The sequence below is a fragment of the Phocoena phocoena genome, chromosome 8 (genome assembly GCF_963924675.1).
Source record: "Phocoena phocoena chromosome 8, mPhoPho1.1, whole genome shotgun sequence".
Classification (NCBI taxonomy): Eukaryota; Metazoa; Chordata; class Mammalia; order Artiodactyla; family Phocoenidae; genus Phocoena; species Phocoena phocoena.
In genome coordinates, this window is record NC_089226.1 from 100,165,498 (window position 1) to 100,232,019 (window position 66,522).

The 66,522-nt window shown below is 45.6% G+C and overlaps 3 protein-coding genes across 4 annotated transcripts; 2 read left to right on the forward strand and 1 right to left on the reverse strand.

Annotated features, from left to right (window-relative positions):
• Window positions 1-2,423: 2,423 nt before the first annotated feature.
• Window positions 2,424-7,424, forward strand: TMEM216 (transmembrane protein 216). The gene is made up of 5 exons (XM_065882652.1): window positions 2,424-2,478; window positions 3,042-3,143; window positions 3,696-3,788; window positions 6,365-6,566; window positions 6,839-7,424. Exons 3-5 carry the CDS (start codon window positions 3,743-3,745, stop codon window positions 6,852-6,854), a joined length of 264 nt encoding a protein of 87 aa, XP_065738724.1. The 5' UTR covers window positions 2,424-2,478; window positions 3,042-3,143; window positions 3,696-3,742; the 3' UTR covers window positions 6,855-7,424.
• Window positions 7,425-10,651: 3,227 nt separating this feature from the next.
• On the reverse strand, window positions 10,652-37,291 carry CPSF7 (cleavage and polyadenylation specific factor 7). 2 transcript variants are annotated; one of them, XM_065881849.1, is made up of 10 exons: window positions 37,196-37,291; window positions 36,465-36,573; window positions 29,669-29,887; window positions 28,724-28,827; window positions 27,976-28,121; window positions 24,672-25,086; window positions 20,185-20,303; window positions 17,771-17,939; window positions 16,980-17,147; window positions 10,652-12,622 (listed from the first exon to the last, which is right to left on the reverse strand). In XM_065881849.1, the coding sequence occupies exons 2-9, from the start codon at window positions 36,516-36,518 to the stop codon at window positions 16,985-16,987; spliced, it is 1,389 nt and encodes a 462-aa protein (XP_065737921.1). In that variant the 5' UTR covers window positions 36,519-36,573; window positions 37,196-37,291; the 3' UTR covers window positions 10,652-12,622; window positions 16,980-16,984. The 2 variants fall into 2 exon arrangements, with proteins under 2 accessions (XP_065737921.1, XP_065737922.1); XM_065881850.1 differs by lacking the exons at window positions 10,652-12,622; window positions 37,196-37,291 and adding an exon at window positions 37,039-37,105 and having other exon boundaries at window positions 16,985-17,147; window positions 27,949-28,121.
• A 105-nt stretch (window positions 37,292-37,396) lies between these two features.
• On the forward strand, window positions 37,397-51,341 carry SDHAF2 (succinate dehydrogenase complex assembly factor 2). The gene is made up of 4 exons (XM_065882965.1): window positions 37,397-37,454; window positions 42,125-42,348; window positions 42,429-42,538; window positions 50,595-51,341. Exons 1-4 carry the CDS (start codon window positions 37,419-37,421, stop codon window positions 50,723-50,725), a joined length of 501 nt encoding a protein of 166 aa, XP_065739037.1. The 5' UTR covers window positions 37,397-37,418; the 3' UTR covers window positions 50,726-51,341.
• Window positions 51,342-66,522: the final 15,181 nt, after the last annotated feature.

Below are 66,522 nucleotides of genomic sequence, written 5' to 3' on the forward strand. Positions count from 1 at the left end.
TTATTTTCAGTCCCTTATAATTTCTTTGTATTCTTTTGCTCCGGGACATGTTTGTCCAGGTGCAAGCACTGCAGCAAAGGATCCCAGGTCCAAACCACAGTGAGATATCACTTCACACCTACTAGGATAGTGATAATAACAATTTTAAAAACTGAAAATAAAAGGTGTTGATGAGGACGCAGAGAAATTGGGACCCTTGTACAGTGCTGGTAGAATCTAAAATGGTTACAGACACCGTGGAAAATAGTTTGATGGTTCCTCAAAAAGTTAAACATACAATTACCAAAAAACTAATTCCACTCCTAGATATATATTCAAAGGAACTGAAAACAGAGGCTTCCACAGATACTTCTATAATGATGTTCACTGCAACATTTTTCTAGCCCAAAGACGGAAATCCGTGTCCACTCCTCAACAGATGGATAAACAAAATGTGATATACACACACACACACACACACACACACACACACACACACACACACACACACGAATATTATTCAGCCATAAAAAGGAATGAAGTTCTGATATACGCTACAACATGAATGAAACTTGAAAACACGCTAAATGGAATTACGCCAGACACAAAAGGACAAGTGTGATTCCACTTATTTAAAATATAAAGAATAGGCAAATTCATAGACATAAAAAGTAGATTAGGGCTTCCCTGGTGGCGCAGTGGTTGAGAGTCCGCCTGCCGATGCAGGGGACACGGGTTCGTGCCCCGGTCCGGGAGGATCCCACATGCCGTGGAGCGGCTGGGCCCGTCAACCATGGCCACTGAGCCTGCGCATCCGGAGCCTGTGCTCCGCAACGGGAGACGCCACAACAGTGAGAGGCCCGCGTACCGCAAAAAAAAAAAAAAAAAAAAAAAAAAGTAGATTAAATGTTAGCAGGGGCTGGGGGGAGTGGGTGCTTAACGGTTACAGAGTTTCTGTTTGGGATGATGAAAAGGCTTTGTCAATGATGGTGATGGTTACCCAACATTGTGAATGTAATTAATGCCACTGAATTGTACACTTCAAAAAAAATTAGTCGGGGTTGGGGGGGTGCGGGGGAATTAGTTGGGGCTTCCCTGGTGGTGCAGTGGTTAAGAATCTGCCTGCCAAAGCAAGGGACACGGATTCAAGCCCTGGCCCGGTAAGATCCCACATGCTGTGGAGCAACTAAGCCTGTGCACAACAACTACTGAGCCTGCGTTCTAGAGCCTGCAAGCCACAACTACTGAGCCCACGTGCCACGACTACTAAAGCCTGCGCGCCTAGAACCCATGCTCCACAAGAGAAGCCACGACAATGAGTAGTCTCTGCACGCCTGAGCACAGCAATGAAGACCCAACACAGCCAAAAATAAAAAAATAAATTTAGTTTTAAAAAAATTAGTCACTCTACTCAAATTACCTGGTTTGACTGTGCCATGTTTCCTGTCCTACCCTTACTGACAGTGACTAACAGTCAAGTTAACCTGAGTCCACTTCAAAACCCTTCTTTTGGGCTTCCCTGGTGGCGCAGTGGTTGAGAGTCCGCCTGCCGATGCAGAGTACACGGGTTCGTGCCCCGGTCCAGGAGGATCCCGCATGCCGCGGAGCGGCTGGGCCCGTGAGCCATGGCCACTGAGCCTGCGCGTCCGGAGCCTGTGCTCCGCAACGGGAGAGGCCACAACGGTGAGAGGCCCGCGTACCGCCAAAACAGAAACAAAAACAAACCTTCTTTCTACTCCTCTGAAAATGGTAACACACTTTTACTGCTCCACATCATAAGCAGGCTTCAAGGCCCAGTTTACAGACCATCTCTTGTAAACTTTTCTCAATTCCCACCGCGAGTACTTTGTCTTCTCAACTCCCATACACGTCTCGGGTCACCTGGTGATCATGTTTCATCTTCCTGTCTCACTTATGCTCCTTGAAAGGAGCCTCTAGTTCCGATTAATTCTGGTGTCTTCTAACTACCTGGTTCATAAATCGGAGGCACAAAACCCCCTACTACCCTTCCCCCCCAAAAAAAAGGCTGCTTGCTAGACAAAAGACCCCAAACCCCACCGTGTCGTGCACACCGTTTCTCATTTTCAGACCGTTGTTAGTAAAGAGAATCTTGGGGCCGGGGCCTATTTGCCAATCCTGCGGTCACATTACCACTACTGGCTACACCCAGACGACTCATTGTAAACCTGGGATGGGGAAGCCCAAGAGCCGCTCCCGCCTCCGGGGTCCTGAGGACAACTGCTCGGTGGGCGGCCACTGTTCTCTCTCAGGTCGGCAGCCGAAACCCCAGCGAAAGCAATTTGCTGGCACGCGCGGACTGCACCGAGACATCCCAGGCACCACGTAACCATAGAGTGAGTTAGGCGGGTAGAGAGGCCAGAATAGAGGGCCGCTCCGTCCCCAGCTTCCGGCAACGCCTCGCTGCTCCAGGAGTAGCTGTAGCCGCGTATGCAGTTTCCATGGGGACTGAAGATGGCGCCGCGAGGTGAGATTCAGGAGGTGTGTGAGTCGCTGGTCCCGCTCTCCTCAGTACCCAGCCACCCCCAACCTTCTCTCCCAGTGCTCGACCTAAACCCTTCCTTCTCGGGTGTTAGGGACATCACTCCTCACTTGTCCAAAGCAGGGTTTGGCGGACTCACCCACCCTGAGTGCCCGAAGGTCTCGAGGTGCGGGTCTCAGATACCCCCAAATCCTTGGCTGGGCCTCTTCTAGGCCAGCTCAGTTGCGAATTTGCAGCGTGACTTCAAACAGGCCAGTGCTGGTCTCTGAGCCCCAATTTCCCTTCCCAAATAGTGACGAGGTTAGATCTTAGGCTTTGACTTTCACCCCCAAAGCCGAAGGAGTCGAGTTTGACGGTATTCCGGAAAGAAGAGGATTGAAGGAAACCCCCCTCCACACCGTATATACACAGTACTCCTTATCAGCAATCAGAAGTGCCCCCAAGTGGCCCTTTCCACTAGCTGCGGCCTCGTGTTTCCTCCAAGTTAGACACAGAACCATTGAAATAACTGAGGCTGAGCTGCCCTCCAGCCCATCTCTTTTCTCTGTGCTCATATTTTCAGGTAAACGGTTGTCCTCCACCCCCTTGGAAATCCTGTTCTTTCTGAACGGGTGGTATTATGCTACCTGTTTCCTGCTGGAACTCTTCGTATTTCTGTATAAAGGTAAGGCCTGGGATTTGACTCCCCTTGCCCCAACATCCCTTCCCCACTTCAGCCCAGAGCCAGCTGCCACCAAAAGCCTTCTTGTTTTTCATTCTTTTCTGCCCCCTGGGGCTCCTCTTCGTTGCATGGTGGAAGTCTCTTCATCAGGTGACTTCCCTGAGAATGATTTAGTAAGAAGCCCCTCGGCAAGATTTTCTTGAGTTTGGGAAATGTGGACTTCTCCATTCTGACTCTCCCCCATCACCTCTTTGCTGAACTCCACTTTAAGCCCATTGGTGACCTTCATTTCAGCAGCCTATGTACCCATGTACGTCTGATTACTGTGGAGAGCAGAGTCCCCATAGACTCTCCAAGTTAGGAGTAAAACCCCGTAATAACGAGCCTGCCTCTAACAGACGTAGCCGCACCAGGAGTTAACAGATCCTGCCCACATCTCACTAAGTAGTTCATGGAACGCTGATAAGACTCGTGCTCTCTTTATTCCCAGGTGTGTGGGAGTTCTTGTGTGTACTGTTCTATGTTGTTTGCAAGCTCTGACTTTTGTATTGGCAGGTCTCCTGCTACCATATCCAACAGCCAATCTAGTACTGGATGTGGCGATGCTCTTCCTTTATCTTGGAATTGAAGTAATTCGACTGTTTTTTGGTGAGTGTTGTCCAGAGAATATTTCCGTTCCTTATGAGACGAGCTGGTATCTGTAACCTGATTAACAAGGAAAAGTTTCAATACATAACCTAGGCTCACCATAAGAGATTGGATCTGGTGGTATATCCTGTTACCCCCTCTCTGAAGTTTCAAGCTGCTTCATATTTTGGGTCAGGATTTATCTGTTGCTCTGCAGGGCCAGAAGTAGGTGGTGACATGAGATATTAGATAATTCCTTCCCAGTTGTCTAACTGCTACAAGAGTTCCTGGTTCCTCTCACTGGTTTGCTTGGGAGAATAGATTCAGTTGTAACTCCATGTCCAGGGCAGTAGACACCTATCCAGGGCAGTAGACGCCTGCACAGGTCAGCACTAAGATCCCCTCCACTTCTCTGAATAAGGATTTCTCTAGAACAAGTTTTATATCCCCAGAAATACAGAGCAAGCCCTTATTAATTAGAATATCTCATCCTTGAAAACAGTGTTAAAACACACACTGAGGGGAAAAAAATAGTTTCAACACATATAACGAAGGATGAAGAAGGCTCACATAAAGTGCTAAGAAAAAAACCTAGTTTTAAAAATTAGCAAGGGGATTGACATATATACACTATTGGTACTATGTATAAAATAGATAACTAATGAGAACCTACTGTATAGCACAGGGAACTCTACTCAATGCTCTGTGGTGACCTAAATGGGAAGAAGATCCAAAAAAGAGGCGATATATGTATACATATGGCTGGTTCACTTTGCTGTGCAGGAGAAACTAACACAACATTATAAAGTAACTACACTCCAATAAAAATTAAAAAAAAAATTATCCCTAGCAAAAAAAAGAAAAAATTAGCAAGGGACGCTAAAGGGCAATTCACATAAGAATAATTACAAGGACCAAAAATATGCAAGATAAAATGCCCAGACTCACTAACAAGAAGCAAGTTGAAAAGACAAGGTAACATTTTCACCCATCAGATTACAAAGGTTTCCAAATTCCCAGTATTCGAGTGGCTGTGAGGAACAGGTCCCTATGGTCTCACACTCTTGTGGGTATTTATATTCCCACACCCTCTGGGAATATAAATTAGTACAACCTTTTTGCTAATAGTTTTACCAGGTAAAATTCATATTCTTAGACCTAACAATTTCCCTTCCAAAACGGTTGAAAGAGACAGATACTTCTACAGATACGCTAAGATATCTGTATGAGAACGTTTATTGCCATGTATATTTTTTTTTATAAATTATTTTTTAAATTTTATTTATTTTTGGCTGTGTTGGGTCTTCGTTGCTGCGCGCGGGCCTTCTCCAGTTGTGGTGAGCGGGGGCTACTCTGCGTCGTGGTGCGTGGGCTTCTCATTGTGGTGGCTTCTCTTGTTGCGGAGCACAGGCTCTAGTTGCGCGGGCTTCAGTAGTTGTGGTTCACGGGCTCTAGAGCACAGGCTCAGTAGTTGTGGCGCACGGGGTTAGTTGCTCCACGGCATGTGGGATCTTCCCAGACCAGGGCTCAAACCCGTGTCCCCTGCATTGGCAGGCGGATTCTTAACCACTGCGCCACCAGGGAAGCCCCTGCCATGTATTTTTTAACATCAAAACATTAGAAACAACCTAAACATCTATCAGTACAGGATTAGTTAAATAAGTTATGGCATTGGTTCAGTGAAATTGTTCCTAGCCATTAAAAAAGAGTAAGGTAGTTTATGTGTGGAAAGATGTCTAACTATGTTAAGTGGTTAAATAAGTTGCAAAACAGTATGCAGGGGATGATTCTATTTTTAGAATAATAAATAGTAATATGTGACCATACACATAAAAGAGTCTGAAACAGTATACATCATTCTGTAATAATGGCTATCTCTAAGGGCTGAGTCATGTGGTCTTTTAGTTTCTATATTTTCTAAAATTATTTTTTATATATTTTTTTCTATTTTTTGGCTGCCCCGTACGGCATGTGGGATCTTAGTTCCCCAACCAGGGATCAAACCCATGCTCCCTGCAGTGGAAGCCTGGAGTCTTAACCACTGGACTGCCAGGGAACTCTGTATTTTCTATATTAACTGAAAAGTTTTCAATGATTATATATTATTTTTATGATTTACAAAATTTTTTCTCAAATAAAGAGCCCATTGTCCCTTGACTGGGAGCCAGAATGGAAGCAGGACCTTTCGGTGAATGACTGCAATCCTATAGCTGCTCCAAAGCCTCTACTTTTTGTTGTTGTTTGTTTGTTTGTTTTGCGGTACGCAGGCCTCTCACTGTTGTGGCCTCTCCCGTTGCGGAGCACAGGCTCAGCGGCCATGGCTCACGGGCCCAGCCGCTCCGTGGCACGTGGGATCCTCCCGGACCGGGGCACGAACCCGTGTGCCCTGCATCGGCAGGCAGACTCTCAACCACTGCGCCACCAGGGAAGCCCAAGCCTCTAGTTTTTAATACAGTGGGACCGCATTTATAAACCTGCACATCCCCATTCAGGAGCGTTTTCCTCTGCTTGCCAGTCCATCCCATCCTGCCCGCCTTTCCTCTGAGGCCAGGGAAGACAGGCCACTTGGAGGTGATTCCATGGGCTGTGTCTGACAGGTACAAAGGGAAACCTCTGCCAACGAAAGATGCCGCTTGGTATTAGCATGGCCTTGACCTTCCCATCTGCCATGATGGCCTCCTATTACCTGCTGCTGCAGACCTACGTGCTCCGCCTGGAAGCCATCATGAACGGCATCTTGCTCTTCTTCTGTGGCTCAGAGCTGCTGCTTGAGGTGCTCACCCTGGCTGCCTTCTCCAGGTACTGCTGCCGAGGGACCGTTTCCTACCACCTGAGGGTTGGATTCCCATCCCGGGGGTAGGGGGGGGATTCATTGTTTGTCTAAAGCCTGAGGGGTCTAGAAGATTTTTAAGGGCAAATAGGGTTGTCTGTGGGACTGCCTTTCCCACTTAGGGTAGACATTCTCCTTGCTCTTTGGGGCCGAGAGGCTTGGAATATAGGACAGTTCCAGCCAGCTGCTCTTATTCACTGGTCTTTTAACATTTTGTTTCTTTCTTTCTTTCTGCCATCAGTATGGACAGGATTTGAAGTACAAAAATTTCAGCCAGCAGCCCTCACAGGCTGAGACCACACATACCTCTGGTACTTTAGCCATACCAGTGAGAAATGGTGGGTCAAATTGTCCTGGGAAAGGTTGCAGCTTTTCCTCAGCACAGACACCTTGGGGAACAAACCAAGCATAAGCCCACCGGGCACCATCTTCTAAACCAGGATCATCAGTTCAAGAGACTCTTCTACACTCCAGTATAGGGAGGGGCAAGGCTGTCGCCATCCTGGCCCTTCTCAGAACCAATTAGTTCCCTTGTGACCTCAAGTTCTCCTCTTTGATCATCGTGGCCAAAGCATCTTGTGTGGCCGTGTGGGCTCCTCGGGCTTCCAGCAGGACCTGAGCTGTACACTTCCTGTGTGTGCTGTGCCCCACGTCCTGCAGGAGCACGGGGCACCTCAGGGTGTGCTCCCAGAGTGATGCAAAAGCCGCTCGTCCCATTTCTCAGAGACTGAGCTCCAGAACTTTCTCTGCAGCTCATAGTGTTATTTTTCTACTCTCATCATGAAACAGAACATTATTTTATAATAAAGATGTATTTTCTGTGGCGGAGGTTGTAGTAGCCTTTTCCTCACGGCACCCGTCCCTAGAATTTCTTCCACTTTAAGAGAAGGTAGAGACTATCCCAGCGGTTTGTTCTCGGCTGTGCTTGGTGGTTCAGTGTGGACACAGAGGCAGTGATGAAGGTGTCCCACTGAGTTTCTTCCCACAGCTCCAGCCTCAATTAATCCCTAAAGGCCCTGCCAGCTTCTGTGTCTTCTTCAGATCTGTCATCCTGCCTGCTCACATTCTTCACCTCTGCCCCACAGCCAGCATCTTGTCTCTCATTCCTCTTACAGATAATTGTCATCTTTCCAGGGTGAGGCATGAGTAATTGGAAGAAACATATTCTCAACTTACCAATATTTTTTGGTCATTTGTTTTAAAATTTCAAGTTAATATAAAAGGAACACATACTTTTATTCTTTTTTTTTTTTTTTTTTTTTTTTTTTGCAGTACGCGGGCCTCTCACTGTTGTGGCCTCTCCCGTTGCGGAGCACAGGCTCCGGACGCGCAGGCTCAGCGGCCATGGCTCACGGGCCCAGCCGCTCCGCGGCATGTGGGATCCTCCCGGACCGGGGCAGGAACCCGTGTCCCCTGCATCGGCAGGCGGACTCCCAACCACTGCGCCACCAGGGAAGTCCCTATTTTTATTCTTTAAGCTGGAGGCGTGTTGCCCTAAATGAGTGAATCATTCCCTTACTCCAAGAAACCGTCTTGAAAACTATTTCTCATCTTGCATGATAGCAGCCATTTCTTCAGCCCCAAGAAGCCATCAAAGAAGCCACTTTAGGAAACCCTGAGCCATATGGCCCATCTGCTATCAGGTGAACCCTAGAATATCTGCTCTTCCTCAGAGTAAAAAGTGATTGGCCTTTAAGAATGTCCTGCTGGTTGTTAACTGCTTATTTCCCGTGATCAGGCTCGTTCTCATCCTATGTAGGTCTCCACTTTCCAAAGCACTGATGCTTTTTCTTATTTCCTAACCCTCCGTGTCCTTGCCTGAGAGCTGCCTTTGGGGTCCATCCAAAGACTATTAATAGGTCTGATTAAGCATGAAACAGTAACAAAAAACCCAATAGGAACTTCCCTGACATTTCAATCACATATCCCACTAATACCTTAATTTTCTGCTGCTTCTCACACTGCTTGTCTAGCCCCGCTTTGAAGAAATCGCTGGCATCAAACTGGAGAACTCATTCTCCATGGCCTCTCTATTTCATTTAGAGTTTCACTGGTTAAGGTCCCCCTCCCAGCAACACAGAAAAATGAATGGGAGGCTCAGTTGAAAGTTTAGAGGTGGCTTATAATTCAAAGGGGCTTTAGAGATCAACTTAATCTCATCCCCAGCTTGGCAGGTTTAAAGATGAGGAAGTAACACAGCCAAGCATCATACAACTGGTTACTAATTTGTTAGAGACTTTGTCTTACGTGTCTCAATCTGGATCAAGTAAATTCCACTCCTGAACAGGTACCACGTGAGTATAAGAATGAATGAGTGAAAATGGAGCTTAGAACAGGAAGTCTTCACATGTTCTCATGGGTATCTGGAAGCTTAGCGTGTTGTGTTTCCCAGGCGTGGCTCCATAGATGCTCATTCTTCTTATTTTGATTATTTTTTTGGCCGCGCCATGCAGCTTGCAGGATCTTGGTTCCTGACCAGGGATTGAACCCGTGCCCCCTGCAGTGGAAGCGCAGAGTCTTAACCACTGGACCGCCAGGGAAGTCCCATAAATGCTCATTCTTCTTGATGCTTGTTGGGGCCAGCTGTGTGGATGCAGTCAGTCACACCAGAGTAGAACATCATACAACAGAAACTGAGGCAGTGGGGGATGGGAATCAGCACAGCTAGTCTTTCAGGGTTAACGTGTCAGAGGCTGTACTCACTGTAGTGTCAAGGGAAGCCACTATACCCCATACACACCTGAAGGACTAACATTCTGGGACAGTGAGAGGACTGGGCCAAGGAGCAGGCCCTGGTCACAAGAGCTGGCAGAGGCCTGCTAGGATATCCACACTCATGCCTAGAACTGACATGTCACACCTGACATGCCTAGTCAGGTGACCGCAGTGGTGGTCTCTAGGGGCTGAGGTCTGGCTCATTTCAGGAAGCACTCAGGAACACAGAGGTGACCCAAAGGTCATCCCCTTCCTATACTGCCATGGTAACCCCTAGGAGAAACTGAAGAACGCACTTGCTTCTCTAAACTAGCAGCCCTCATGCTTTAGTTTATGTAAGTCACCTGGAGCATAAAAAGTAGATTCTAGACTCCAGAGACTGACGCAGCCAGGAAGGCATTTTAGCAAGCACGGCGCGTAACTGAAATGCAGGCAACCGTGGAACTCAACTTGAGAACCCTGGTTTAAGTTCTGAGAGGCATTCCCACTATTTTTTTTCCTTCAAGTTTTATAACATCATAGACCCTCAAGGAATTTCCCTTCTACTAAGGGTTCCTTGCTTTTATACTGCTCTTGCCTTTACTGGTCTCAGCAACACATTATATGTCATCTGGTTGCTGGTTCATCTTTTACTATGCTAACTCTCCTCTTGTTCGCCCGACTTTTTAAAAAGCCTTTCAGGAATCCCAAGGATACCCCGCAGCACTTTGCCAAGCTTTCTAATCTGTACTCCCCTTATATTTAGATAGCACCGCAGTCTACGGAACACGTTCACATTTGTTATGATTCTTCAGACCTCCCAATGTGGAAGGCAGAACAGCTATCATTTTCATCTTACAAACGAAAGAGACTGAGGTTGTGCTGCTCGTCCGTGGTTAGACAGATTTAGATGTGAAGGAGGCACTAGCCAGCATATCTTCTAACGCCTAGCAGAGGACTCTTCCCTTTATGAACTTGATGACGTCGGAACTGAACTGTACAAGGTAGGACATTTATTCTGAGAATAAATCTTAGGAACCTTGAAGGATAAAAGATGACTTGGAATTAACTAGGCTGTTTAGATGGTTAAGGATAGAAGCTAAACCTCAAGGGGCACCTCCAAAGGTTCGCACGAGGTCTCCTAGGTGTACCACACGCACTACACACGCCCACCGTGCAATTCCAGCTGAGAACTCAGGGATTCACTCCCCTCCCAAAGCCTCTACATCAGCCCACACCCGTGTCCCAGACACCTCAACAAATCTATTCAATGCAGAATCCGTGAAACAGCTCACACCCCATTTATTATTTAAAAATATTTTGTTACAAAAGGAAAAAAAATACAATGCAGTATAAAAGATTGACAGTGTCATCAAGTTTATTACACAATTTTCAACCTATCAGAAAGACAAACAAATCACCAACAACAGGGGGACGGGGCCTTGGCCTTTTTGAGGGTTGGGTTTTTTTCCTTTTGCTATCAGGAAATAAAACTAAAAATTGTGTCACCAAGTAAAAACAAAACAAAAATGGGGAGAAAAAAATTCTCCGGGTAAACGGCTTTTCTGGTATTCTATATATTTTTTTCTCCTTAAACTGTCACCTTACTTGGTTTTCTCTACATTAAAAAGACACCCGGAGCTGCTCTTGAGGATAAGCACATCACTTAACGCTTGGCCGGCTGGGCAGGGTGCCATATTCTGAAGTGGAGGTGGGGATGGGGTTGGGGGACAGGGGGAAAAAAGCTACAAACCTGTAGCCTCTGTCCCAAGGGAATGTGCCTCTCCAACCCTGGGGGACTCCCTCAGTGACTGAGCGAGGGCTATGTCAGAAACGTGCAAGGAACAGAGGAAGGCTTCCGTCCAGCTCAGTCTCTCCCCTCTGAGCCAGAAGGGTCTCCAGCGACCCTACACCCCACGTGCCACGTTTCCTGTTCGATGTCGCGTGCCCCACAGACGCATGCGGAAGTAGCATCTGTCGCCCCGTGGGTACCGCAGGACCCTGTTGCTGCTGCTTCTTTCAGCAGCAGCCGCCTCACAATTTGGATGTTATGGGAAAAGCAATTCCATTTGCCTGTGTAGAATGTGGCCCCCAGAGTGGTGGTCCTTAGAATTCTGAGCTGAGCTCATTAAAGTCAGGCTCCACTTCTTCCTTGCTCCTTATCAGAGGCAGCAAGTACCTCCAGGCAGAGCGAGGGGAGCTATTAAGTCAAAATTCAAAAGGTGAAAAAATATCAAATTTGTGGCTTTACCTACTAGTGCCGGGTTATCCCACAGTAAGTGAAAGTATGTACCTGGAGGATGCAAGCCCATGCTCACATCAAACCTGAAAAAGGAAAAGCCTATGGAAGTAGGCCATATCCCGCCCAACTTGCCTCCTTCCCCACTCCTAGTATTTCACAAGGGTTCTTCACTGCTGAGGTCCGATGTCCCCGACTCCCAATGGCAGTACCTTCCTCTAAAACAAGGAAGCAGCCTTCTTGGGGGAAGGGCTCCACATGTGAAATGGAAAAGCCCCAGGGAAAGGGAACATCTAGTGGAGCTGGTTATTGCAAGAGGCAACCGAACCAAGCAAGAAGCAGTAGAGGGTGGTAACTGGCTCTGCCAGGCTCCCCAGCAGAAAGCAACCTCATGGGCCTTCTCTGCTTAGGAGGGGCAAGTCCACTGAGCAGGCTGGGCAGCAGGGAGTTAAAAGGGTTTTAGCCCCCCTGGGAGGTCAGGGAAACAAACCGTCAATGAGTAAGAGGGAAAAGCAAGAACAGGAGAAGCTTTCCATAAAGTAATTTCTGTTCTCATGGTCCCTCCTCAAAGGGCTGGGCAGGTAAAGGAGTTAAAAAAGTGGTATGTTAGCAAGGGGTTTGGACCCTCTTCGCCCCATCAAACCTAGTGCTGAGGGCAGGACCCTGGGCATATTTTGGCACACCCAGTCACTCTCCTAGATCCCACAGGGAGGATCCGTTTCCTTTGGGAAGGATGTCTTCCCATCAACCTCACCACTGAACTGCTCCTGGAGAATCAGAAACTCATACGTTTCCTTGGACAAAGCACCGTTCTCTGTGGAGACCAGGGACCTGGACATGGTTTCTTCCTGTCTGCCACCCTCCCAACCACATGAAATCTTTAGGTTCTTTACCCTGGCAAACAGGAGTGGGACTGGGAGGGCTGCCAGGCAATCTTCAATCTTGCAGGGCAGAGGGTATTCCCTGTGGGTGTCTGGAAGGGGTTAGGGGCTTGGAGAAAGGGGAAGGGGTGGAGCGGCCTCCGTCCTTTAGTCCTGATCAAGGTGAGGAGATGCAAGTCCATTAAAAAAACATTTGCTTCCAACCAGACTCCTGCAATGAGAACATCAGAAGAGAAGAAAGAAAATACAAGTTAGAGGTTACTTTCCGATTAACAGGGGCTTATATAAATTATACTGGCATTTTCAAAAGTTAAAACGTATGAAGTAGGGGATGCAGACAGAGAGAATGCAAGCCTGGGAAAGTAAAAGACAGCAGAACTGTCTGGGAGTGTTTGGCACTGTGAGTAGTGAGGGAATGGCTGGAGGAGAACAGAGGAAAGAGGAGTGACATTTTACTTTAAGGTTGGGGGAAAAACATAGACAATGAAATAAGGCATCAAAGCAGTTTGACTGAAAAGGAGACTTTGGCTGGAAACTACTACATTTCAAGAAAAGTTGCTCTAAGGGAGCATGGTGAGTTTAAATACTGTTTCAAAAAATCTATTCTGAGCAAGTCATAGCTTACCTTAAGGGGAAGGGGAAAAATCTGGAAATGGGAAGTACAATGGTAAGAAAACAAGTGTGTACATAACCAAATCCATTAACCCCCAAATACCCAAGAGGCCCTTGCAGGGAGCATGTACTTACACAAGAAAACTAAACTTTTTTCCTTCTTTTAAAGAAGCATACACATAGAGCCAGAGATGTTCCAAGTACCACCACTCAAGAGACTCTAAGTCCTCCCCAGATGACAGGAGTGGGTGAGGGGCCAAGAAGCATACTAACACCGAGCAGCAGTGACGTGGTCAGGCCAGAGCAGAAGCAGAGCACGGAGGTCAAGGAAGAGAATCAGCAGTCCCCATCCAAGACAACGGTTAAGAGCTTCTGCTGAGCAGTGAAGGACTGCTAAGCCACTTGTCACATCTCGACCTAACTTAAGGTCCCCAGTACACTCAGCCCTCTTTCCAATGTTGTAACATCCATCTGCAGGGGGTGGCCTGGTCAATCTTACCACACAAAATAGAACTGACAGCGAAAAGGAAAAGGGGGAATTAAATTCACGCTTAGGATTTCTACTAACACCCAAACGGGCCACATGGCCTATACATAAATGCTCACCTTGAATGTACGCACTTCTGTAACCGGGAGGAGCTCTGCAAGAAAAACTACATCCATAAGCTGCCTGATCCTTCTACACTCTGAAATGGCACCATTTCACCCTGGGGTCCTCAGAATCTGTCATGGCCTCTGGTTTCTCTAAACATCTATGCAGGCAGGTATCTTTCTCATTTTCTATAAGAGGAAACTAAAGCCCTCAGTGACTCCTCAATTTCATACAATTTGGGTTTCCGAATCTTTGCGTTAGATCAAAATTGAACAGAATGCTCAGTTTTCTCTGGACCAGGAGGATAGCAATGAGGTGAGAATTACTATGTTTCAAGCAGGATAATGTCCTAAAATAATGAGACAACAGCCAACAACTACAAAAACTTGAAGCCACAGACAACCTAAGAATATCCTCAAACTCCAAAGCGTACACACATATACCACAAAAGTGATGTGATTTGGGAACTGTTGCTACAAAACAAGACTCAGAGGATAACTAATTGCATCAGAAGTAAACTACAGTTGACCCTTGAAAAATACAGGTTTGAACTGCGCTGGTTCACTTATATGCGGATTTTTTTTTCAATAAATACGTACTACAGTACAACAGAATCTGAGGTTGGTTGAATCTGTGGATGGAGAACTGCAGAAATGGAGGGCTGACTATAAAGTTATACTCGAATTTTTGACTACGCAGAGGTCAGCTCCCCTAACCCCTACACTGCTCAAGGGTCAACTGAACAGCACCCAATTCTTAGAGGTTATGGCTCCATTTTGGTGGTAATGTTTGAATGCAGACAGAGGACAAAGTGGGTCAATCAGACTTCAGGTCCCAGAGGTCGTGCCCATCCTGAGGAAGGATGGACAAAAAAGCCTGCTGTTTTTTGCTGCCCCTAGATGGAACATACCCTTTGCTCTCAGGGAACAGCTCTCCATATAGTATAAATACTAGTATTTTCTAACTAAAAGGTATTGTACTCAGAGCTTGCAAAGTTATCAAGGTAAATGAGGCCCAGGCACCATCTCCTCAACATGACATCTCCTAAGTCACAACTTGGTACCTACAGATGAAGTTAAGAATCCCAGGATGAGAATGTGAGAAATGGACATTTTTGGGGGGTCAAATTCAGTTCTTTTGGACTAATTAACCAGAAGGAATAACCAACGTACCTAAAGGGGTGATTAGGAAAAGTGGGGAACTGGAAAACCTGCCTCAAGAGTTAATTTTCCTCATTTGTCATAGGCCTGCACCAGCCAAATGACTGTTTTCTGGGAACTACTAGGTTATAGGATTTTTCAGTTTTTCAAATTGAATCATCCTCATAATGGAAGAAAAGTCCCACTTTACAGGTGGAAAAAAATGAAGCAAGATGACAGCTGAAGTCTCAGGTTCAGGTGTTCAATCCCCAAAGTTCTAATGATCAGAGGATCTCACAATTTTTCTATCAAAAGGCTGTCAGGAGCAAAGCCGCCAAGAACAGTGACATGCAGTTACACGTTCCGACTACTAACCTATGTGGCCCCAGAGACTATAATTCATGCTTTGCACAGACCAAGTACTACCTCCTTTGTCACTCTTATCCTAGTCAGCTCCAAAGGACACACACGGTGGGCTGCAGGACTGGGGAGGGTGGTGACTGATACTGAATCTACAAGCAACACTAGCAACTGTGCTAGCTCAAACAAGGGAAATGCTGCTACTGCTACAGGAGGGATGAGATCGATCACAGACCCACTCTACCCACCCTCCCGCCCACTGCCTGAGACTCAATTAGGCCAAAGCTGTTTAAAACTCTGCTTAAGTTAATGGCAGAAACAACAAAGTAGAGGGCAGTAGCCAAACGTAACAAGACTCCTTTCTTATTTGTTCAGTAGGTTGTCACTAGGCAGCCGTTTACAGTCCAGCTACCGCTTGTGAACTACAGGCACTCACAAGAAGGGGGGAGGGTTTCTTTTCCTTTCTGCATCCAGTCATCCATCTATCCACCCCAAAGATACCAAGCAGAACTATTCCTACTCACCTTCCACAATTACCATTACTTCAGACCAACCGAATCAGCCAAACACCAAGGACATTAATCCTAATGTACTTGATGTGAAGCCGCAAAATTGAGAAGAGACCCCAAAGTCACCCGGGTCATGCAACAGCCTTCAGGAACCACAAACGTACCATCCCCGCCAGAGTCTCGACTACTTTTACAGATCTCCAAAGAAACAGAGTCAACAACTGCTCTTGCTTGCTTATATACTAGAAACAATCTTTGTTGGAAGCTTGTTTTCAGTTGGATTGCCAAGCTGGTGGGATGTAACCTGGAGCCTGAGAATGAAAATAACAGAGCTGAAGCCCCTGAACCAGCCAAGCCTAACTCAACTTTTCAGTTACTTGAGTTAATGTAGTTCCCCACCCCTAACTCTCCTGCCTTTGTTTTGCTTTATTTAAAAAAAAAAAAAATCACTGTAAGTTTTTCCAAAACAAATATATCCTGCCATTGAAATATCCTCCACAGTCTCTAAAGCTTTAACGATAATTTTTTTCAGATCAGCTTTCTCCTCTCTGACTAAAGTATCCTGATTTTCAAAATCTTTTTAATACATATTAATTCTTAAAAATCATTAATGTTGCACCTTGAAAACTTACAAGTAGGCAATGGTCTTACTTTTTTCTGTCTTGGTCAATTTTCCTGATTTTTTCATTTGAAAGTTTGGTGGGGTTAAAGTATAACAATGAGGGACTTCCCTGGCGGTCCAGTGGTTAAGACTCCGTGCTCCCAATGCACGGGGCACGGGTTCGATCCTTGGTCAGGGAACTAAGATCCCACAGGCCACACGGCGCAACCAAAAAGAAAGTAAATAAATAATAAACAAATAAAACATAACAATGATAATAACAATAGCTACCATTTATTGAGAATTTACTATGTGACAGGTACTGTGAGTGCTAAATGCTCTATATGGATTAGCTCACTGAACACTCAGCAATCCACCGAGACAGTTGCTTTTATTATCTCCACTTACAAATGAGGAAACTGAGGAACAGAAAGCAATATGGCTGGAGGAGCTGGAATTCATAACCTGGCATCTACCTGCAGACACTGTGTTCTTAGCCATTATGCCATGTCGTCTCAGATACCAGGTGAAAGCAGTCAAAAAACAAGCAAAAATAGCTTAATCTCAGGTCCATTTCAGGGTGCGACTCCTCACAAACAAGCAGAAAACCTGCCCTCCTGAATTTTTGGTTACCTAAATAGGAAGCCTTCCCATACCCTTTTCTTGTTTTAAAAGGAGAGAGAGAAATCTTTACTATCAATAATTTTTCTTTCATAAGAGATCATCAACCAGCCAGCAATGAGGCTTCATCCCACCTTTCTCAGTGGTGCCGGTCCCGTTCTCTATCCCGGTGTCTCTCGTGCTCTCGGTTCCTTTCTTGGAAATAATCATCATGCCGATCTTCATTATGAAGCAGGTCCCGGTGCCTCCTGCTGCTCTCCCGGGACCGGCTTGGTGACCTCTCTCGGGACCGATGTCTTTTCCTATTAGAAGGATACTTTTCAGCCTCACTCAGAGGGCTTACCCCATTCTTTCTAAGAGTATTGTGTTTTGGTGTCTTCTACTATTTGCCTAAACCACTCTTCTGTTACTCTATCATGGCCCCTAGTCTTTTTTGGAAAATTAATAACAAACTTGTTGAGATCTTACTAACGTATCAGGCACAGTGCTAAGAGCTTTACATGCATTATCTCACCTAATCTTTACAACAGGTCTGTAAGATAAGTACTACCATTGTCCCCTTTTTAAAAATAAGAAAAATGAGGCTTGGAAAGTTGAGTAACTTCCATATTCAAGGTCATGCAGGTAGTTAGGAGCAGGACTGAGATTCAAATTCAAGAATGTGTGGCTCCAAAGCCCATGTTCTGAACTACGTCAGTCTTTCCTCCTAAATAAGCCCACTGCCTCACCAAACACAGATTTCAGACATTACAACATTTATTAATGTAAACGTTTGATTAATTTTTTTCCCTTAAAGACATGAGGGCTAGGTCTGCTCTTTCAACTAGGTCCTTGCCAGATACCCTGGGCTCCTTTCCTCCCCCTGCCAGTCCCTGGAAGAGTGCTGCTCAGGGCTGGCAGGCTGCTGAAGCAATCATCAACTCACCTGGATGAGCTCCCGCTGGCACCCACACTGTAAGACTTGGCTTCAATGCCATGAAGACAGTCCTTAAGGGAGGAGATGAGGACACGGCAACGCTCATCATTGGCGACCCGGGACTGTTTGATAACAGCAATGGCTGTGAGCAGCGTCTCAATCGCGTCGCTGTAATCCCCTGACAGGGGATGGATGGGAAAGGCCAAGGATGAGCAGAGGCAGTAAACTAACTGATGAAAAGGAGAACTCAGGAGGACACAAACCAAGAGTAAAAAGCTGTCCCACAGAACCACAGTAAAATGGATGAGGCAGAAGTGGCAGGTATACAACTGTATGGCACCTATATTCTAGTGGTCTGGAATCAGACAGATGCTCTCAGACACTGCTAGTGGATGTATAATCCGGCCCGTCATTGTCTGCGGGTTATGAGACAGCATCCATTAAAATAAACAATGTGCATACTTTTTGACCCAGCACATCTAAAAATTTTTTACTTGTGTTCACAAGTATATAATTTAAACAATGTTTGTTTCAGCGTTGTTTGTTGTATTAAAGAATCAAAAACAACTTAAAGTTCCTTCAGTAGGGTCTGGCTATATAAATTATGGAACATTGGTTCTACAGAATACTACATAGTCGTTAAAAAGCATGAGGTAAATCTGTATGTAAACAAAGCAATCCATGTAAAGCACTTAGCACAGTGCCAGGCACACAGTAAGGGCTCAATAAACGTTAGGTATTAGTTGATGTAACAGATGTCCAGAATGTATTTTTAAAAAGCTGTGAAACAATATTCCATCAAAAAATTACATATATATTTTGCTACATGCACAGAAAAAAAATCTGAAGGATAGACACTAAATTGTACAAGGTGGTCTTATTGATCGTCCTCATACAGAAGCCTTTCATTTATTAACACTGCATATTTCTGTCTGAATTATTTTAAATCTATAACCAAATACATATATACATACAAGTAACATATCTAAGACATGTATGTTGTGCGCACACACACACACACACACACATATATATAATATGCACACACACATATTTTTAATTATGCTGCCATCAAGAACTAGCTCCTTCATTCCTCACATCTGAGCAATGCTTGGACACAAGCAGAGTGGTCAGGGTGGGTACTTGCACAATGCTTTTGCAAACTAAAGCTTTCTTAGCATTAAGGACAAGATAATACAAGGAAAGCATGAAACCAGGCAGGGGTGCAGTGACAGTGGACTAGCAGCTCCCCCTGTGCGAGGCAGTGAAGAACAGAACAGAGACTGTGAAGAACCTGCAATTCTGTGGAGATCTAAGAACACCAGGATTTTGGCTCTACCAGAGTAGGGAATTTTTGCCTATTTTGTAGGAATTCAATAAATATTTGTGGTTTGAATGACTGGAATGAGAACAAAACAAAGGGAGGAGACAGAGGTTCAGTTATTGATCATCTCAGTGTGAAGGAACTGGTGAAGAACAATGATTGTTTTTCTTTATACTCTGTATATCTGACTTGCTACAACGAGCATAGATTATTTTCTAATTTAAAGAGATTTAACTCAGATGTCATGAAGGTTTCTGGTGGAAAAAAAGAGAGAGAGAAAATATACATACTTTCTGTCTTTAGTCCACTCTGCATTCAAATTTTGTAGTCAAAGATGAGAAATTATGGAAAATGGACGATAATAGAGTTAACTTATTTCTTAGGAGATCTGACAGTCTATATTTACATTCATGTAGGAAACTCACAGGAAGAAAGTGAATATGATTAGTGCTATAATGCGAAACTTGGACCAGAACCCGGAAACTTCCTATATTCTCTTCTCTTAGGAACCAAAGGTTCTGTTCCCCTGGCTCTCAAAGGCATGGCTTCCGGTTCTGCCCACTTAATACAGCAAGGCAAAAATTAGTTGTAAGGGTATATTATGCCTTAAGATTGACACCCAACAGACTTGTCTCTTTCTAGGATAGGTTACATGGAGGCGACCAGCTCTGCCTCGATCCCCAAATGTAATCAGATTCCATATCCACCATCATCATCAGTTCTAAAAACCCAAGGTCTACACTTGGCATTGGACTCATTACATAGACACAAGATCCACTGATCAACCACTGAGATCAAGATCTCCGTGAGGCAGGAAGTTCATTCTATAACAAACACCACAGTCAGTATTAGTTATTTATATTCGAGGCACTAAGTTGGTTTTCATGGGGCAGGTCTAGACACAGGCTAAACAAACAGCACCAGTGGAGCTCCCCAAAAGCCAGGAAACCAGGTTACCATATTGCTTTTCAAAATGTGCCACTCTTGCGAATCTACTAGTGCTCCAACTTTATCTTGTTGAATTTCTTGCCAATGGAAATGACAAAACGATGGAAAAACTAAAGGTAAGGAGAAGGCAGCAACGGTAAGGATGAGTTACCTGCACTGGCTCCAGATACAGCTTTGGAAATGGCACTGCTGGAAATTGCTCTGTTCCGCTTCATGATCTCTTCAAATTCTGCTTCACTCACCGTAGAGGGCGGAGGGCCCGAATCTCGGCTGTACACAGAAATAATACCACTCCTGACTGCCCACACCCCTCGTTAACTTTACCGTACTCTAGAGTACTATGCTATTTAACTGTGCTCTCCTGTATAATGTCTTAAATGGTTCTCAGCCTGTTCACATGTTTTATATGTTCATGTTCTCTTCAAAGACAGGATTTATGTCATATACTTTTGTATACCACTCCTGACTGCCCACACCCCTCGTTAACTTTACCGTACTCTAGAGTACTATGCTATTTAACTGTGCTCTCCTGTATAATGTCTTAAATGGTTCTCAGCCTGTTCACATGTTTTATATGTTCATGTTCTCTTCAAAGACAGGATTTATGTCATATACTTTTGTATACCACTCCTGACTGCCCACACCCCTTGTTAACTTTACCGTACTCTAGAGTACTATGCTATTTAACTGTGCTCTCCCGTATAATGTCTTAAATGGTTCTCAGCCTGTTCACATGTTTTATATGTTCATGTTCTCTTCAAAGACAGGATTTATGTCATATACTTTTGTATACCACTCCTGACTGCCCACACCCCTCGTTAACTTTACCGTACTCTAGAGTACTATGCTATTTAACTGTGCTCTCCTGTATAATGTCTTAAATGGTTCTCAGCCTGTTCACATGTTTTATATGTTCATGTTCTCTTCAAAGACAGGATTTATGTCATATACTTTTGTATACCACTCCTGACTGCCCACACCCCTCGTTAACTTTACCGTACTCTAGAGTACTATGCTATTTAACTGTGCTCTCCTGTATAATGTCTTAAATGGTTCTCAGCCTGTTCACATGTTTTATATGTTCATGTTCTCTTCAAAGACAGGATTTATGTCATATACTTTTGTATACCACTCCTGACTGCCCACACCCCTTGTTAACTTTACCGTACTCTAGAGTACTATGCTATTTAACTGTGCTCTCCCGTATAATGTCTTAAATGGTTCTCAGCCTGTTCACATGTTTTATATGTTCATGTTCTCTTCAAAGACAGGATTTATGTCATATACTTTTGTATACCACTCCTGACTGCCCACACCCCTCGTTAACTTTACCGTACTCTAGAGTACTATGCTATTTAACTGTGCTCTCCCGTATAATGTCTTAAATGGTTCTCAGCCTGTTCACATGTTTTATATGTTCATGTTCTCTTCAAAGACAGGATTTATGTCATATACTTTTGTATACCACTCCTGACTGCCCACACCCCTCGTTAACTTTACCGTACTCTAGAGTACTATGCTATTTAACTGTGCTCTCCTGTATAATGTCTTAAATGGTTCTCAGCCTGTTCACATGTTTTATATGTTCATGTTCTCTTCAAAGACAGGATTTATGTCATATACTTTTGTATACCACTCCTGACTGCCCACACCCCTTGTTAACTTTACCGTACTCTAGAGTACTATGCTATTTAACTGTGCTCTCCCGTATAATGTCTTAAATGGTTCTCAGCCTGTTCACATGTTTTATATGTTCATGTTCTCTTCAAAGACAGGATTTATGTCATATACTTTTGTATACCACTCCTGACTGCCCACACCCCTTGTTAACTTTACCGTACTCTAGAGTACTATGCTATTTAACTGTGCTCTCCCGTATAATGTCTTAAATGGTTCTCAGCCTGTTCACATGTTTTATATGTTCATGTTCTCTTCAAAGACAGGATTTATGTCATATACTTTTGTATACCACTCCTGACTGCCCACACCCCTTGTTAACTTTACCGTACTCTAGAGTACTATGCTATTTAACTGTGCTCTCCTGTATAATGTCTTAAATGGTTCTCAGCCTGTTCACATGTTTTATATGTTCATGTTCTCTTCAAAGACAGGATTTATGTCATATACTTTTGTATACCACTCCTGACTGCCCACACCCCTTGTTAACTTTACCGTACTCTAGAGTACTATGCTATTTAACTGTGCTCTCCCGTATAATGTCTTAAATGGTTCTCAGCCTGTTCACATGTTTTATATGTTCATGTTCTCTTCAAAGACAGGATTTATGTCATATACTTTTGTATACCACTCCTGACTGCCCACACCCCTTGTTAACTTTACCGTACTCTAGAGTACTATGCTATTTAACTGTGCTCTCCCGTATAATGTCTTAAATGGTTCTCAGCCTGTTCACATGTTTTATATGTTCATGTTCTCTTCAAAGACAGGATTTATGTCATATACTTTTGTATACCACTCCTGACTGCCCACACCCCTCGTTAACTTTACCGTACTCTAGAGTACTATGCTATTTAACTGTGCTCTCCCGTATAATGTCTTAAATGGTTCTCAGCCTGTTCACATGTTTTATATGTTCATGTTCTCTTCAAAGACAGGATTTATGTCATATACTTTTGTATACCACTCCTGACTGCCCACACCCCTTGTTAACTTTACCGTACTCTAGAGTACTATGCTATTTAACTGTGCTCTCCTGTATAATGTCTTAAATGGTTCTCAGCCTGTTCACATGTTTTATATGTTCATGTTCTCTTCAAAGACAGGATTTATGTCATATACTTTTGTATACCACTCCTGACTGCCCACACCCCTTGTTAACTTTACCGTACTCTAGAGTACTATGCTATTTAACTGTGCTCTCCCGTATAATGTCTTAAATGGTTCTCAGCCTGTTCACATGTTTTATATGTTCATGTTCTCTTCAAAGACAGGATTTATGTCATATACTTTTGTATACCACTCCTGACTGCCCACACCCCTTGTTAACTTTACCGTACTCTAGAGTACTATGCTATTTAACTGTGCTCTCCCGTATAATGTCTTAAATGGTTCTCAGCCTGTTCACATGTTTTATATGTTCATGTTCTCTTCAAAGACAGGATTTATGTCATATACTTTTGTATACCACTCCTGACTGCCCACACCCCTTGTTAACTTTACCGTACTCTAGAGTACTATGCTATTTAACTGTGCTCTCCCGTATAATGTCTTAAATGGTTCTCAGCCTGTTCACATGTTTTATATGTTCATGTTCTCTTCAAAGACAGGATTTATGTCATATACTTTTGTATACCACTCCTGACTGCCCACACCCCTTGTTAACTTTACCGTACTCTAGAGTACTATGCTATTTAACTGTGCTCTCCTGTATAATGTCTTAAATGGTTCTCAGCCTGTTCACATGTTTTATATGTTCATGTTCTCTTCAAAGACAGGATTTATGTCATATACTTTTGTATACCACTCCTGACTGCCCACACCCCTTGTTAACTTTACCGTACTCTAGAGTACTATGCTATTTAACTGTGCTCTCCTGTATAATGTCTTAAATGGTTCTCAGCCTGTTCACATGTTTTATATGTTCATGTTCTCTTCAAAGACAGGATTTATGTCATATACTTTTGTATACCACTCCTGACTGCCCACACCCCTTGTTAACTTTACCGTACTCTAGAGTACTATGCTATTTAACTGTGCTCTCCTGTATAATGTCTTAAATGGTTCTCAGCCTGTTCACATGTTTTATATGTTCATGTTCTCTTCAAAGACAGGATTTATGTCATATACTTTTGTATACCACTCCTGACTGCCCACACCCCTTGTTAACTTTACCGTACTCTAGAGTACTATGCTATTTAACTGTGCTCTCCCGTATAATGTCTTAAATGGTTCTCAGCCTGTTCACATGTTTTATATGTTCATGTTCTCTTCAAAGACAGGATTTATGTCATATACTTTTGTATACCACTCCTGACTGCCCACACCCCTTGTTAACTTTACCGTACTCTAGAGTACTATGCTATTTAACTGTGCTCTCCTGTATAATGTCTTAAATGGTTCTCAGCCTGTTCACATGTTTTATATGTTCATGTTCTCTTCAAAGACAGGATTTATGTCATATACTTTTGTATACCACTCCTGACTGCCCACACCCCTTGTTAACTTTACCATACTCTAGAGTACTATGCTATTTAACTGTGCTCTCCTGTATAATGTCTTAAATGGTTCTCAGCCTGTTCACATGTTTTATATGTTCATGTTCTCTTCAAAGACAGGATTTATGTCATATACTTTTGTAATTCTGGCATGACCCAACAGTGCTCGACACTCATAGCATTCCTAACAGTGACTTATAGCACTCCATTTAATCAACTGTCTTAAAAAGGGATACGAAGGACATGGTTTGGGTTGAGAGTTAAGATGCAAACAAAATACCAAACAAAAACATTCTCTAACAGTTAACTATTTCCCAGGACTCAATACTATGACAACAGTTTCCACAAGGGAAAACACAAGAATTCAGTGCTCACTTACTTCCTCAGGGAGAACAAAATGCTTAAAACACTGTCTACCCCACTATGCCTGGCTCAGATCTGAAAGGAACAAGATGGTCCTTACCTGCCATGGTGGTTATAGGGTGCCGAGGCCTTCATGTAAGTATCTGGTGGAGGCCCCACTGTGGCATTTGGTGGGGGGAAGAAGGCTGGATTGAGGTGAAGGGCAGGTGGGATGGCCCCAGGGGGAGGTACAGTCAGATGAGGAGGTAATCGAGGAGGAGGGGGCATGAGATGCTGGTAGTGGATGCCAGGAGGAGGAGGAGGGACCCCAAAGCTTGAGGAGAGAGGTGGTGGGGGTGGAATTGGGGGTGGGGGCAGACCCATCAGGGGAAGGGCTGAAGGAGGGCGATTGAAATAGGGCAGCACACTGGGGGGCTTATCCACACGGGCAGATGAGGGTACAAGGTTCTCAGAGGGTGTGGCCCGTCCATCAGCAGAATCACTAGAATCTCGGGAGTGGGCCCGTGGAGGTATTCCTATGAAGCAAAACAGAATTACTGTTACTGTCCAACCTTTAAACATAACCACGGGACCAGGTCATCCTTCAGCAAGTCATCTGACACCATACTAAGGAAGGTGACAGGTAGCTGAGAAAGAAGGTAAAATCACCTACTGTTTTTCTTTGGCCTCAGAGAAAGCTCAGAGGCAACCTAGTTAAGACATAAACCCAGGAAGAAAACCACCCTAAATTCTGTATGTTAAAGAATGCTCTTTATCTAGAACTCTCAGTGCTTCACATTTAAGTTACCCTTAGATTTGCTTTCTATTTTTAAATGCAGAAGGATCCTAATAACCCATGAGAAAATGACAGTGCTGAAGTATGTTCATTACTGATCAGCTGGATTCAAGCTGTTTCGAAATCCCATTGTCTCTGGTAGTTGTTCAGGGACTCTTTCCTTAGACTAGTAATAGTTAACCTTCTTTATCCTGCTATATACTTGAAATTTTCTCTTTGCCATGGCTCTTTGGCCAGGGAATTTGGGGGAAGGGAGGGAAGGGCAGGGGATGGATAACACTTCCTCCATCCAAGTACCCAAACTGGTAACTGGGACGGGGAAGAGCCATAGAACAGAGAGTAGAAGACTGGAGGTTAAATGAGAAAACACGGGAGACAAGCCAAGGAAAGATCTGCCCACAGAATGAGCAGATGGCACACAGCTGACACCAGGGACTCCTAGCAAAAGCCTGGTACAAAATATGCCTGAAACCTGGGAAACTCCCCCTACATTCCAATGGCCCAAACCCTCTACCCCACAGGGCAGCCTACTAGGATCATCGTCGTGGAACGGTGGTATGGTGTACAAAACAGGGGCTCAAAACATGTTTGTATACAGCTGGAAACATGGCTCTGACACCGTCAAGTCATTTGGTTAAACTTGTTCCCTCTTTCCAATTTAATAGTCTACTCTAAGCCTGGTTAATGTGGAATCCAACAGAAGAATGTGATCACATGGTCTTGGGAGTCTTGGAGGTAGAAAGATGCCATTAGGAGACAAGTGTGGAGAGAAAGAAGAGTGCTCCTTAAACAAAAACTTGTTAGTAAACACTAACTCCTGATGAAAGCACAAGGTGGAATTAATCCCCTTGGCAACCACCTTGGATCCTCTAACATAGTTTATCACCAGTGCCTACCACAGCATTCTCTTGCTTTTCATGTCTCACACACATGGCAACGTGCTATTTCCCTGAGTTCTCTCAAGCTGAAGAAAGAAGAGGTATTAGCAAGTGTAATCCTCTGAAAGTTAGCTACCTTCCCAGCTACCGTTCCCACACTAGCAAGGGTTCTTTTTGTATCTAGGGCCACAAATCCCAAGAGTAGCAACCACTGTTAAGCAGACTAAGTCAACCAGCTATACTTAGTGCATTAACAGAGCCCACGTCCATCAACATGACAGCGCAGAAAAACACCACTCGGTCAGCACCACCACTTCAGCAAAGAAAGGTAACATCAAGGAGTAAACAGCCAGGTGGTGCCAGGACTGTTAGGTGCTCAATGCAGCTGTAAAATTATACATCTTAAGAAAGCTAGAAGAGGCGTGAATCATAGAAAGACTCTGAAACACAATGGACTTTGAACATTCAGGCTATCAAGGAAGAAAAGTATGTGCCTCTAACCCAGAGCAATAGCTCACACCACTTCCATCTAGGCTCTCCACATAGTTCTAAGAACATAGTTGCTCCTATCAAGAGCTGAGTGGCCATATTCCCACCTTCAGTCAACCTATCCAAGGTCCCAGTGGACTACCCAATCAATACAAGGCACTATTTTGAGAGCAGGACCTAAGCAGTGACAGAAAGTGGGTAACGAAAACTTTGCCATACCCCCACTGTAGTAAAAGGAAAGTAATGGCAGTTGACTGTTTCAGGCAGGGCCTTGCAGGTTGGCTGCACCTTCTGAAGTCAGGACAATCCAAGGTTGGTCCCCAGGTTTCGCAGGTTCAGAAACTTGATTTTAACAGTTCACCCAGGGATGACTGGACCCTAGGAGATTGATTCACACTATCCAAACTCACAAGAGACTGATTCATAAACCAGAATGACAATTTATTAATTTACAATGAGAAATATAACTGCCAAGCAGACTGGAATACTTGTGTCGGCTGGTCAGCGCATTCTCTTCCCAGTAGGAGAGCCTAGTTGGGAAACCAAATTAGTATCAGAAGGTGTCTTGGTGAGCACAGGGTCAGAATAAAGGGAATAAGGTGAGCTTAAGGCATACTATCATCAGGCTAAGGTAGCATGATGCAACTTTCTTTACTAATGGGAAACACTTGCCAAGCAAACTAAAATCGCAGATAACAGAAAGGGTACCCAACCCCCCTGGTCAATGCTGGAGAAACACTTAAATTCTTACTCTCCAGCACTCCTCTTGGTCGATTCCTTACAGAACACCCTTCCAGTGTATGTTTACGACAAGATTACAGCCATCTTTATGTATCATATTTATATTTTATGGTGGTTGCTTCTTAATAATTTATAGACACATGTCTTACAATTAAGGCCATTTGCTATACACTTGATTTTTTAGATAGAAACACATAATTTAGACTTGACAGGAACTTTATATGTCACGTGTCTATTTCAAATGGGGAAGTAGGCCCTAAGCAGTAAAGTGACCTGCCCAAGGTCACATAATGAGTTAGTGGCAAAACTGAGCCATAACCTGAACTTACCTGACTGCTAGCACATGAGCCTCATTTTTGGCTTACCTACTGCCATGCTGTCACCCATAATCACCACCACCCTCTCTCAAACTCTTTCACATCGTAGGCCAAGCCTACACCACAGAAAACAAACCCACAAACTTCCCCCCCTTCATACAGATGGTCTCCACGTACCCCCTCTTGGGACTCGGACGCACTCACGTTTCCGAGCCTGTGCCTCAAACTGTGACAGGTTCTGGCGGGTGGCCGGCCTCACATCCACTTTTTCTCCATTAAGAACTTTTCCTGGCAGAAGTTCCAACAACTTGTGGACAGAGTTTTCAGAGGCTACCACCACCTCAGCATACCTTGAGGAAGAAAAATTAAAAACGAGTGAAATCTACTAGACAACCAAGACAGGAACACAGAAATTCTCTTCCACTTTTAGTGAAAACTGCTAAAGCCAAGGATACCTTGCTAATATTTTTTTTTTTAAGATTTTTTTGATGTGGACCATTTTTAAAGTCTTTATTGAATTTTTACAATATTGCTTCTGTTTCATGTTTTAGTTTTTTGGCCCTGAGGCATGTGGGATCTTAGCTCCCAGACCAGGGATCGAACCCACACCGCCTGCATTGGAAGGTGAAGTCTCAACCACTGGACTGCCAAGGAAGTCCCTTTTTTTTTTTATCTTTCTAATATTAAAAACACAAAACTACTAAAAACAAACAGGTGTCATGCTAAAATTTTCCTATTTATTTCAAATTAGAAATCAGCTTTCTTTGCCTCTCAATGGATGGATGTTCTCCTACATTGCAGCTAGGTCCCCAATCTAAGGTGGTTTGTTAAAACCAAGGCAGTAAACTGGGCCAGGGGTGGGAGGGATTAAATTACAGGGCCAAAATAACAGTACAGATCTGTCATCCCAATGGTTACAAACTAAAAGGGGCTTCTCAAATCCAGACCTCACCCTTTGGACTGGCCATTTGCTCGATTCTCTGCAAATTTCAACTCCACCACATCATAGACTCCTACAGAGCGAATAACCTGGATCAGCTGCTGGTCTGTGGTCCACTGGGGCCGGCAAAATGGAAAAGGAAGAAATGTCAAGAGCTACACCCCCCTCCCCCAGAATGTCCCAAACCCTTCCCTCAAATCTAGGATTCTAGTCACAATCATGACCGCCCACAGGAAACCCAGAAGGTCATCAATATTTCAATTAGAGCACGTTTTTCCTATTGTCCTCACCCATGCAGAATTCCAAAACCACCCACCCCTGCCCCAATCCCCGTCTTTGAGACTAAGAAAATTAAAAGCTATTTTAACTTTGACTGCCACTTGGGCTGGCTCGTCATCAGCTCAAACGGTGATTACTAGCAGCTTTTAGTTATAGATCTGATAGGCTAGAGTTGATCACTGACAGCAACTTTCCCCTCAGTATACACATTTCTTAATTTGAAAACACCACCTCCCAGCACCAGCCCCCAAACATGTCACACAATAACTTTTGCAGAACAACAATCACCACCTACCCCGAGCGTACTACAGCTATCAAGGTCTTTGCTCCCTCTCACCCATCATTATCATAGGACCATCTAATGACCACCAAGAGTTCAAGGTGTTCACTCTGAAATCTCATCCCACAGATGACCCTGGTAGACATAAAAGCCCCAGGGTCAGGGGCGGTAACAAGATGGCAGAAAAAGCAACTACCCACTTAATCATTGCTTTCTTCGGCACCAGTACGTCCTCAGGATAGTTCCCTTTCAGAGATCAATCCAACCTGATCCCAGGAAAAAGAAATCCAACCCCATCAGAGCACAAAACAGTGCAACAGTGGTTTCTGAAAATGCCATCACCTCCCAGTGCTCTCCCTCCAGCCCACCCACAAGCCTTTTTGGTTACCCATGCTCACCCAGGAGAAACTGCCCACATAGACAGCAGCTCGCCTATTACGCAGGCCACTGTAGGTGTAGAGAATTGCAGGGGTCTTGTTATTGGGCTTGGGAGATGGCTCCTGGCGAACAGGAGGTGGCGGCTCAGTGCTGCTGCTTCTGTCATCTGAGGGCTGTGAGGTGGCTGTCAACACGTCATCGTACAGGTCAATCTGATCTGTATTGTTGAACTCTGGGTCCTAAGAGACGAGGGGTTGGCAAAGGTGGGTTTGAAAACCTTTCATTTTGTCCATTCTGTTTTACTCTAGTTTACTTACAATCCACGGTCAAATATTTTATAAAACATACAAAACTTCCTTGTCCTACTCTAGGAAACTAGGAAGAAAAACTTCCCCATGTAAAACAATTTTAACACTTAATTATACTTATGTATGTAGGTGTTTCTCCTAAGACCCTGTTAGCAGTCTATAGTGTTTCTAGCTTTAATCAACTGTGAGACTCAAAAGGTACATGATGATTAAACAAGCAAACTAAGAATGCACAGAGATGCATCTGCTACTGCTATCAATGTGGCCAGCTTCTCAAGACCAGATCTAAGATACACTAATGAAAATTTGTTTTCAACATCTTATGCTATTTCCAAAATCAAGAGTTACACAAAACTTACTCTTCTACTTAATAAGAAATAGAGTAGGGCTTCCCTGGTGGCAAGCCCGTGTGCCACAACTACTGAGCCTGTGCTCTAGAGCCTTTGAGCCACAACTACTGAAGCCTGCTCGCCTAGAGCCCGTGCTCCGCAACAAGAGAAACCGCCGCAATGAGAAGCCCGCGCACCGCAACGAAGAGTAGCCTCTGCTCCTGCAACAAGAGAAAGCCCATGCGCAGCAACAAAGACCCAATGCAGCCAAAAATGGAAGGAAGGGAGGGAGGGAGGGAGGGAGGGAGGGAGGGAGGGAGGGAGGGAGGAAGGGAGGAAGGAAGGAAGGAAGGAAGGAAGGAAGGAAGGAAGGAAGGAAGGAAGGAAGGAGGGAAAGAAAGGGAGTATATTTATTTAGAAATGTAAATCTGGGGAAAAGCATGTTAAAGTGGGAACCAAAACACAAAAAAGAATGGGAGTATTGGTTTAAACTCTTTGACTTACACAAATGATTTAGAGAAGCTCTAAAACTCATAGTACATAATCCCATCTTTCCATTATCAAAGAAATATAAAAAATAAAAGGGAAGTGAATAATGGGGGGATTTTCCATTATAAGTTCTATTTCTCAAATGACATGCAGATCCAATACATTACCATGACATTTATGAGACATCTTTGAGCAATACCAGAGATGTCCAATGATACACAAAAACAGTTAAGTTCTCTAAAATATAAAGGTCAGGGGCTTCCCTGGTGGCGCAGTGGTTGAGAGTCTGCCTGCCAATGCAGGGGACACGGGTTCGAGCCCTGGTCTGGGAAGATCCTACATGCCGCAGAGCGGCTGGGCCCATGAGCCATGGCCGCTGAGCCTGTGCGTCCGGAGCCTGTGCTCTGAAACAAGAGAGGCCGCGACAGTGAGAGGCCCGTGCACCGCGATGAAGAGTGGCCCCTGCTTGCCGCAACTAGAGAAAGCCCTCGCACAGAAACGAAGACCCAATACAGCCAAAAATAAATAAATAAAAATTAAAAAAAAATATATATATATAAAGGTCAGGAAACAAGACAAGCACCGATATCATAAGCTGTGTTATTGTAAGCTTTCAAATATGAACGTGAATTCTGCAAGATAGGCAAAATATACTTTTTGCCTATGTGATATATTACTGTTATGGACTGAATGATTTCCCCCTACATACACTGAAACCCTACTCCCCAATGTGATGGTATTAGGAGGTAGGGCCTTCAGGAGGTAATTAAGATGAGATGAGGTCTTGAGGGTAGAGCCCATGAAAGGGATTAGTGCCCTTATAAGAATCAAGAGAGCTTGCTTGCTCTGCTGTGCTCTGCATGATGTGAGGATACAAGTTGGCAGTCTGCAACTGAGAGAGGCTGATCACCAAAACATGAACCTGATCTCAGTTTTCCAGCCTCTAGAACTGTGAGAAATACATTTGTTTATAAGCCACCCAGTCTTTACTATTTTGTTACAGCAGCCCAAGCTAACACTTATATAAAAATTCCTAAAATCAAAAGAACTACTACTAAGAGACCTTAATGTTTCAGATTTTGCAATGTCATTATCTCAGAGAGGATCTTTTTATTTTAAGGATCAGACAAGTATATTTTCAGGTAACATTCTAAAACATCCAAACAGTGCTAAAGAGGATACTGCCAAAATGAGAGTACAGGGAGACGTTCAGAGTGTTTTAGGGAAACTATAACTCGGAGACGTTCGGAGTGTCTTAGGGAAACTATAGCTCATTCATGTCATTGCTGTCTTTTAAAAACAGGAATAAAGAAAGAACCTATACTAAGGGAATAAAAGAACCTGTATTAAGTAACTTGTTTAATTGCCTGAAGGAGAATCATTTCCCCTAATGCAACTCAGGACAGGAAGCTCCAGTAACTTTCTCCCTTCAATACCATCACAAGAACTGCTGATCCTGAACTTCGACTAGAGAAGAGACTAACTACAAAATGCATTCTTAGACCTACATACCATTAGCAACTTTTGGAAACAATCTTAGTTTCTCAGTTTATCTGAAGTACAAGGGAAGAACATATACACCATGATAATACTATTGGATTGTTCTGGTATTGAGGGGGCAAGGATTCTACTTCCTGAGGCATGTAAATAGCTTCAAGTATTACAAACACTCTTAACAAGCCCCACAGGAAAGGAGTTTGAAGCTTGTAAAAATCTTGCAAAGAGAATGGCAAAAGGGAGTAAACTTTTTAGGGGCAACTTAAAAGCAAGAAAAGGAATCAGTGAGGCAAATAAGCACAGGAAAACTATTTTAGGTAGTCAAACCTATAAATAAGGACCTTGCATAAAAAAGGATGCGTATGTGAAGAACGGGGAGAAGCTAACATTGGAGAGCACAGGGTGGATAATAAATTAAAAAGGTGAAGAAAGCTGCGGCTAATAACTCAACATTTTATGTGTAAAATATTTCACAGCCTTACATCTCAAACAATCCTAACTCTAGACAAACCACTTATTTTTGTTTGTTTGCTTTTTGCGGTACGCGGGCCTCTCACTGCTGTGGCCTCTCCCGTTGCGGAGCACAGGCTCCGGACGTGCAGGCTCAGCGGCCATGGCTCACGGGCCCAGCCGCTTCGCGGCATGTGGGATCTTCCCGGACCAGGGCACGAACCTGTGTCCCCTGCATCGGCAGGCGGACTCTCAACCACTGCGCCACCAGGGAAGCCCCAAACCACTTATTTATTTATTCATATACTAGGTATGATTTGCCCTTGTGGTTCAAGGTAGAGAAAGGACTTAGAAACCACTCAATCTTCTCCAATGCTCTAATCCTTAGACAACACTACTTCACACTTCAAACCAGGGTGCCTTTTTTAAATAAATCAGGGATTGTGAAATGGAACTTAAAGGGAATAAGGAAACACACCATCTTGGATGGTCAGTGGAACCAAACTGGAATTCCTTCCGTGAAGTATCTGTGATTCAGAGATGTGTGTCTAAAAGTTGTAATACAAAAATTATTGCTGATAATTGGGTAGAGAACATGCAGACTCGGGCAGCTCAGACATCAAACATATCACCAGGAAATCCCCCATACTGTAAGCCTCGGCAAACAATCTACTCTTTCAGGGTTCCTTAGAGAATATGACAGACTCAATCCTGGAAGACCCTGGTGGATGGATTACCTTACCACTTTAAGAAACACAAAAGGATTCAATGAACGCAAAATTGTCACAAGATTCAAATGGTCTCTCTGTGCCACAGAGCCTCAGTTCAAAGACGCTTGTGGGAACTATTCTGATGCACAGGCAGACCTGTTGAGGATTCTATTGAAGATTTTATTGAAGAAACAATGTATCAAGTTGTGTTTGGATTTAAATCTGCTAGCAACATCAGTTCGCTTTACTCTTCAGTTGCTAAGACAGAAAAACAGATAGGGCCTGAGGTCTTTCAGATTACCAAATGAGCTGGTGTTTTATGCAGTTAAAGAAAAATCTAATTCTACAAATTAAGTGAAAAATACAATGTTTTAAAGGCATTGATGTGGAGGGATTCACTTCAGGGAGGTTAAAAAAGAAGTATGTATTTAATACTGAATTAATACCAGGGACAATTTTGCATTTAACAGCATAGGAATAACTGTGGTTGTCTCATGAAGCCTCTTGGTTTACAAAAGAGAACTTGCATGATTATGAATTTAAATGAGAACTTCCCCACCTATCTGCTCAATGTTCCTACCTGCCAGCCCTTTTCCTGATATCTAAGGGGAATAATAAAGCTTAGGATTTATTTTTCTCAAAGCAACCCATTTGATATAATTTTCTTTTAACTATAACCAAAGCTCAGTTTTTGGCTTTATAATTACTATTTCCACAGTTCTCACCTCACACTCTCCTTCCATCACTGTCCACTGCTCTCAACTACCAGGAATAGAACCTCTTTTGAGTAAAAGAAATCCATTTTTTCCTTTTATCTCACTACTTCTAACACAGTGCCTAGCAAACAGAAGTAGCTCAATAAATACTTGTTGATAAAAATGAGGAAAACTAAGCATATTGTGCAAAGTGCCTGTCTTTGCATAAGGAACAGAACAGAGACAAAACACTCAGCAGGATGGCAGCTCTCAGTCTCTTTTCTAGTTGTTCTCCCCAGCATAAGAGAGCAGCTGTGAACCCTAAGATTCCAACTGCAAAAGGAGTGAAGGAGCTCTGCAAAAGAGGCTTTTGTAGCACATGTTTTAAGAGATCCAGGAGTCAGCACGATAGGGTTCCATCTAGGAACAGTGCTTATTTTCCCTGGGGAGCAAAGTACACGTGACAAGGTTCTTGTGCATGGGTAAGCTTGGGGTGAATCGATAACATTCTTATAACATTCTAAAACACAATGTGTACTCGCTGCCTTCAGTCTAAGCTTGCTTCTAACAATCCTAGCCAAACAGAGCTTTTACCACTTCTTTAGCGCCTCCAGAACATACTAAAACCAGCTTTGCTAAAAATTAACTTACTTGTGGGGAAAAAAGCACCCCTCCCCTGACCTTCCCCCAGACATAAGACATTCAAAATCTATACTTTTTTCAACTTACTAAGTATCAAATACTGTGCGTTTGATATAAATGTCTACTTGATTTCACACACCACCTTTGGCCTACCTTAGACCCATAAAAAAGTCCTGTTTAACTAAAGAGACCAGAGAACAAATTGTTGAGGCCAATGACTTCTACCTTGACAAAGCAGTGACCATTGGATGAGGCCTATGTCTTGTCTATGACCTACAAGCTGCATTGCTTAAGAAATTACGGAATCTCATTTCTCAGACCAAATGTCCCTGTGGTCAAGGACCCTGTTCTACCCATTTCCCAAAGTGAATCAGCAGCACTGTTACCAACCCACAGATAAGGAAATTAGGGGAAAAGAAGTTTTTAAAATGAATAATTGAAAACAACTAAGGGAGCCTTGTTTTCTTGCTATCTAGTACTAAAAAAAAAAGTAAAAAGTAGTTAAGTCTGATTCAAAGTAATATGAAAAACTCAGGAAAACAATGGTTTGTAACTAAATATTCTAAACCTTTCTTCTCATCCAGAAATAATTATGACTTGTTTGAAATTTAAAGAAAAATCTTCATGTATTTAAGTTAATCAACAGCCACACGTACATGACTTCAGTTTGCCTGAGAAGACATGGGAAAATGACTAACTTATGTCAAGTGAAAGAAATGGCATATATCAACCTCTTCTGTTGCTTCGTATCAAAGCCAGGGTCCAATCAGAGCCCTTTCCTTCCCTAGCCTGTTTTTTTTATCCTCTTTCCAGGTCCTTACATGTAGCCATTGAAAGATGCCAACAGGAAGAACCAGCTTACTGAAGTAAAACAGTGCTGAAAATAATCCAGGCAAGATATTAGTAAGTTTTAAATAGAGATTTTGGGACACTCTTGAGATTTGACCTCAAGAGCTCAGAACTGAACTGTATATGAAATCATTGTTTCAAAGGAGGTTACTGTTATCGTATTTCTTGACATATCATAGAGACCAGCAAATCCAACTGAGAGCATGTGGCTGGGTCTGTATCTGCTTCGTAACTGGTTTGTCCAACACCTTTCCCTCCCCCCACCAAACAAGTAGATCCGTCAATAAAATTTACTTCTCAAGCCTGGAGTCAAGCTACTCCTGAAAGGAAGGAAGACAGAAAACAACTGGAATGCAGCTGAAATTAAACGTTAAAGCTATCTTTTATACTGTGCCTCTCACTGCCCTATGGGGGAGGAGACTGCATTTCTCCAGGGGCAGTTTGAGAGAATCTCAAAGGAACAGGTATCAACATCATCCTCATGAGTACTATAGCAAACCTAATTCTGATTTTTAATTTTGGTTAGTCTTCGAAGAGACTGACATCCAACTTTGGCTTCCTGGGGGAGCAAGTTCCACAGGTTGATTCATCACTCTATTAAACCTAATTTTTATTTACTCTTAAATCAAAGCTTTTCAAATCAAGCCTGGAGGCTTAAGTTAACATAAAGCAGAACGGTCAGAAATCTTGGAAGTCTGTGCTAGAGGGAAAATTTTAGATCTGACAGAGGGGTGTTTAGGCCTATAAAATCTTCATGGACTGACACAGCCTGGAACCACTGCAAGTTTGGTGCGAGTGATTCCTCAGCTGGTACAGGAAAATACCAATGTTCCCGATGACCCCTCACCTGATTGAACTCCTCGTCAGCATATATATCAATCAAGTCCACTCCTTCTGACATGGCTCCGGAAGGAAGATCTCGAGCCCGGAAAATGGACAAGGTAAGAAAGATGCCACTGCAGTATCCAGAAAGAAACAGAGTTAGAGGCATAAGGGTCCCAGGGTGGGATGAGGGCATTGGTTGCCAACCTCCCGTCTCCAGAGACGCAGCATCCTGGCAGGCAGCCCGAGCTCTGCCCCACCCGCTCCGCCCCGCCCCCGGCCTCGCGCCGCCCCTCGCTCTCCCAGGCCACCGGGGCTCGCGGGGCTCGCTGCCCATCACCCTCGGGCCCGACTGGAGCTGCGCCGCAGCTGCCTGGGGCGCGACGAGGAAGTGCAGGCCTCTGCTCCTAGGGGCCCTCGGATGGCGCTGCGAAGAACGATCGCGGCGAAGCCCGCAGCTACAGCCCGCCGCACCTGCCGAGGCCCCAAGCGGCCCCGGCTAGAGTCCCTGCGGGTCTCGGATCTCCAACCACCTCCGCTCCCCACCCAGGCCTAGTCCTCGCCCCCAGCTAGGCCCGCCGCGCTCCCTCCCCACAGACCCGGCCCGACGCCCTCGGCCCCCTCCCTCAAAGGCCCGCGCCTCCCGCCGCCCGCCAACTCCGGGTACCCCAAACTCAACCGATCCCCTCCCCGCCTCAGCGCCGTCCCCGAGCCCTCTTCCGGCCCAGCCGGCCCCCGGCCGCGCGCCCCCGTTACCGGGAATATGGCGGCGGCGGCGGCGAGTCCGGACTAGGCCCGAAGCGCGCGAACCGCTCTCTGCCCCAGGTCCCCCGCCGCCGGCGTCACACGCACAGCCACTTCCGCCATACGCGAGGACGCATCTTCCGGCTCAGGTCCTCAGAGCCGCTGTCTGCGGGACTGGTGCCCGGAAGTTCCCGGAAGTGGCCGGGCCTCTGGCTTCTGATGCGGGTCGGGTAAAATGGTGGCGGCTGCTGTGTTCCCGGCCCTTCCGCGGGTGAGGAGAGTGGGGGTTATAGGGTCCTAGGCAGGCCGCAGTGAGAACTGTATCTCGTCTTCCTCTGAAGTGGAGGCCGAGAGAAGCGTCCAACTGCCTGATAGCCCAGGGCAAGGGCAGACCCAAGGAGAGGTCGATCTTGCAACGTAGGGAGATTCAGGTTACATCCACCCTTGCCTGAGCCCACTGTGTGTCTGTCTCGTAATATCGTTGAACCGTCAGTCTTCGTGGGAGACCCAATTCAGATTTCACCTATTTCCCAGGTGGAGCTGGCCCGACAGCCTCTGGGCGCCCCTTCTCTCTTTTTTTAAGTCTTTCGGTTCTTTTTAAGTCTTTAGTATCTGTCATGGTTTCACATAGTTTCATAAGATCGTTTTTCTTTTTGAATATAGACTGTTAACACTGTAAACTTCTCTCTTAGAACTGCTTTTGCTCAGTCTCATAGCTTTGTGATGTGTTTTTGTCTCCAGATATTTTCTAATTCCCTTTTGATTTCTCTTTTTACCCAGTGGTGGTTCAAGAGAGTGTGTTGTTTAATTTTCACTTATTTGTGAATTTTCCAGTTTTCCTTCTGCTGTTGGTTTCTAGTTTCATTCTGTTGTGGTCAGAAAAGATGCTTTGTATGATTTCAATCTTTTTTGTTAAGACTTGTTTCGAAACCTAACATGCTGTCTATCCTGGAGAATGTCCTCGGTGTGCTTGAGAAGAATGTGTATTCTGCTGCTGTTTAGTGGAATGTTCTGTATATGTATGTTTGGCTCTTTTGGCTTACAGCGTTGTTCATGTCCTCTACTTCCTTATTGATCTTCTGTCTGGATGTTCGATGTATTATTGAAAATGGCTTTTGAAATCTCCAAATATTATTGTGTTACTATTTCTCCCTTCAGTTCTGTCAATATTTGCTTCATATATTTGGATGCTCTGATATTGGTCGCATGTGTAATTGTTGTATCCTCGTCGTGAATTGACCCTTTTATCATTATATTACGTCCTTTTAAAATCTCTTTTGACAGTTTTGACTTAAAGTTTATTTTGTCTGATATAAGTAGGGCCATCTCTGCTCTATTTTGGTTACCTTTTGCATGAAATATATTTCAGACTTTCAGCCTACATGTTCCCTTACATCTAAAATGAGTTTTTGTAAGGCATATAGTTGGATCTTGTGGGTTTTTTAAAATCTATTCAGCCACTGTATGTGTTTTGATTGGTGAGTTTAATCCACTTACATTTAAAATAATTACTGATAGGGAAGGACTTACTATTGTCATTTTGTTCATTGTTTTCTCTCTGTCTTGTAGCTTTTGTGTCCCTTTTTACCCTTTTGCTGTCATCCCTTGTGTTTCATTGATTTTCTTCTATAGAGACATGCTTCAGTTCCTTTCTCATTTTCTATTCTGTATAGGTGTTTTCTTTGTGGTTATTGTGGGGCTTACATAAAACATTTTATCATCTATTTTAAAACTGATAATAATTTCAATCTCATACAAAAGCTGCTCTTTTACTCCTCCCACCTTATGTTATTGATGTCACACTACATATTTTTGTTGTGTATCCATTAGCGTATTTTATAGTTTTTTGTCTTTGTCTTTTAACTTCTAAGCTAGAATTAAACCTGATTTACCCACCATCATTACAGTGTTACAGTATCCTGTGTTTGTCCTATATATACATTTACCAGTGAGCTTTATGCTTTCAAATGCTTTTGTGTTACTGTCTAGTGTCCTTTGTCTCCTTTGGGTTTCTTCAATTTGGATGTCCATTTCTTTCCCCAAATTGGGGAAGTTTTTGACCATTATTCCTTCAAATAAGCTTTCTGCCCCTTTCTCTCTTTTTTCTCCTTCTGGGATTCCCATAATATTTATATTGGTCTGCTTGATGATGTCCTATAAGTCCCTTAAGCATACTTCACTGTTTTTCATTCTTTTTCTTCCTCTGATTGGGTAGTTTCAAATAAACTGTCTTTGAGTTCACTGATTCTTCTGCTTGATCAAGTATGCTGTTTAACCCCTGTAGTGAATTTTTCAATTTGGTCATTGTATTCTTCATTTCCAAAATTTTGTTTTTGTTTTAATATTTCTCTTCATTGATATTCTCATTTTGTTCTTGCATTGTTTTCCTCAGTTCATTGAATATCTTGATGTCATTTATTTTGAGTTATTTGTCAGGTAATTCGTATACCTCTGTTTCCAGGGTTGGTTTCTGGAAGTTTGTTTTATTTCTTTGATTAGGCCTTGTTTTGCCATTTCTTCATGCACCTTGCAACTTTGTGCTTAGATCCATGCATTTGAAAAAACAACCACCTCTCCTAGTCTTTTTGGACTGACTTTGTACAAGGAAAGACCTTTGCCAATCGGTCCAGCTAGAGAATCTGGGGGCCTATCAAACCTTTTGTGTAGAAATGTCTTCTTCTCTAGACTCGTGCACGTAGATTCCCAACTAGAGAGATTTGCTGGCTTCTTTTTTCACGAGCTCATAATCTCTTGCTCCCTCTGGTGTCTCTTTATGGTACTACAGGTTCTCTGGAGCTGCCGCAAGCCTCCCAGCTCTCCTCAGCAGTCCCCAGGCTTCAGAGTATCCCAGGTCCCATGAGCGCTGCAGGTTGGCCAAGACGGAAACCAGTCCCTTGTGCAGCTCCTTGAAAAGCAGGACTTTTGGATGCATGCTCCTCCTTTCTTTCCATTGGCCTCTGTCGGCTGTACCACAGGTCCTCAGAAGCAGCAGCAAGCCACCCAGCTCTCTTTGGTTTTCAGAGGCCCCCAAATATCTAGAGTATGCTGGGTCCTGTCAGTGCTCTGAGACAGGCAAGACAGAAGCCATTCTCTCAGGAAGCTCCCCGAAAAGCTGGAATGTAGGACACACATTCTACCTCTCCCTCCCCAGGTAGAAGTCAGGAATTGGGGGTTTTCTTCTGCTTGTTTTGTGCTAAGCCACAGGTAGGGACGATGGCGAGTGAGTGTATGCTAGTCCAAACCCTCACCTATTTCTCAGCAGCCCCCAACCTGGCATCTTTTCCGTCACACTTAGATTCAGACAAGACAGAAGCTAGTCAATCGGGCATCCCCCTGAAAGGCTGCATGTTGGGTGTATGTTTCAGTCTTTTCTTTCCCTCCCAGGGAGAAGCCAGGAGCTGAGAATTTTCTTCAGTTGCACTGGGCTAAGCCAGGGGGAGGGACTATGTTGAATGAGTACCATGAATTTTTCTTCCAGCTGTAGTGCAGCTGGTTTTGTGCTCACCTGAGGTTCAGGAGCCTCTTAGCTGGTTTCTGGATTTCTCATAAAGGGTTTTGTGCTCACCTGAGGTTCACCAGCCTCTTAGCTGGTTTCTGGATTTCTCATAAAGGGAATTGGTCGGTGTATTGTTGGGTAGTTTGTGTCTCCGTGGGAGAAGGAGAGTGTGGGACTTCCTGTTCCACCATCTTGCTGACGTCACCACCTTCTCATTGCATCTTTTTTTATACATTTTTGTTTTTATAAATTTATTATTTTATTTAATTTATTTATTTGGCTGTGTTGGGTTTTCGTTTCTGTGCGAGGGCTTTCTCTAGTTGTGGCAAGTGGGGGCCACTCTTCATCGCGGTGCGTGGGCCTCACTATCGCAGCCTCTCTTATTGCGGAGCACAAGCCCCAGACGTGCAGGCTCAGTACTTGTGGCTCACGGGCCCAGTTGCTCCGCGGCATGTGGGATCCTCCCAGACCAGTGCTCGAACCCGTGTCCCCTGCATTGGCAGGCAGATTCTCAACCACTGCGCCACCAGGGAAGCCCTCGTTGCATCTTGATAGTTTTTGCCCTTCTCTAGATTGGGAAACTTTGGGGAATTAGGGGCCATACCATCACCGTATGCTCAGATTTTAACACAGGCAGGTGATTAGAATGCAAACCATATTGTAAGAATTTTAAGGGAATGCAAAGGAAAGAGAAAATATTTCTGCTGGAGAGGTTCTGGAAAGACACTGGTTAAGAACATGTTTGCAGTCAGGGGTGGTTCCAGTCTTCACAGTAGTTACTGTTTGGGTGAACTTGGTAAGTCATTCAGCCTCTCCGAACCTCAGCTTCCTAAGCTGTAAAGTGGGGACAGTATCAGCATAACTTCTTTTTTTTTTTATTGAGGTATAGTTGATTTACAGTATTTTATAAGTTTCAGGGGTACAACGTAGTAGTTCACAATTTTTAAAGATTAAACTCCATTTATAGTTATTATAAAATCAGCATAACTTCTTAAGGACTGAAGGAGATCAAATGCATTTTGCACCTAGTAAGTGTTGAGTGAATGACAAGGATGGTCGTCCTTTTTTTTTTTTTTTTTGGCGGTACGCGGGCCTCTCACTGTTGTGGCCTCTCCCGTTGCAGAGCACAGGCTCCGGACGCGCAGGCTTAGCGGCCATGGCTCACAGGCCCAGCCGCTCCGCGGCATGTGGGATCTTCCCGGACCGGGCACGAACCCGCGTTCCCTGCATCGGCAGGCGGACTCTCAACCACTGCGCCACCAGGGAAGCCCCGGTCGTCCTTTTTAAACAGATGTTTGTAGGGACTTCCCCGGTGGTCCAGTGGTTAAGATTCCGCACTTCCACTGCAGGGGGCGCAGGTTCGATCCCTGGTCGGGGAACTAAGATCCCGCATGTCGAGGCCAAAAAAAAAAAAAACTGTGATATTTGTGGCTTATTTGTTTCAGGTGCTTGCTCTGTCAAGACGCCACCTAGTGTCTCCTTCACTCAGAGTGACATCATTCAGACGCTGCTACAGAGGTGACAGCCCGACAGATTCCCAGAAGGACATGATTGAAATCCCTTTGCCTCCATGGCAGGAGCGAACTGATGAATCCATAGAAACCAAAAGGGCCCGGCTGCTCTATGAGAGCAGGAAGAGGGGGATGCTGGAAAACTGTATCCTTCTTAGGTAAGGGGATAGGAGTCGGGATGGCACTTCTCTTTGACCAGAGACAGGCTTTTCAACTTCTTTTTCTTTCTTGTTTCTAGCCTCTTCGCTAAGGCATATCTGCACCACATGACAGAGAAACAACTGAACCTCTACGATCGCCTGATTAATGAACCCAGTAATGACTGGGATATTTACTACTGGGCTACAGGTATTAGGCATGATAAGCAACATAAGGTGAAAAATAGGATGACTTGGGCTGATTTGAGTCTGGAATGGTATCCTGGGCATTTTTTTTTTTTCTTTTATCATGTAGTAGACACTCAACCCAAACACTTCAGATTTTTCCGAAGCGTGCAAAATTTGTTTTATGAGGTAAGGTTCTTTGTTTGCAAGCAAAAGAAACCTATTCTATCTAAGTTAAGCAAAAAAGGGAATTTAGTGGAGTTGTATGGGAAGCTCCATACAACAATTATCAAAGGGAAGGTTGAAGAAAACCAGGCCCGGAATGGAGTGGAATGAGACAGCTCAGGCTGCACAGCACGAGGTCTCCAGGAGTCTCACTCTGGCACCACCTTTGTGAGGAATGAATTCTCATGTGTATAGTTAGGATTTGCTTTGGCTGTGAGTAAAAATACCCCAAACAATAATGGCTTAAAGAAGACAGAACTGTGTTTCTCTTTCTCATAACAGAAGTTCAGAGGTAGATCTCCAGAATGCACAGAGGGGTTTCAGAGTCACGAAGGCCAGATTCCTCTTGACTCACTTTTCCTTCACCCTCTGCCTGTGTAGGGCTACCTCATGACCCAACATGGCTGCTGAGGCTCTATCTGTCATGTCCATATTTCAGCCAGGAAAAAAGAGTAGGAGAGTGCACCCCATCTTTTATGGATCCTTCTCAAGAAATTATATACCATAATTCCACTTATTTTCCACCTGCCACACTTTAGTCATATGGCTACACCTCGCCATAAGGAAGAAATAATGTAGCCTATTCCATGTGCCCAGCTAAATTGGGGATCCTATTATCAAGGAAAAATGGGAGAATAGATATTAGGAGACATCTCATCCATTTCTGTCACTCTGCATCTCCTGTTTTTGTGTTTCCACTCACTATTTGTACCTTAAAATAGAAGCTATTCTATAGGTTCCAAGTGTGAAGTGTGACAATACAGGGTCTAGAGCCTTATATAACCATTAGAAAGCCCACAGAGTATAAAATATTTACTATCTGGCCCTTTATAGAAAATATTTGTCCCTGACTTAGCATAGTGCATTTGACATTCATCCATGTTGTTGTATCAGTAGTTCATTCTTTTTTTTTGGCTGCGTTGGGTCTTCATTGCTGCGCTCAGGGTTTCTCTAGTTGTGGCGAGCGGGGGCTACTCTTTGTTGCGGTGTATGGGCTTCTTACTGCAGTGGCTTCTTCTGTCGTGGAGCACGGGCTCCAGGCACGCGGGCTTTAGTAGTTGTGGCTCGCAGCCTCAGTAATTGTGGCATGTAGGCTCTGGAGCGCAGGCTCAGTAGTTGTGGCGCACAGGCTTAGTTGCTCTGCGGCATCTTCCCGGACCAGGGATCGAACTTGTGTTCCCTGCATTGGCAGGCGGATTCTTAACCACTGCACCACCAGGGAAGTCCCAATAGTTCATGCTTTTGTATTGAGTGGAATTGCAACGTGTGGATGTACCACAGTTTATCTGCTGACCAGTTGAAGGACATTAGGATATGTCCAGTTTTAGGCAACTATGAATAAAGCCTAAACTGTAAATCTTTGCATACAGGTTTTTGTGAATGTAGGTTTTAGTTTTTCTTGGGTAAATGCCCAGGAAAAGGGTTTCGGGGTCATATGGTAAATGTATGTTTAACATTATAGCAAACTTATTGATGGACATTAAAATTTGAATTTCAAAAAAAAAAAAAATTTGAATTTCGTATAATTTTCATGTGTCATGAAATATTCTTTTGAGTCTTTTCCCTCAACCAGTTAAAAATCATTCTTAGGACTTCCCTGGTGGCCCAGTGGTTAAGAGTCCGCCTGCCGATGTGGGGGACACGGGTTCGTGCCCCAGTCCAGGAAGATCCCACATGCCGCGGGGCAGCTGGGCCCGTGAGCCATGGCCCGTGAGCCGTGGCCGCTGAGCCTGCGCGTCCGGAGACTGTGCTCCGCAGCGGGAGAGACCACGACAGTGAGAGGCCCGCGTACCGCAAAAAAAAAAAAAAAAAAAAAATCATTCTTAGCTCACAGGCCATACAGAAATGGGCAGTATGCCATTGTTTGTCAACTCCTATGCCAAGTTAAAAGAGGCCAGACTCAAAGACTCTACACTGTATGATTTCCATTTATATCGTATTCTGGAGAAGGCAAAACTACATAGCAGAAAACAGACCAGTGATTGCCCAGGACGGAGAGGGGAGAAGGAGATGTTCCACATCTTTACCAACACTTGGTATTGTCAGGGTTTAATTTGTTTTTGTTTTTAGCCATTCTAAGAGGTGTGTAGTAATGTGTTGCTGTAGTTTTAGTTGGCACAACCCTAATGACTAAGGATATTGGGGGTCTTCTCTTTTCTTTTAATATTTATTTGTTTATTCGGCTGTACCAGGTCTTAGTTGCTGCATGCTGGATCTTCGATGCGGCACGCGGAATCTTTTAGTTGTGGCATGTGGGATCTAGTTCCCTGACCAGGGATCAAACCTGGGCCCCTTGCACTGGGAGCGTGGAGTCTTACCCACTGGACCAACAGGGAAGTCCCAAGGGTCTTTTCAAGTCATTTGCCATTCATACCTCTTTGGTGTTGTGTCCCTAAATCTTCCTCCTGCCTTTTTTTTTAATTGGGTTTTTTGTTTTCCGTTTCACTACCAGCATTTGATGCTATAAATTTCCAAGCACTGCTTTAGCCTTATGATACAAATTTGGGTGTGTTGTGTTTTCATTTTCATTCAATTCAAAATAGTTTCTAATTTCCCTTGTGACTTCCTCTTTGACCTGTGAGTTATTTAAAAGTATGTTTCATTTTCAAATATTTCCAGATTTTCCAGGTATTTTTCTGTTATTGATTCCGTTGTTGCCACAGAATGTATGCTATATAATTTCAGTTCTTTTAAATTCCTTGAAATTTGTTTTATGGCCTGAAATGTGTATATCTTTTTTTTTTTAATATATTTATTTATCTTTGGCTGTGTTGGGTCCTCGTTGCTACGCACAGGCTTTCTCTAGTTGTGGCGAGCGGGGGCTACTCTTCAATGCGGTGCGCAGGCTTCTCATGGCCGTGGCTTCTCTTGTTGCAGAGCACAGGGTCTAGGCGCGCGGGCTTCAGTAGTTGTGGCACGTGGGCTCCAGTAGTTGTGGCTCGCAGGCTCTAGAACGCAGGCTCAGTAGTTGTGACGCACGGGCTTAGTTGCTCCACAGCATGTGGGATCTTCCCGGACCAGGGCTCGAACCCGTGTCCCCTGCATTGGCAGGTGGATTCTTAGCCACTGTGCCACCTGGGAAGCCTGAAATGTGTATATCTTAATAAATGTTCCATGTGCATTTATTTGAACACAACATGTTGTTCTGCACTTGTTGATGAAGTTTTCTGTAAATGTCAACAAGGTCAAGTTGGCTGATCCCGTTCTTCATGTCTTGTATATTCTGGTTGATTTTGTCTGTACTCTCTATCAATTAATAAGGAGTGTTGAAATCCCCAACTATAATTGTGGATTTGTCTATTACTCCTTTCAGTTCTCACAGTTTTTGCTTCATATATTTTATAGCTCTGTGATTATGTGAAGACATATTTAGGATTGTTCGATTTTCTTGATGAATTGAGTCCTTTATCATTATATAATGTCTGTCTTTATTGCTGGTAGTTCCAAAGTGTCTGATAGTAGACACTCCATCTTTCTCTTGATTAGTGTTTGCATGGTATATATTTTTCCATTTATATTAGTTTTCTATTGTTACCACAAACTTTAGTGACTTTAAGCGACAACCATTTATTAGTGCACAGTCCTGTAGGTCAGAAGCTGTGCCGAGATCGCACAGCCTGAAATCAACGTCGTCTCTTCTACATTCCTGCCCGGGAGCTCATTCAGGTTTCAGGGAGCATTCATTCCCTGAGGCGTAGGACTGAGATCCTGCTTGTCTTGCTTGCTATTAATGTCTTTCAACTTCTAGAAGCTGCTCTCAGGTTCTTGCCACATGGCCCCTCTGTCTCAGCATTGGAGATCCTCCCTCACGTGGAATCCCTCTCATGTTTCAAATCTCTCTGACATCCCCTTCTGCCACCAGCTGGGGAAGATTCTGCTTTTAAAGAACTCATGTGATTAGGTCAGAACCACCTGGATAATTTTCCTGTCCTGACTGTGCCATATAACATAACCCAGTCATGGGTGTGAAGACCATCATATTCACAGCCCTGGGGATTATACAGGGCTTGTACACAGGGGAGTGGGAGATACTGAGGGCCAGCCTAGAAGGCTGCTTACCACACCATTCTCTTAGTTTATCTTTGTCTTTAAGTTGAGCTTCTTATAGATAGCATATATAATCATTCTTTTTTATCCAATCTTATAGTCTTTATCTTTTCATTGGTGTGTTTTGGCCATTTACACATAATTAATTACCAGTGTGGTTGAACTAAAATCTACCATCTTTTTTTTTTGTTTCCTATTTCTCCTGTCTGTTCTTTGTTCTCTTCCCCCTCTGTTACCATGGATTTTTTTTTTGGGGGGGTATTTAAAATTTCATTTTATCTCTGCTATTGTTTTTTTTTCTTCTCCTTTTTTTTTTTTTGGCCGCACTGTGTGGCTTGTGGGGGGATCAAACCCGTGCCCCCTGCATTGGGAGCGTGGAATCTTAACTACTGGACCACCAGGGAAGCCCCTCCGCTATTGGTTTATCATTTATATCTCTCTATAATTTTTTTTAGTGATTGCCCTAGGATTTACAGTATACATCTTTAATTAATCATAGTCTACCTTCAAGAATAGTATACTAAAAAAAAACAAAGAATAGTATACTGCCTCATGCATAATGTAAGAACTTTCAGTGGTACACTGCAATTTCTCTCTCCCATGTTTTGTGCTTTTGTTGTCACACTTTTTACTCTTACGTTGTACGTCTACACTACGTTTCTGTTGTTTTACTTTAGACAGTTATCTTTAGAGCAATTTAAAATAAGGGAGAAAATACATTGTATTTTATAAATATGTAAATTATAACACATTATATATAAATATGTATGTAACATATAACACATATTATGTATAAGGTACATTATATTTACCTTCATTTTAATCATCTCTGGAGATCTTCATTTCTTTATGTAGATCCATGTTTCTCTGGTATCATATTCCTTCTGCTTGAAGAACTTCATTTAATATTTCTTGTAGTGTAGGTTGGCTATTATGAATTCTCTCAGCTTTTGTTTGTCGTTTTCAAAAGGTATTTTCAGTGGATATAGAATTACGGGTTTGCAATTATTTCTTTTATTTAAAAAAATTATTTATCTTATTTACTTGGCTGTGCTGGGTCTCACTTGTGGCAGGTGGGCTCCTTAGTTGCGGCTCACCAGCTCCTTTGTTGCGGCATGTGAACTCTTAGTTGTGGCATGCATGTGGGATCTAGTTCCCTGACCAGGGATTGAACCCAAGCCCTCTGCATTGGGAGCTTGGAGTCTTAACCACTGTGCCACCAGGGAAGTCCCCACAATTATTTCTTTCAGCACTTTACATGGGCACTCTTCTTTTGTGAGGCTGTTAGTACGCAGGATCGAGTCAGTCTGGTTAGGAATTGAGCTGGCTTTGGATATGTGTTTCCTACCTTATGTTATTGTTGGAAATTTTTCATCCATTATCTCTTCATATGTTTCTTCTGCCTCATTTTCTTCCTCTTTTCCTTCTGGGATTCCAGTTACACTTGGTTTAGACTGATATTGTCCCACAGCTTTTGGATTCTGTATTTTGTGTCTTTTACTCTTATTTTTCTTTTCATGTGTTAGTTTGAGTAATTTGTACTGGATAATATTTATTGGCCTTTCTTCCACTTCACTAATTCTTTCCTTGACCATTAAATATTATGATGAGTCCATTCTGCTTATGGGCTACTATATTTCTATTTTTATTTTTAACATTTCCATTTGACTTTCACAGTTTCCACCTCTGCTGGAGCTCCTTATCAGTTCATGCATTTTCCCTACTTTTTCCACTAGCACCTTTAACATAATAGTCATAGTTGCTTTATTTAAATCCCCTGTCTAATAGTTCTAACATCCACGTCATCCCTGAGTCTGTTTCTGTTGATTGCTTTGTCCTTTCACAGTGTGTTGTTTTTCACTTTTCTTTTGTGTGTGTATTAGACACATTTGATTAAATGTTAGACATCATGAGTGAGACAGTAAAAACTGAGGGAAATGGTCTTTATGCTTAGAAATGGGCATGATCCTTCCGTGGGGCAGTCGGAATGGGAATCGAGTCAGTCTAGTTAGGAGTTAAGCTTACTTGGGATTTTGTGATTGCTTTGGTTCCCTTCAGTTCACCACCAGCCTCTATTGTTACCATGTGCATCCTCCTGTATTTCTGTGCTTCAAGGAAATCTCTCTCCATGCTGCTCTTGCCCTCTCCCAGCTGTAGATACCTATTAATTTCCACTTGGTGCTTGTTGCTTTGGGGAAGGGAGGGTATTCTCTATTATCCTGGTCCATTGGTCCCTGTGGCCATGGGTCTTGGGGGTGAGCTTTCTCAGTGATCCTGCTGGTCCCATCAGGGTAGAGGATTTTTTTTCTTTTACCCTTCCACCAGCCCAAATGTGTCCTCACATGTGCCCTGTAGGAGACAGGATTCGCTGATCCACTCCCAGCCCCTTGAGGCTTTTGTTCTTCGGAGAAGGAAGGGCCAGGCTGGGCATTATGCTTTTGTGGGTGGGCGGGCGGTATTGGCCGCTCCCCTCCTCCTGGCCTGTATCACTGAGGGAGGCTTTCTCCAGCTTCCTGCTCTGGACACAGTCTTTGTCATGCGCATACTTAGTGGGGATTGTTGAGAAGAACCTGCACATTGGGGCAAGTTCTCCTTGTGTCTGTGGCTCCCGGAGATTTTTGTGCCTCTCATGCCAGCCTACTTGGCTTTCAGCAGCTGATGAACAATTTTAGCTAAATCCTTCTTACCTGCTTGTATGTGCCCAGGGCCTTGTCGTCCTGCACCCTCTCTCAGGTGAGCACGTGTTCATATCCATCTTCTCCTTTGAGGGGTCTCTCTTCACTTAGATCTTACTCTCTTGGGCGCCCTGTGACCTCAGCTCTCTGATGACTTCAGGAAGCTGTGATGGTTCTACTTGATCTGACTTTCTCTTGTTGGGATGAGTATAATGTTCGTTCCAACTTTCAGCATCCTGGGGGGCGCCTAAACCTCCTTGATCTTATTCTGGTCGTCACACACAAAAAAACAGGTGCCAGGCTCTGTGCCAAGTGAGGGGAAATCAAGCTTTGGGGGAATTCCCTCTCCTGGCATTGTACTTAGTCTTGCTAGGAGGGTAATTCCAAAGCATATTACGTAAGGTTTCCCAGTGGGAGGCTTTGCTTGTAATTTGAACCTTAAGTGAGCATCTCACCGTTGGAAAGAAAGATCCAGAGGTGAGCAGCATCCTGCCAGACTCTCTCCCGCTGGCCTGAGGCTGGCATTCTCATCTCGCCGCTCTCGGTGCCTTTGTTGCCTCTCCGTGCAAATCTGGTTCTCCAGGTTCATGTTAATTTGGGGAGCCTCTATTAGCTTTCCAGTAAATTCTTTCATACTTAAGTTTACTAGAGTTATCAGTCGTTGTCACTTACATCCAGTGATTTTTGCCTCAGGAAATATATAGGCTAGAAGGGAAAACACAGTACTCAGAAAACAACTGAAGTACCAAATGCAGAGCAAAACAGTACGGCCAAGATTGGACAGGCCAGGGGTCAGCAGACTTGCTCATGGAAGCCCAGGTAGTAAACGTCATCGTCTTGCAGTCTTATGGTCTCTGTGGCAACTACTCAGCTCTGCCATCGTAGCACAGAAGCAGCCACGGACAGTATGTAAACAAGTGAGAGCAGCTGTCCCAGTAAAGCTCTTTACAAATACTGGCTGCTAGAAGTTGCCAACCCGCGGTACAGGCTGCCGTGTACATTCAGAGGAAGAATGGAGCTGCTCTGTGTATCCACTGTGGGTTTTGGCCAAGGCCAGAGTTTCAAGTTTCAAGATCCTTATACCTGGCAACGGACTGACCAACGTAATTCTTTTTGCCCATCCTTCTCTTGCAGAGGCAAAGCCAGCCCCAGAAATATTTGAAAATGAAGTCATGGCCCTGCTGAGAGACTTTGCTAAGAACAAAAACAGAGAGCAGCGACTGCGGGCCCCAGATCTCGAATACCTCTTTGAACAGCCACATTGAGCTGAGCGCCACTGCCTGCCCGGCCTCGGTCTGCGGACGCTCACTGCTTATGATGGGTATTGGCCTCGATGTCCTGCTTCTCCTTAGACGCTCAGCCCACCCAGACCATTGGTCCTGCCTCCAGTGATGGACCCGCCTCTCTCCTGAGGGCATGTAAATGTTCAGTGTATCTCATTCTAAGACCTTGTGTTTCCGTTCCAAGCCTCAAAGCGGTTTGTCTAAGTTACCGGTGTTCGGGCCCGACTTTTCTCTGGCTCCACAGGAGGGCACTGTAGGGGAAGCGATTGTGCCAGCTCGTTGCTTCAGCCAGAAGTGAGCTCAGTGCAGAGGGGCAGCCAGCTCTTCGTGCTGTGTGGAAAGCTCCCCGGGTGACCCAGGGCTTTGTTCCAGTGAAATTCCCCCTTCCAACCTGGGATGGTTCTTTCTGCCAAGGGAAGCTGATCCAAGCCCCCTGAGCAGAATCCTTCAGAGGCCCAGCAGGCAGAATGAGGGCAGTGGGCAGGAATGGTGTGGGCACGCTCCTTAAGAGGCAGCGTCCTCATCAAATCTTCTCTAAAATGCTCACTTTGTAAATTGAACGATAATTGAATATTAAAGGGTATTTTAAAAAGGAAAATCACAACTCCCCAGCCCTCACACAATTATTTTAATTTTGTCTCTTCTCATGTAATCCCCAGGCATACGTTTATAGAGCTTTACAAGGTCACAGTCGTGGGTTTTAGCTTCGTGCAGTGCTATAGCAAACATTTTCTGTATTTCTACAGTCTCCACGATCGTTTTAGTTGACAAACAATGCATAAGAAATAATATGTTAGGATGAATTATCTGAAAGCGTTTAGCTCTAGGACTAGAAGATTTCGACATTGCCAGGAGGGTAGTCTCACTGGAGGAATTTTCCCCTAGGAGCTGTAATCCAATCAGAACGGCCATCACCCAGACTGGGCCAGGACCATCAAAGGTGCGATCGGAGGAAGGCAGGCCTGAATCGCTAGGCAGGCGGTTGGTGAGCACAAGAGCTGTGCGCAGGCAGGAAGCGCATGTTTCCAGCATCATTGAGCTTCGGGGTCCCCACGGAGCGTCCTCATGGTCCTGCCTGCCCCTCAGTGTCCCTGGCTGAGGAGAGAAGAGGAGAGAACCAGCCTTTATTTACTTACACAATCTCAGTAGAGCTTCACAGCTCTCCTGCAGACAAGTGGTGTCACACCTATTTTGTAGATGAGAAAGTGGGCTCAGGGAGAGTGATTTGTCCAAGATGAAGTCACTACTCAGTCAGAAAGCCGGAATCTTGCTTAGTTCAGTCTGTCTCCGAAGCTCATGAACTTTCTGCCAGAACGTGCTACCTTACTGGTGGAAACTGTGTAGAAATCTATGCTTTGAGAAGTTATAGCAAAGAAACTTGACGGTTCTGAGCCATGACTTGTGTGTCACATAGGGCAGGGGTCCCCAACCCCTGGGCCATGGACTGGTACTGGTCCACGGCCTGTTAGGGACTGGACCGCACAGCAGCAGGTGAGCGGCAGGCGAGTGAGCAAAGCTTCACCTGCCGCTGCCCATCGCTCGCACTACCGCCTGAACCATGCCCCCCACCACCACCATCTGTGGAAAAATTGTCTTCCATGAAACTGGTCCCTGGTGCCATAAAGGTTGGGGACCACTGACATAGGGAACAGGAAGCTGCCGTGCCTCCCAAAGTAAGCACTTGGTCACCCACGGTAGCTCTCGTAAAGTGAGGGTGGGAACTGGTTACAAGTCAGATCCTGACTCTGCTGCTTTCTGTCTGGATAAATGAATTGGCTTGAGCCTCGATTTCCTCATTATAAAATGGGGATGATCATGCTCCCTGTCTAACTATTTGTGAAGATCAGACGTGAAGAGATAAAGCACACGGAGCTCTTCCGTGGTCCCCAGCACGCAGTAAGCGCTCGGTAGATATTAGGTGTCAGCGTTAGGTCATGGCCTCAGCCTGAGATTTAGGAGCTGTCTCCTAACACAAATGGCCTGCCATGTCAGCGAGGTCACCAGAGCTTCATGCAAGGCAGAGTCCTGCAGGTAGAAAAGCCAGACCTGTTAAGGAACCATGGGATGTCTTACCAGCCAGTAAAGACTGGAGAGAAAACAGAGCCTGGTGTCAAGGACTTCGATGGAAAAATCTGTAGCACTGTCACCTAAGCAAGGAATGGGAGTGAGAAATGGCGGGCAGAAGCAGACATCGATCGCCCTGGGAGCTCAGCACAGGCTCTGGCCAATCTCTCGGGCCTCACTTGATGTACTGTGTGGAGAATGTTAAACAGAGTTTATGTAGAGAGATGTCTGGACTGTCAGAAGTGCACATGTGTTGGGCAGTGACTTACGCATCTATCCTGGACTCTTGTGCAACAAATCCCAGCAGCCAAGTATGCGGCCTGGGCTTTATCCCCTGGGGTTTGATCTCTCCTAACCCTGATTTTGTCTTTTTTAACACAACGTTCAGCTGCTGCCACTTTGACCTGGGAATGGCATGCTTCTAAAGGAGATGTTTTCTTCCCAGGCCGCTGTCTTGTGTCATCTCTGAAAGTGAAGGCTCTTGCTTAACTTCAGCTGCTCAGTGTCAGACCAGGGGTGCTATGTAAACAGTTTTTCCCTTTATTAGGCATTAAGTAAAACTAGGCCAGCCACAGGACATTTTAAAAAAATTAATAAACATATTGCAAGGGCCAGCAGCCCCTCAAGATCTGTGATGAACAAAGCTGGACTTATTCCTCTCCCTGTGACACATCACTGCTCACTGACCTCATTCAGAGCCTCTGTGGGGCACCCAGGCGTCTGGCCCTGCCCTGTCCCATCTGAAGTGGTCTCACGAGACCTGTCGCACAAGCTCCCACATCAGACGTCAAACTGGGGCAGTAAAGGCTGTCCTCTCCCCATCATTTCCTCTCTTAATCATTTTAAGTCTTCAGAATCCATAAGCCAAATCCCTTTTGCCCGACCCTGAGCCTTAGATGGGGCATATCTGTCGGGGTCATCGCAGAGGCACCTCTGGCTGGTGTTGGCCGTCGTCTGGAGGTCATCTGCTCTGTCTCTTCAGCTCAGTGAGGGTGGCACTGACCCAAACCTTGTTCATATTTTTAAACATCCCCAGGGAAAGATTCCACTGGGGGAGTAGAGAGTCTTACTTTTATCTTTCCATCCATCTGCTATCGTGGCTAGACAGGAAGTTTCCATGATGGGGAAGTTCACGCAGCCTTAAATGGCAAGCAGGGCTGGGAGACCTGCGCTGACAGCGTCTTATTGGTACAGCCCGTCGTATCTGAGGATGGAGGACTTGCCATCCTGCAGCTGACAAGCTGAGGGTGCTGATCAGCTCCCAGTTAAGCCACCTTGTTCGGTTTCCCAGTGAACCCTCTGGCATTGAGGACCAGCGTTAGGCTCTTCCCTAGTCAGGTGACCTGAGGCAAGTGCCTTTTAGAAACAAATGTCTGTCAGCAGTCGGACATTTCAGGGCAGATGGTGGAAAAGTTGAAGCCATCCAAGATACCATCAGGCGTCCAAGGAGAAGACGTGCAGAGGAGAAATCTACCTCCTCGTAACCTGAGGTAGTCTTTTGCTAGGTCCCAGGTCTCGCCTGAATCCAGATATTCCCGCCAAGGAGGAGAACGTTCTCTTTAAAAGGACAATGTGAACGCATTTTACGTAACTACACATCACATGTAGAGTTAAAAAAGCAAATTATGATGTTAAGATGTACATTGTGTTTCGCAGTGGATTTCAGTATGTGGTGAAATGTTCACATTTGGCGATGCCCTGGGACACGTGTTGGAGAACTAGAGCAGAGCAGTTCAGGGCAGCTGCTTGGGGGTCAGGCCTAAGGTAGAGCCCTGGCTCTCCCATTGGTCAGTTGGGTTGGTCACGTTGCTTAGCCCCTCCACGCTTCTGTGTCCTTCATCTGTAGAAAGGAAAGTCAAAGAGCCACCTCACGTGTGGGCGTAAGGACTAAACAAGTCACCTGTGTGCAGTGCTCAGCACAACGTCTGGCACCTGAACGACACTCGTAATCACGGCTAGTGGCGGTGGTGGCCGAAGGCACGCCCAGCGCCGCTAAGAGCGTTCCTCGGATGACGTCACTCAGGCCTCACAACAGGGATATGAGACAGGCACAGCTATCATTCCCTCGGCCAGGTGAGGAGAGTGAGGCCCGGTGAGATGAAGCTGCTTGCCAGAAGCCGCAGGCGGGAAGCGTGGGAGCTGGAACTGGAAGCCAGGCAGTGGGCCTCCAGGGCCTGTGCACCGAGGCCCCGTCTGCTACCTCGAAACACGGAACTGTCGTCGTTACTCTTCTGCTCCTGACTCCTCACCTGCATCTTGCCTTGGTCCATGGAGGACTGCTGTGCAGAGTCCTTCGCGGAGACCCCCTCTCGGTTCCCTATAGGCTCCCCCCTCCCCCTCGGGCCCTGACTCTTGTAGAGATGATATCACAGCCTCAGCAGTTCCAGCCTCAACACCTGAGCCCTCCAAGCAGGACAGGTGCAACCTAGCTCTCCAAGTGACGGTCTGGAGTTCAGAGAGACTGCCTTTGGATTTTCGGGGGGCCAGGGGCAGGGCTCGATCTCTGCCCTGCTTCAAGGCTTTCATCCTTACCTTGAGCAGCAGAGATGAGGATGGAAGCTTTCTGGGTCTTGCTGTCACTATCCGTCTTTTCCTTCCAAGCCACAGGCTGTCTCAGACCTGGATGTGGCTGGTCGGAAAGACTATGTGGACCCCATTCCAGGGCCCCCAGCTGAGCTGTCCAACCTCTATTGCGCCCACTGGCTCCAGCACTTTTGCTGACAAGCCACTGCTGGTTGCCCCTAAGAGCACAGGCTCTCCCCTGCTCCCCGTCTCTCTTTGCTCCCACCCCTAAGCAGAGTCATGCAGAGTGAGAAGGTTTTAGTAGATGTTATACTAGATGCTGTGTTTCCTGCGCAAATAGAAACAGCAGTGGGCTTGGTCCAAACAGGAAGAGTGATGCTCAGAAATCTAGTTAGAAAGTTACGCTATAATGGTCTTCACTAGATGCTGGGGATCAGAGAAGGTTTTTTTTTTTTTTTGGCCACGCTATAAAGCGTGCGGGATCTTAGTTCCCTGACCAGGGATCGAACCCATGTGCCCTGCAGTGGAAGCACGGACTTTTAACCACCGGACTGCCAGGGAAGTCCCTATAATTTCACTGATTCACAAGCAGAGGTTGTCAGCCCTAGCACCATGTGCTAGGCCTAGTGCCAGGCCCAGGAGACGGAGGTGAATGAGATACAGCCCGTGCTCTGGAGGACCTTTGAAGGAGGGGTAAGCGAACAGAAGAGAAGTGAGGATTGGTCCGTGTGTCTCAGGCACTACTCAACTAGGCACAGGCCGTGGGACATCCAGCCTTATGTGACAGGCGCACCTCCACACCAGGCCGTGGAGCTCTGAGACACCTACTTTTAATATCCTAGAAATAGCTTCCCTTGTTCTGAATTCACCCTCACCGATCAATTTTATGAGGGTCTGGCAGACTCTTAGCCCTTGTAGCAACTCCCTTTGCTGTGATTTTGCAGGGCCCTCCCCTCTGACCCTGGGTTCAGCCAGGGCCTTGCTTGACCAACAGGATGTAGGTTATCATGAAGTAAGCAGGGCCTTGAAAAGCACTGGCACAACTGGGCTTGCTGGAGCTCTTGTACCTCTTCTGCCACCACCTGAAAGCCTGCCCAGCTTAGCTTTCCGGAGGATGAGAGTCATGTGTCCAAGTCATCCCTTTCCCCTTAGCCAAAGTCAGCTGGTAGGTAAGTGAGACTAGTCAAGACCAGAAGAATTACCCAGCCAAGCCCAGTGCAAATTGCAAACGCAAAGACCCTTAAGCTAAATAAATTCTTATTTTAAACCACCAAGTTTGGGGGTGATTTGTTATGCAGCATTATAGCTGTATACAGTCACCAACAGTATTATAGCTGTTGGTAACTGGTAACAGATGGTAATTGGTCTTCCAGTGTAGATTTGCTTATAGAGAAAAAACAAAAATCACCGACTGACCAGCATGAGTGAGTATCCTGTCCCCTGGGCAGGTGAACTTTTCACTATAATACTTTTTTTTTTTTTTTCGGTACGCGGGCCTCTCACTGTTGTGGCCTCTCCCGTTGCGGAGCACAGGCTCCGGACGCGCAGGCTCAGCGGCCGTGGCTCACGGGCCCAGCCGCCCCACGGCATGTGGGATCCTCCCTGACTGGGGCACAAACCCGCGTCCCCTGCATCCGCAGGCGGACCCTCAACCACTGCGCCACCAGGGAAGCCCAAGGGATGCCCACATCTTAAACGTCATCTTGGTCCCACTCTCAGTTTCTGTGCTCCAGCTCCTCCTAGGCTCCTTCAGCCTCTCATCCTCTCCACGACCTCTCCCACCACAGGGCCTTTGCACGGTTCCCTCTGCCCAGAGAGCTCTTTCCTCCCTTTCCTTCTTCACTCCTATCCTCTTTCAGATCTCTGCTCAGGTGCCACTTCCTCAGAGAAGACCTCCCTAACATCTCAATTTTAAATCCATCACTCTCTGATCAATGCCTGTCTCCCCATCGGACTTCAAGTTCCATGAGGACAGGACTAGATCTATTTTTGTTCACCTGAGATCCGTAGTACCTGGCACATCACTTGGCATGTAGAAGGCATTCCCAATTATTTAAGAAATGAGTAAAAAAAAAAAAAAATTGATGTGTCAATCTGATTGCAGAGCTCAAAGCAAACCTTCCCAACAGCAACAACTGTGGGTCTGCAGGGGTCAGAGGCCTCTTGGGTCTCCTGCTGTCCTGAGATTTTTTCCCCCCTTCCCTAGTTCCAGTGGTTCGGTGTGCTTGAAGGATTGGTCCCCTTCTTTCCAGGTGGCTGGATGCCCTCGGACTGGGGAGAAGGGTTTTAAAGAATAAGATCTGTCTTTCTCACTGTGGAAAGTGGAGAGAGTTCTTGGTTCTCTGCCCAGGCGTCTGGAGGACCTGAGATGCTAAAAGAAGCGAACTCTCAAAGCCAAGCATGCTTCAGGAAATAGATGCACCAGAGGGCCCTGGAGCCAGGGCTGCTGGGGTCCATCCTCTACTGTGGCCTCCCAAGCCACGCTTTCCCTGGGTCGTCTCACAACAAGCCTCTTTTCAGAGGAGATCACATTATCCCATTTCTACATGAGGAAACTGAAACTCAGAGAGGCTTGCCGTCGGCCACACGGCTGGCAAGCAGCAAAACAGGGTGTAAATCAAGGTTGCCCCAGAACTTGTGTACTTCCCGGCACCCCACTTGTCCCAGACTTACCCTGTTCACTCATTGCCATCGTGAGCTCTGCCGTATCCATGCACCATCTATACTAATATTCACTTGCTATCTTTCTTAAGTTGAGCCCCTTTTTATTTAAACAAATTAATTTTATTTCATCTTTCTTAACCCTTTTTTTTTTTTTCTTTTGGTCACGCCACACAGCTTGTGAGATCTTAGTTCCCCGACTAGCGATTGAACCTGGGCCCTGGCTGTGAAATCGCTAAGTCCTAACCACTGGACCACCAGGGAATTCCCTAGACAAATTAATTTTAAAAGGAAACTTTACATCATTACTGTAAATGGAAAAAGTCATATCAGTAGTGTCACTTGCCAAAATTAAAAAGGTAACTATAAAAATAAGTACGTAAAATGTTATTGAATTTTTCTAAATTATAAAATATTTCAAACATACAGCAATGTTGAACGAGTTTTACGGTAAGCACCCATATATCCAGCACTTAGAAAACCATTCACTTTTCACTCTACTTGATTCGCTGCATATCTGTCCATCTTTCCACCCATTCATCCATCTACTTTTGGATGCATTTCAAAGAAAATTACAGACATCAGAACACTTCCCCTAAATACTTCAGAATGCGTATCATTAACTCGACTTTGATATTTTGTATTTAAAGTTTTTTTCTCTTTTGCTGTAAAATGTACATACAGTGAAATGCACAAATCTTAACTCTACATTTGCTGAGTTTTGACAAATGCTTGCATCAACCTCCTGTCAAGATACAGAAATTCCCATCACCCCAGAAACTTCCCTCGTGCTCCATCCCAGTCAGTCCTCACAGCACGCCTCCCCACAGGCCAAGCAACCGTATCTCTGATTTTTTCTCTGCCATAGATTAGTTCTGTCTGTTGTAGAATTTCATATAGATGGAATCATACAGTGTGGACTCTTGCATGTGCCTGCTTTCATTCAGCTCAGTGTTTCTGAGGTTCATCCATGTCATTGCACACATCAGTATTTGTCTGTGTTTAATACTGAGCAGGCGTATTCCGTTGTCTGACTCAGCCTATGGATGGACACCTGAGCTGTCTCCAGTATTGGGCTATTATGAATGAAGACACTGCAAACAAGTCCTGTGAACACATGTTCTTATTTCTCTTGGTGGACATCTAGAAATAGAATCGCCGGGTCATAGGAAGGTATATGACTGGCTTAAAAGTGACTGTCAGGGGCTTCCCTGGTGGCGCAGTGGTTGAGAGTCCACCTGCCAATGCAGGGGACACAGGTTTGTGCCCCGGTCCGGGAAGATCCCACGTGCCGCGGAGCAGCTGGGCCTGTGAGCCATGGCCGCTGAGCCTGCACGTCCGGAGCCTGTGCTCCGCAACGGGAGAGGCCACAACAGTGAGAGGCCCGCGTAATGCAAAAAAAAAAAAAAAAAAAGAAAAGAAATGAGGCTTGGAAGGGAGGATGGCAGATTTTCTATGCCATGCTAAAACCTTTGGGCTTCTTTCTGAAATAATATAATACAATAATGTTTTAAAATTATAATGCTTGGGAATTCCCTGGCGGTCCAGTAGCTAGGACTCAGTGCTTTCACTGCTGTGGCCCAGGTTCAGTTCCTGGTTGGGGAGCTAAGATCCCACAAGCCATGTGGCATGGCCAAAAGAAAAAAAATTATACGTTAGGGTGGGTTAGTTTGCAGGCTTTGGAGTCAGCCAGGCCTGGGGCAAGTGCATGAGTGTGTGTGCGAGCACGCACGCGCATGTGTGTGTGTGTGTGTGTGTGTGTGTGTGTGTGTGTCTGTAGCATTTGCCACCCGCCAGGCAGGCAGTGTTCTAAGCAAGCACGTTACATGGAATTACATGGAATCAACTGGGATGAGAACCCAGCCAGGTCAACCTCCAATACCCGTGCTCACACTGCTACCCTCCACGGCCTCTGGAGGGCATGGAGAGATTTCTTATTGTTTATGTGAACCCTCGCCTGCTACAAATTCCCTGGAGGAAGGGACCATATATTACACTCTATTCTATCTCCTTTTTTAGCACAATGCCTGGCACATCATTGGTGCTCATTAAATGCTCACCGAGTGACTAATTGATCGGATAAATGAAGGTGGAGGCTCTTTGTGGAGCTGTCTCTACTGGATGCCAGACTATTCAAGTGTGTGGCCAATGGAGCTTGTTCAGGAGACCCAGCAAGTTAATGGAGAATGTTTGAGTATTTTATGAGGTTCCCTTAATGTCCTAAACTTACCACACTCTCCAGGCATTTCCTCTCCCTCCTATGCATGCTCTAGCATCTTTCTAATAGAAAGGTGTACTGGTCAGGTTAGGCTAGACTATGATAGGAAATAAACCCCTCAAATCTCACTGGCTTAAGAAAGCAAGGTTTACTCCTCACTTGTGCCAAGTCCAATGTGAACTGGGCATCTCTTCAGCACAGCTCCTTCACGTGGTGACCCAGCCATCCAGGCTCTGCCATCTCAGAGTGTGGTCTCCACAGCTGCCACCGAAGAGGTCGAGAGAGTGGCGAGGACTCCCATCCTCTCAATCCGGAAGTGACACATGTCACTTCTCACAGCCCGTGGGCCGGAGCTCGTCACGTGGCCCTGCTGTCTGCAAGGAGCCTGGAAAGGGTCGTTCTCCCAGGGATCTGGGAAGAGAAGAGAATCAGACCTGGCTGAGCCCTAGAAGTCTCTATCCCGGTGTGCCCTTCTGATCTCCAAATACTGCATTTGATTCACTCTTTTTCCTACACACAACACACAGGAATACCCCCTTTCCAAGAAGAAAAACCCAGCCCCTGCCTCCAGCCCAGGGTCCCTTGGATGCCCTGAGGTCTCTTTATGGGTCTAGATGTGGCCCCTCTTGATCCAGAGACGTATGAATTTATTTATTTTTTTTTTGCGGTACGCGGGCCTCTCACTGTCGTGGCCTCTCCCCGTTGCGGAGCACAGGCTCCGGACGCGCAGGCTCAGCGGCCATGGCTCACGGGCCCAGCCACTCCGCGGCATGTGGGATCTTCCCAGACCGGGGCACAAACCCGCATCCCCTGCATCGGCAGGCGGACTCTCAACCACTGCGCTACCAGGGAAGCCCCTGAGACGTATGAATTTAAGAGACAAGTTATCTCCTCTCCTCACATGCTCAGTATACAAACACAGAGCAGGGGCAGGATAAGCACAGTAAAGATGCCGTTGGTGAGGGGAGAATGGGAGGCACCAGTAGCCATGGTCTGGAAGCCTGCTGGGCAGACACCGTGCAAGTCCCTCCTCCAGGGCAGGGGAGACCCCGTGGCTGCTCTCCTACAAGGAACTCCCTTCACCGGCTTTCTGGGGCGCTTGGCTTACAATCGTTGGAGACTCTTCCTTTCCCATTATCCTCCCTTATTGCCTCTGATGCAGGGGTTGTGGGCTCTGCCCTCTTTGAGGGTTGTACAGATTTCTCAGCCCGCTTCCTGCCCATAGAAGTGTCAAGTCTTAAATAGTCGCTGGCTTTTTTTTGTTAGATTTTAATTTTTTAATTTTATTGTTTTTCTTTTTCTAGCCTTACTGAGATATAATTGACATAGAACATGTGTAAGTTTAAAGTGTACAACATCACGGGGCTTCCCTGGTGGCGCAGTGGTTAAGAATCCGCCTGCCAGTACAGGGGACATGGGTTCGAGCCCTGGCCCAGGAAGATCCCACATGCCGCGAAGCAACTAAGCCCATGCACCACAACTACTGAGCCTGCGCTCTAGAGCCCGCGAGCCACAACTACTGAGCCCGTGTGCCACAGCTACTGAAGCTTGCGCGCCTAAAGCGCATGCTCCGCAACAAGAAAAGCCCACTGGAATGAGAAGCCTGCGCACCACAACAAAGAGTAGCCCCCGCTCGCTGCAACCAGAGAAAGCCCGTGCATAGCAACAAAGACCCAACGCCGCCAAAAAGAAAAAAAAATTTTTTAATAAATTCTAAAAATAAATAAAAATAAAGTGTACAAAATCATGATTTGATATATGCATATATTGTAAAATGAGTACCACGATAAGGTTAATTAATACATCCATCATCTTACAGTTACCTTTTGTGTGTACATGGCAAGAACTTTTAAGATCTACTTTCTTAGCCACTTTCAAGTGCACAAGAGAGTACTGTTAACTGTAGTCATCATGCTGTACATTAGATCCCCAGAAGCTATTCATCTTTTTTTAAATTTTTTTTATTTTTTAAATTTTATTTATTTTTTGGCTGCATTGGGTCTTCGCTGATGTGCGTGGGCTTCCTCTAGTTGCAGCAAGCAGAGGCTACTCTTCGTTGCGTTGCCCAGGCTTCTCATTGCGGTGGCTTCTCTTTTTGCAGAGCACGGGCTCTAGGCACACGGGCTTCAGTAGTTGTGGCACTCGGGCTCAGTAGCTGTGGCTCACGGGCTCTAGAGCGCAGGCTCGGTAGTTGTGGCACACGGGCTTAGTTGCTCCGCAGCATGTGGGATCTTCCCAGACCAGGGCTCGAACCTGTGTCCCCTGCATTGGCAGGCGGATTCTCAACCACTGCGCCACCAGGGAAGCCCTGTTACTCATCTTATAACTGGAAGTTTGTGCCCTTGGACCATCTTCACTCACTTCCTCCCCACCCCCAGCCCCCACGCCCTGCCTCTGGCAACCACCAATTTACACTCTCTTTCTATGAGTTTTTCTTTTCTTTTCTTTCTTTCTTTTTTTTTTTTTTGGCTGCGCTGTGTGACATGTGGGATCCTAGTTCCCTGACCAGGGATTGAACCCGGGCCCTTGGCAGTGACAACTTGGAGTCCTAACCACTGGACCGCCAGGGAATTCTTGGGTTTGTTTTTCTTAGATTGCATATAAGTGAGACCATACAGTATTTGCCTTTCTCCGTCTGCCTTGTCTTGCTTAGCATCATGCCCTCAATGTCCACGCATGTTCTTGCAAATGGCAGGACTTCCTTCTTTTTTATGGCTGAATAATATTCCACTATATATACACACTTAGGAACACCTGTACATCCTATTGGCTCTGTTGCCCTGGAGAACCCTGACTAATACACAGAATCACATCTGAACTTATTTCCCAAAAGTCCTCAGATCTTCAGTTCTTTGCTTATGCTGCAGTAGCAAACAAAATCCCAGACCTCCGGGGCTTGAAGCTGCAAGGTTTCTCTCTCTATCACATCCCCGTCTGCCGAGGGAAAGCCCGCTCTCTGGGGCAGCTGACCTCCAGGAGGTGACTCAGTGATCCAGGCTGCCTCCATCTGTTGGTTCTTCCATCCTGACATTCCTGTCTCCACCCACAGAGAGTAGAAAACTCACGGCCACTGATAACTGCCTCAGACTGAGAGCGGCATTCCTCAATTCCGCCTGCAGCACATTGGCCAGAACTGGCCACATGGTCCTTATCTAACTGCAAGGGAGGCTGGGAAATGTAAAATAATCATAAGCACTTATTGAGTGCCTTCTCTATGCCAGGCTATGTGGTAAGCACTTAAATATTATCTTTCCGGAGACCTCAGCCTGTGTGAGTTCTACCGTGACTTCATCATATAGCTAAGGAAACAGGCTTAGAGGAGTTGAGTCCCAGAGCACAGATCCCAGAAAAACAGGGCTGGAGAGTCAAACCCAGATCTCTGTGCATCCAGAAGCCACCCCCTTGACCCCTGTCCTCGGTTTCTTGCTGTTCACTGATGAGAATATCTCTATCCCACTGGAAAACTGAGATTGTGTTATTTTCTGCTCCATCTCATTCCATCTTCCCCGGGAGTCATGAATTTTTAAACCTTGTGCGAGATCAACCAGTTCACCCAGAGGAGACAGTAAAAGAACAGAACAGGCAGAAACAGAACAGCCATCAAGAGTTCTTCCAGGAAACACCTACAGATGGGAGTGGAAATGAACTACAGGAAGTTATGCTAGCTTGGTGGGAGGTGCGGGGAGAGAGCGCTCAAACCAGCAAGGAAATCGTTTCCTTTTAGGAAAGACAGAGACGGAGAGGGATTGGACTTAGGCTGTTAGACTCGGGCTATTTCAGTTCCTGGTGGCAACAGATCAGTGAGCAGAGCCTCCAGGGCACGTTTCAAAGGTGAGGGTTTTAGGACCCCAGTCCCGGGCACCTCTCCTGCCTCATTAAGGCAGCAGCCGTCCTAGAGGCCCGAGTCACAGTGCAGAGATGCTGCAAATGGGCAAAATCGATAGTGAACACTGAAGTCATCCTGGCCCGGCTGCTGACCTGCTCCCTGGACCCAACGTTTACCCCCCTAATAATCACTCACCAGTCCCACTGTGCAGGTGTCACACTGAGCCCCTATCTTACAGTTCTCATTTCATTCTCACAACAGCCCAGGGAGCAGGTGGCATCCTGCTGTCACAGGGAGGAAAGCGAGGCCTGGGACACTGTCCTAGATGGAGCCAGGATCTAAACGCAGGTCGGTGAGGCCCCAAAGCCAGGGCTCCTATCCTAACACCACGCCGTTCAGACCCAGGAGCCTCCGGATCCACTTCTCCCAAACCAGTCACCTCAGCCTCAGAACCGCTGAGCCCTTCAGCGGGGCAGCGCCACCACCCAGGGCTGAACCAAGAGGTGGCTGTGCGAATCCAGGCCATCCCCCTACCCCCATGCCATGGACAAGAGGGGCCCATGGGCTTGGCGTTGCTCCAACCAGCCCTTCCTCTCATGACCCCCTTGAGGCCACGTTCCAGTTTCAAGTTGCTCCATCCTGGATCACAGACTGGGGGCACCTGGCCTGGATGAGGATTGTCAGGTGGACTTAGAAGAATCTGGGTTCAGAAACAGTGTTCCTGTGGGCAGAATGTAGGGTTCGATGAGCTCTGTTCCTCAAACTCTGTGCCCTCCATAGACACACCTCCGGGTCTGGGCTGGAGACACTGCCAGTGCTGGCCCAGCCGGCCCCAGAGGGTGAGGCTGAGTGTGGGCTAGGGTGAGGCAGACTCCCCTCCACACTCTCCTGTAACAAGGGGAGGGACCTGGAAAGAGGGTGGGCTGGGGTCCTGCTGTCTCACAGATGAGGGGGGTGAGGGAGACATAGAGCCAGTCATCATTTTAATATCTGTTTGAAGAAAGAGTTCCAAGACCTTGAGGCCAAAAAAACAACACATCTCAAACTAAAAGCAAACAAGCCAAACCTCCAGTTCTGGCCTAGTTCCTTCTTTCACAGGCAGCAGGACCAGAGAGTGTGGTTAATTAAGGAAAGTCACACAGCACTATTTGTGCCAGAGGCAGACCTCAAACTCAAGTTCCATAAGCGGCTCAGAAAGGAGTAGAGATGTGACCTCGGCTCACCCAAGACATTGGCATCCCTGCCTCTTCCTCTTTCAACTAAATGGACTCAGACCAGGCCTTTCCTGGGGGCAACACCTGATTCCATTCTCCTCCCTGAGCAACCCCCTTGCCTCGGGGCCCACCTGAAGCCAGGGAACATTACCCTTTGTGCCTTCCCCAGCCTCCAGCAAACAGACTTCAGAAGTATGAGTGTAGTAAGTTCTGGCAATTCCACTTCTGGTGGTGCACCCCTCAGAAATGGAAAGCAGGGACCCAACAAGATACTTATACACCCATGTGAGCAGCATTACTCACAATAACCAAAAGATAGACACAACTCAAGTGTCCATCTACAGATGAGAGGATAAACAGCGTGTGGTATATACATATGAGGGACTACTATTCAGTTTTAAAACAGAAGGAAATTCCAACACCTGCTACAGTATGGATGAACCTTAAGGACATTATGCTAAGTGAAATAAACCAGACACAAAAGGACAAATATTGTACGATTCCTCTTATATGAGGTGCCTAGAGCAGTTAAATTCATAGAGATAGAAAGTCACCTGTGGGTGCCAAGGGCTGGGGGGAGGGGGGAATGGGGAGTTAGAGAAACTGAGGCCCAGAGGTGAGAGGTCCAAAAGTCACACAGCGATGGCGTCAGCACTGGGTCCAGCACCAGGTGAGCAGCCCCTAGGCTCCTGCTTCTTGTGAGCTCCGGGCCCTTGGCCTCCCGAACACTCCTTGCCCAGGCTGTTCTGGAGAACCTGGTGGCCGGTGGCCGGGCGATCTAGTAGCTGCGCCTTCTCCTCGCTTCCCTCCAGGAGCCCCCCAGCTTTATGAGGGCAGCACCAGTCTATCACCTGCAGTTCTGAGTGATGGCCGCTGGGTGTCACCACACAGCAAAAAAACCACAGGCCACCAGGAGGATCACCGCCGCCTCCCAGAATTCCTCCCCGTCTCTCGTGGGCTCCGACCCAGGGGTCCCCAGCAACGCAAGAGCTCCCGTCACAACGTTATGGGACAGTTTCAAGCCTTTCACAGCCCCGTTTGCCCCTCATCAACTGCGAAAAGGAAAGCCTGGCCACAGCCTCCCTCGAAGCTGCCTCCGCCAGCTGAGCTAGCCCCTCCCCTTCACCCACTGCTCCAGCCGCAAGGGACCAAGTAGTCTCACCTTTGTTCTCACCGGGCCTTCCACGTGGAGTGCCCTCCCTCGTCTTCGCCTGGGGCAGGCCTACTGCCTGCTAGACACGGTGCAAAGTGTATTTCAAATCCACCAGCAGCC

What these genes read in the sequence shown, in the direction of transcription:
- TMEM216 (XM_065882652.1), top strand. Translation starts at nt 3,743, where the DNA reads ATGCTCTTCCTTTATCTTGGAATTGAAGTAATTCGACTGTTTTTTG. An exon ending in AGTAATTCGACTGTTTTTTG is followed by an intron (nt 3,789 to 6,364) that starts GTGAGTGTTGTC and finishes TGTGTCTGACAG; the next exon opens with GTACAAAGGGAAACCTCTGC.
- CPSF7 (XM_065881850.1), bottom strand. Translation starts at nt 36,518, where the DNA reads ATGTCAGAAGGAGTGGACTTGATTGATATATATGCTGACGAGGAGTTC. An exon ending in ATGTGGGCAGTTTCTCCTGG is followed by an intron (nt 28,828 to 29,668) that starts GTGAGCATGGGT and finishes TGCCGGCCCCAG; the next exon opens with TGGACCACAGACCAGCAGCT. An exon ending in TGTATCTGGAGCCAGTGCAG is followed by an intron (nt 17,940 to 20,184) that starts GTAACTCATCCT and finishes ATCCCCTGTCAG; the next exon opens with GGGATTACAGCGACGCGATT.
- SDHAF2 (XM_065882965.1), top strand. Translation starts at nt 37,419, where the DNA reads ATGGTGGCGGCTGCTGTGTTCCCGGCCCTTCCGCGG. An exon ending in GAAAACTGTATCCTTCTTAG is followed by an intron (nt 42,349 to 42,428) that starts GTAAGGGGATAG and finishes TCTTGTTTCTAG; the next exon opens with CCTCTTCGCTAAGGCATATC. An exon ending in TATTTACTACTGGGCTACAG is followed by an intron (nt 42,539 to 50,594) that starts GTATTAGGCATG and finishes CTTCTCTTGCAG; the next exon opens with AGGCAAAGCCAGCCCCAGAA.